We start from the raw sequence: 55,667 nt of genomic DNA on the forward strand, positions 1-55,667 counted from the left end.
CCTTCCCTGCCATGGTTGGCGGTCCAGGGTCCGGGCTGCTGCCCTCGAGTGGCAGCCTCACCTACCGGGGGCTGGCGCACAGCTCCCTGAGGCAGGGGAAGGTGTGGATGGTGCGCCGGCGCTCCCGCCTCTCCCGCCGCACTCGCAGCTGCTCCAGGTCCCGTAGCTGCTCCACCTGGGCCTGCAGCTCCTCAACCTGGGTCTGCAGGCGCTCGATGGTCTCCGTCAGCCTGCGGATGCGGTGGGGGACACACGCATGGGACGGACTTTAAGGGGATGGGGCCACAGCCCTCCTCACTGCAGCCCTAGGGGGACTTGGGGGCTGGGGACAAACAGGTGACCTTGAGCCATGCTGCCTGGTGCTGAGGTCAGACAGAGAACTCCTTGTACGCCCAAGGACCCACTCTTTCCCCCACCTCCCAGGCCGAGCTGACCATTTCTCCTCCGTGTCTCCTCAGTTCCTTGTACACCCATCTCATCACTCATCACCCTGCACTGCAATAAAATATTTACGTGTCTGCCTTCCCTCCCAGAGGGCGCGACAGTGTCTTTGCATCCCCATCACTGTTCCCCAGTGCCTAAAACAGAGCCTGGTGTGTAGCTGGTGCTTAAAGAAGGTTTGTGTCCCGAATGTTAAGCCAGCCCAAATCGACAAGGGCAAACTCACTACCATCCCAGGTTCCCAGCCCTGGGCTTCTGAAAGAAGGAGCCTGAGTCACACCCACTGGTCAATATGCACACATGTACACCCAGCCCTGGGCCTCTCCTTGGCCATCCCCAGCCCCCGGCTCCCAGCCCTCCACCCGGCCCTCACCCATGGATCTTCTGCTGGGCAGCCTTACTCTCCAGCACCAGCTTCTGGTTGGTCAGCTCCAGGTCTCGGGCCGCCAGGTCCAGCTGTTCGTACACTTTGGCGTGCTGCTCATTCACGTGCCGCAGCGTGTCCAGCTGTTTGGTCAGGTACTGGGGGTGGGGGTGGGTAACCTTTCAGAACTGTGTTGGGGAAAATGTCTCTGCCTGGGCCCTCCTCCCACTTCTAGGAACAGGTTTGCTTTGGGGTATTCGTCTGCAGCAGAGGGAGGGGTCAAGACGGTGGTGCAATAGGGCTGCCTGGGACAGTTGTGCAGGTTGTGAACTGCACAAGGCTGTTGGGCCACGGCTGGGCCTGCTAAGAGGGCACCTCTTCCTAAGCTGCACAAAGGTACACACGGGCCAAGGGGGTCCTTGATGGGGGGCGGAGCCTGTGCAGGGCCCGTGCGGCCCCTCACCTCAATCTCCTGCACTTGCTCCTCGTTGGTGGAGTACATCTGCTGCAGAGACTCCTCCAGCTCCTTGTTCCTCTCCAGCAGCGTCTTCCCCAGCTCCGCAGCTAAGTGCAAGTCTTGGGGAGGAGGGGGCAGAGGGTGGGAGGAATATGAGCAGCTGAGAATGAAGTTGGAGGACCTCCCGCCATTCCTGTTCTGAGCATTCATTCTGGGCTGGGCCTCTGGGGACCCTGAGAGAACCAGGACCCCGGGGCCGCCCTTGGGGAGACTCCAGGCCTGGAAGGGGATGTAAGCCCAAGCTAAGCCTGTGCGTTGGCTGTCACTTCTGCCTGGAACGTCCTCTCCCCAGACACTCCCAGGGCTCACCCCTCTCTGCCTCTAATGTCACCTTCTCCAGGCCTTCCTCAGACATTGACCTCACTGACTTCAAAACTGCACCCTCCCCCACACCCCACTCCCTCCCTGCTTCATTTTTCTCCTGAGCTCATATCACCACCTAATTTACCAAACAATTTGTACCCTTATCTTGTTTATCTCCCTTGACTTAAATCGTAAGCTTACACGGCAGGGATTTTGCCTGTTTCGGTCACTGATATTCCTAGGACCTAGAATAATACCTGGCACAGAGCAGGTGAATAAGAAATCTTTTTTGAAAGAATGAGTGAGTGGAATGTGATAAGAGCATCAGCAGACATAGGGGCCAAGTGCCCTGGGATGATAGGTAAGGGAGAGTTCACACAGGGGACAGAGGGAATCTCAGGCAATGAGCAGCCTTGGAGTTGGGTTTGGAAGGGCGGCTGGAGCTCACTGAGAGGGGGAGGGGCAGAAGGGCTTGCTGGGTGTTAGAACTGGACAAGGCTTCAAGGCTCTTTGGCCCAGGACTTCTCGGGTGGCACAGTGGTTAATCCGCCTGCCAATGCAGGGGACACAGGTTCGATCCCTTGTCTGGGAAGATCCCACATGCCCCGGAGCAACTAAGCCCACACACCACAACGACTGAGCCTGTGCTCTAGAGTCCGTGAGCCACAACTACTGAGCCCACGTGCCACAACTACTGAAGCCTGCGCACCCAGAGCCTGTGTTCCGCAGCAAGAGAAGCCACCGCAATGAGAAGCCCGCGCACCGCAACAAAGAGTAGCCCCCACTTGCAACTGGAGAAAGCTTGTGCGCAGCAACGAAGACCCAACGCAGCCAATAAGTAAATAAATAAATATATTAAAAAAAGAGAGAGAGAGAAAACAGGAAAGTAAAAAATGGTGCAATAAAAATAAATATTAAAAAAAAAAAAAAAAAAAGATTTTCTCCAAGGACGTCGTTGTTGAGCTGTCAAGGAGAAAAACTACCATGGCTTCCAGTCCTTTGACAAAACCTCAGATGCGTGGCCTTCTGGCCAAGCATCTGCGATTTCATATTGTTGGAGCATTCGTTGTCTCCTTGGGAGTTGCAGCTTTCTGTAAGTTTGCTGTGGCTGAACCAAGAAAGAAGGCATATGCAGATTTCTACAGAAATTATGATTCTTCTTTGGGTTGAGTTCCATGGAAGTTTGTCACTTACCTGTGTTCCTGAACTATGAACTACTAATATCTGGGCTAAGGAATAGTTTCTCATGATAAATAAACGATTAACCAAAAAAAAAAAAAAAAAAAAAAAAAAAGCTCTGGCCCAACCTCCTTATTCTATGGATGACAGGTTGGAGAGGAAAGAATACCCTATCCAAGGTTTCATTACCTGGGTTATAGCCACATTGGAAGCAGAATTCACATCTCCTCACCCCAGTTAGGTACCATTTGGTCCTAGTGACACACACCCCTCTCCAAAACCTTCTCCTTTCCCTGGGCAGCAAAACCAACCTCTTCCCCCAGTAGCCCCGATTCTTGTACCCCGTGGGACCGGAATCTCCTCTCCCCAATCCCAGCCAAAGGTAAATGAACACCTATCAGAGAGGTCGGGAGGGAATCTGGCCTGTCTTTAGGGGGCTGTATGGTGCGGAGGGGGAGGGGTTAGAAGGGAATGGCAGGTGCCGGAATCCCTAAAAATTCTCTCAGTGGGTCTGAAGTTGGGCGAGGGTACCTAGACATTTGGGGTGGATATTTCCCCGTATATAGGCCTAACTCCTTTTAGAAGCAAAGGGTAATATAGAAAATAGATAACTAATAAGGACCTACTGTATAGCACAGGGAACTCTACGCAATACTCTGTAATGACCCATATGGGAAAAGAATCTAAAAAAAGAGTAGCTATACGTACATGTATAACTGATTCGCTTTGCTGTAGAGCAGAAACTACCACAACATTGTAAATCAACTATACGCCAATAAAAATTTAAAAAAGAAACAAAAGTTAATATGTTTGTAAATATATTATTTCTATTTAAATATATAAATATATGTCTAAGGGAAGCCTAGGATCAGACTGTGGTCTCAAAGAGGAGGTCAGATCAATGTATGTTGTGTGCTTGGTGGAAATTCAGCAAGACCACCCCTAGGTCGTGACGAGGGAGGCACGCCAGCTTCCCGCTCTCTGTGACGGGATGGCGAACACTTGGCTCATCCGCAAACGCTATCAAGTAATTCATGTGTACATGAAAAAGCTCAGCCGGTCACACTCATTAACTTTTTCTTCCCCCTTGGGAACTGTCAGGTCGTCTGTGACGAGGCCACTGCTAGGGATGCTACCACCTGCGCTGGCGTGGGAGGACAGGCTCTGTGGGTGGCCTGCATGAAGCCCCTGAAACTTAACCTTGAGTCCAAGGTCAGGGGCAGAGTGAGGAAAGGCCAAGAACAACCGCACTCTATGTTCTTCCTTCCAGGCGAGCATCTGAGCCGTGTGTGCATTCCTACTGCCAGTGCGGTGGGCTGGCGCAGCTGCAAGTCACACTGTAAACCGGGGATCCCGAAGGCAGCGAATGTGACGCGGGCCAGAAGCGGCTTGGGGGAGAGTCTCAGAGACCGTCTCAGGGAAACAGGATCACAGTGCAAGCTAAGCTGGTCCGAGCTGCCAGGAGGGATCATGAGAGAAGTCTAGAAGCTGCAGGGCAGGGGGCTGAGTGGAGCCAAGTGCTGGGGAAAGGACACCAGCTAGACGAGCGCTGGGCACGGCTTCGGGGAGGGTGCAGCTCCCCCTGGACCAGAGGGGGAGGGCGTCCTGGGAGGGGGAAGAACCGGGGAGCTGGCTAAGCCAGAAGTGGAATCTGGAGTAATAAACAGTCTGTCACAGCCAGACTAAGGGTTACACTGGACCAGGCCAGGGAAGGTACTGAGTCTGAACTGGCATCGCCCCTGCCTGGACCCCAGCATTTTCTGGGGTCTCCTGCAGTGGGCTGCAGCACTTTTGCCCTCTGAACGCCAGCAGAGGTGTTGCCCAGGAGCAATGCCCCAGAGCCCTAGAGAGAATGGCAGGGAGCCAAGGGGATGTCTTTGAAAAGGAATCCTGAAACCCTACTGCCCCCTTCCTGGTTGGGGTCAGGCTGGGACCCCCTAGACTCCAGAGAAGAGAGGTAGGAAAAGGACAGAGGACAGACATAGGGAAGAAAAGACAAAGACGACAGAAGGAGGCCAGCCACCACCTGGCGGGGCTGCAGGGGTCCTGCTCACAACCTCCAGGGCACCAGTGGCAGGAACCCTGGGTCCGCAGAATTGGGGTCCGGTCACCTCCCTCCGCTCGCCATGTCACAGCTCTCCCCTGAGGCTGACACTCAAGGTCAGGAGCCCAGGACCTCAATTCTGTAACTCAGCAGCAGTCATCTCTCAGCCTGGAGAGAGGTACCCGCAGGGCCGGCCACACCTCGTCCAAGGTGGGGGAGGGAGGCAGGCAGAGACAGTGCCAGCGCTTAATAATTAATGGTTTTTTCTATTTTTACAGGTGCTCGGGAACACAGTGAGAAAGGAGGACCCTGTTTGTCCCAGATGCCTGCCTCCACTGGGACGGAACAGCATCAAAGTCAAACAGGAGCTTGACGGCCAAGCATCTGAAAGTAAGGTTGGGGCCCGTCCTCAGGGGAGTTGGGGCTAGCTGAGAAAAACCATGTCCTGGGACACTCAGAGGCAACTTGGGGGCAGCTGGGCGGGAGAGAATTTGGGGAGCGGCTGTGGGGAAGGGGGAAGGAACAGGCACCCGATCCCCCACGTGACTGGCCTTTGGCCCGCGTTCACGCCACCATCCAGCCCTCCGTGCCAGTCCCCGTGGGGTGCCGCGGCAGCTGTGCCTGGGACTTCCTCCGACCCCCACCCCGGCACTCCAGATAATTCCTACTTTGCAGGCATGCGTGGTCTTTTTGCAAGGCTCTGTGCCTCGGTCCAAGCACCCCCTCCACTTAGAATGCCGGCCTGCCTTCCTCTGCCGGGGCGGGGCGGGAGGGCCCTCTTCACCCTCCGGCTCTGTAAACCTTTACGCGTCTCACAGCAGCAGGCCCTTGCTTCTCTTCTCACTGTCCGCAGGGGCTCACTGCTGAACCCCTGTCGCTCCGTCACGGGTGCTAGTCTGATCTCATTTCTGCCTCCTCTGGCGGACTGTGGAGACTGCGAGGGTGGAGATCACGTCCCAGGCTCAGCACAGCACCTGGCCCACGGCAAGCAGACGTTTGGCTTCTGGTGGAAAGCTCCAGTTTCTTCTGAGACTGTCTCATTTCTGGTTTCCCTCCTCGTTCCTGGGCTCTGGCTGCTACTCAGGCTACGGGGCAAGGCTGACTGCTGCAGGCCAGTAAGGCCAGAAAAGCAGGGGCCTGTGGGGCCCACTGCCGACCCCGGACCTAGAGCATGGCTGCCCGGCCCAGCTGGAATCTCGACATCTCTCTCCCTCTCCGGATGCAGCACATCTCCCACCCCTACTCCCTAGCTCCTTCCTCCCACATCTGGGCCGGGCACAGTGCCAGAGACTTCTTTAGGGGTGCGGGAATGAACTGAGACAACAACAACATCAGCATCTGCCTCCAAGGAGGCCATCTTCCCAGGCACCCAGCTTCCAATCTTTCCTTCTAGGCCCGCCTCTTCCATGAAGCCCTCTCACTGCATCCTATCATCCCCACTCAGTTACAAGCCAAACTCCACCTACTCAGGTGCACCCAGGAGGCCAGGGCTGGGACTACTCCCAGCTCCCAGGATAGTGTCTGACACTTAAGTGGAGCCTGATATGTGTTTGTGCAATGTGAGGTTTTGGGGGTAGTTGCCCAGGATGGGGAAGGGGGTTGTTGCAGCCAGGACTGGGCATTTCACTCCAGGCAGGGAGGCTGAGGGTAGCCTCCAGGACACAGAGGCGCAGTCCAGCCCAGGACCCCCCCATCCTACACTGGTCCCCCAGAGGCTCTGATTAACCCACAGTCCTGAACACAAGGGCAGCGCCTCATCTACCAGCAAATGTGGCCACGTGGGGATGTGGGTCAGGGCCGGAAAACAAAGGCTCCAGGATCTGGCTAGATGCCTCACATGAGGGCAAAGGCAGGCGTCTGGGCCCCATGGATGGAGACCCAGAGCAGAGGGTGTCTGCACACACTGAACCAGACCGTGTCCACACCCACCAGGCTTGCTGGGTGACTGTGGTCACGTCTAGAACATGTTTCCTAGCCCCTCCAATTCTGACCATCCAAGAATGAGGCACTTTTCTTGGGAGGAGAGGTTGAATTTGATCTCACTCCAGCAGGCCCTGGCCCTGACCCTCTTAGGCCTCCTCCTCCTTCCTGTCCTAACAGCCCCGCCCCCTACTTGGAGTGACGTCACCTCGGCCACCTCATCAACCCCCTTCCAGTCGCCCTCTCTGCCCTCAGATGGGAGAGAGGGGAAAGTGACTCGCTGTTTACTCAGGCTCTGATCTGGGGCATTGCTCAGAATTCCCAAATCTGATCCCCTCCAAACCTTGAGCCATTTTGGAGAAGGTCAGCTGGGGAAGGACCAGGGGACTCCTCCCTCTGGAAGGCAGACTGGACTCCTAGTAGCCTCCGCTTCTCCATCGGCAAGGTGCCGGCACCCCCATCACCTCCCTGGGTAGAGGGGAAGGGAGTTGGGGAAACTTTCTAGGAGCTCAGGAATCCTGGCAGGGAAGTGTGCCGCTGGATTTGGAATGGGGATAACTTCCTCCCCCCTCGGCCCCCCAAAACCCCTCTCAGCAAAACATAACCAAGGAGCCACCTCCTGACCTCCAAAGACTTCCAGCCAGTACTCTCAGACCCCCCCAACAATACCCGGGGCGCCTGGGCACTTCCTGCCTCTAAGATGGGGTGGGCGAACTGGGTGAAGTATGCCCCTGTTGTTCGGGCAAAGAGGAAGACCGCTCCCCCCATTTTTGCAGGTCTCCACGCGTCTGGTTCGGGTCTTCCCGGGCAGCGCTCCCTCTCTCCACGTCCCCATTCTCCAGACGCATCTCCTCTCTCAGTCCGGCACGCCGGGTGCAGCCCAGCCCTCCCCGGGGTGATACCGCCCAACAATGGAGAAGCGGACAGGGGTCGCGGGGCGCACCCCGCTTTCCCGCCCCCTTTGCTCACCCTGCTCCAGGTCCTGCTGGTCGTACCAGGGCTCCTCTTCGTCTGCGGTGAAGTCCTCCATCCTGGCGGCCCTCCGCATGGCCCCGCAGGCGGCGGGGTGCAATTGGGCGCTGCGGCGGCACGGCTCAGGGCCGGGGCGCGGGGCCCGGGACAATGCGGCGGAGGCGGGCCGAGCCTCCCGCGTCGCGGACTCGGGCTGCAGTGCCCCCGCCCGCGCCGCGCCCCCTCGCCATCGGCCGCCGGCCTGGCGCCCACACGGGGCTGGCTCGCTGCCGCGGTCTGGCCCGGCTGGGGTCCTGCAGAGCCCGGGGCACCGGGCGGCGGCTGCACAAAGGGTGGAGGGGCGGGGACGGCGGGCGGGACGGCGGCAAGGAGGGCCCAGGCCCGGCCGGCAGGTCTGGGGCGCTAGGAGCGAGCGGGTGCCGCGGCGGGCGCCCCCTGCCTGACTCCGGCCCGCGCTGCCCCCGGCCAGCCCGGGGACACCCGGAGCCGCCGCTGCATCTTGGCGGGGTCCGCCCCGCGCTTCCCGAGCCGCCCGCTCCGCGGGGTGGGGCCAGCCGCCGATGGCCAATCAAGAGACGTATGCAAAACTGGAGGCGGGGCCGAGGGCGGTATCTCCGCAGCGTCGAGGTTCGGCTGTTGCTGAATCAACCCACCCTCCCTTCACAGCCTACTCCAGTTTACATCTCAATGCCTAAAATCATTTTATTTTGTTGACCTATTGTTGTCTCTCTCTCCCCGTAGATCTCCTGAAAGCAAGGATCTTGTCGCTCTTGTTCACAGCTGGCTCTTCAGTGCCTAGAGCAGGCTGACCTACTGCTACCTTCCATGGACACTCTCAATGAATGAAAATTAATCAAAAATTACCTTTAAGATATTGTGTTTAAATGCCTGTGGCCTGAAACCTCACACCAGGAGTGGTGCACTTTGACTGTTACCTGCATTCTGGGCCTTTCCCTTTAAGGTCCTGTTTCCCTCTCCCTGGGATTCATATCCTATACCCAACTATACCCATTAAACTATGTGTCACTTATCCGAGCATTCCTTCCTTAAGGGAGTTTTCAGACTCAAGTATACATGTAACTCACTTTTATTAGGCTCCACCATGTGCTGGTACTGCTGAAGCACCCTGAGTATAACCGACTCTGAATATATGTGGCAAATACATCAAACAAAGGCCTTGTATCCAGAATATAGAAAGAACACCTGCGGATCCACAGGAAAAACAGCCCAGTAGAAAAGTGGGTAAAAGACTTGACCAAGCACTTCACAAATGACCAAAGTGACCCAATAAACATGTGACAAGTTGTTGAACTTCTTGAGAAGGAGCCACGGTTGTTTCTGTAACAAATTACCCCAAATTTAGTGGCTTGAAACAACACACACTTATTATCTTACAGTTCTGTAAGCTAGAAGATTGACATGGCTCTTGAAGACTGAAATCTAGTTGTTTGCAAGGCTTTGTTCCCTTCTGGAGGCTCCAGGGAAGGGTCTCTTTCCTTGCCTCTTCCACCTTCTAGAGAGGCTTCCCACGTTGCATGGCTCAGGACTCCCTTTTTCCATCTTGAACGCCATCAACAGCAGCTGAGCCTTCTCACACTGGATCACTCTGACTTGTCCTGCCTCCTTCTTCCACTTTTAAAGACACTGTGATTACATTGGGCCCACCTGGATAATCCAGCGTAATTTCCCCATCGCAGGATCCTTAATTTAACCATATCTGCAAAATTCTTTTTGCCATGCGAAGTAACATATTCAAAGATTCTGGGGATTAGGTTGTGGATATCTTTGGGGGTCAGGATTCCATTTACGTAAGTTCAAAACTGGCAAAACAAATCTAATCAGGATAGTATTTGGCCTTGGGGAGACATGTGGGGGAACTCTGAGGGGCCAGGAGTGTTTTATTTCCTGATCTGGGTGTTGGTTACACACAGGTGTGTTCATTTGTGAAAATCATTGACCTGTATACTTACGTGCACTTCTCTGAATGTTATAGTTTAATAGAATAGTTTACTCAATAGGAAGGAAAAAAACACCCTATGGCTAAGACACAGGCAGTTTCTGCTCCTGTAGCTTACATTCTAGTGGGGATAGATAAATGATTACAACCTGCAATGTGCTGTGAAGGAAATTAACAGGCTTCTGTGAGAGAGTCTGGGGGGAGGTTCAGGAAAGACTTCCTTTAGAAGGTGACATCTAAGCTGATACCTAAAGGATAAGATGGTGCCAGCCATGCCAAGGTCTGGGGGGAGAGTGTTCCAGGCAGAGGAGACTGCAAGATCAAAGGCCCTAAGAGCTCGACATATATTAGAAACTGATGGAAGCCCAGCATAGCTGGAGTGGAGAGGATAGAAGACAGATGAATTGGAGTTAGGGCCATGGGAAGGAGTTGGGATTTTTTTTGTTCCCAAGTAGACAGAGAGAACCAATAAAAAAGGCTTTTCGTTTTCAGTTGTGAAATATCACTAGCAATTTTGGAGCATGGATTGGAGGGGAGCAAGACTGGAAGCAAGAAGACCAATTTGGAGGCTTTTGCAATCATCTAGAAGGGAGGTAACGGTGGGATGGGCAAGGCTGGTGGTAGTGGAAATGGAGCGAGATGAGAAATATTTGAGTTGTAGAACTAAGATGTGCAGATGAATTGACTGAAGAATCAGTGATGCCTTAGACATCTGGCTTCAGTAACTGGGCGACAGTGATGCCATTTATTGAGATGGGGACAAAATGAATCTAAGGGACAAGCAGGTTGGGTGGCTGTCCCACAGGGATCTGGTCACATTCCAAAACCACCAAATCCCTTCCCATTCGTTCATTTCTTCATTCTGCAGCTGTGTGGAAATGTACCCACAGGAGCCAGGGTGTTTAAGGAGTCCCCAGAGGAGAGCAGGGGCAAAGGGCTGAGGGCCACGTCCTGTGCAGTGAGGGTGCTAGCAATGAAAGGCAACCCTTCAACCTGAAAAGTCACCGCCAACCCCTACAGCTAAGGATGGTTTCAGCGATGACTTAGATGACCCCCATGTTTGAAAACATCCAGCTCCTGGGTCATCTTTCAGCTTTTGGCCTTTACCACGCTGACCACACCCTCAGCATGACCCAAATCCCCTCCCTTCCTGTGGACACCCTCTACCTGCCCCAACCACAGAAGCATTGCCTGGCAGGGATAAATAAATGTCACAAAGGCTGAATTCTTATTGCTGCCTGAGCACAGGGTGGAGTGGTTCAGGCTGGAGTCCCTGGATCTCATGAGGCTGGTGTGGGGTGGCAGTGAGCTGAAGCTGGGCAACCAGCTCTGCCAGGTTGGTGGAGCCTCCGTGTCCCCTCTGCAGGGGACAGAGGGTAGAGGCTGGGGTGGCTGAGGGGTGTGGTGCCTGCTGCCTGCCAGGCCTGTGCTGGGCCCTTTGCCTGGGTCGGTTCATTTGAACCCCCTGGGTTGGTTCATCAGTGGTCTATCCAGTGGGACCACTCCCAGTGCCTTCAGGGCTGACTTGGTATTTTCTAAACTATGCCACGAGGAGGAAAATCAGATCTACCTTTGAAGAAGGAAATTCCTCAGCTTCCCTGAGCTACCAGCCAACAAGCCCTGGGATCCATTTCTGGCCTTTCCTCTGAGCAGGGCAGAGTCAAGCCCAGGGGTGGGAAGTATAAACTACCCGACCTTGGTAACCCCCAGAGCCTGGTACCTCATCTGCGTGTCAGGCAGACCTATTTCGTGGTGTTCCTTGTCAGGGGCATCAAGACTCGATGCTGATGGTCAGAGCCTCGGTGGATTCGATGTCGTCTCAGCCTTGGGCCCTATGATTCCCCTGGGGTCAGTTTCACACTCGGCGACCAGGAGCGCTCCCCGAGCTCTCACCCGAGCTCGAGAGAAATGCAAGCCCAGATGCTGGATTTGGGACCAGAGCACAGGTACGGAACCCCGGGAAAGCTAGGATCCGGGACTTGAAGATGGAACCGCCCTCCCCGAAGAGCGTGAGCGCTGCCCCCTCCAACCCCAGCCCAGCCCAGCCCACCGGAAATGACGGCGCGTGCGCAGGCAGCACTGACGTTAGAGGGTCCCGGCGCTCCCAGGCACACGAGTCACCCTGGGGGAGGGGCAGGGTGCCCAGCCCGCGCCTCTGGGCCGTCGGGGTATCCTGACACCTGACACCACACGCTGCGCATCTTGGGTGCTCCCACCCCTGCAGGCCGCGCTACCCTCCCTGTCCCCAGACCCGTGATTTTAGCGCTGGGCTTACATTGCACTGAATGATCTCGCCCCATCTGGCCCCTCCACCATTCTGAGGTCAGCGCCTGGCGGGGAAAGGCACGCATTACATTTCAATGAGTGAGGTCATCTGGTGTCCAACCCCCCTTCCCCCGTACACCATCGGAGTGTGTCCCAGACAATGTCTGTTCTGAAAGGGGAATTATGTTAGAGTCTCACAAGTCCTTGTGGTCAGGAAGTGCTTCTGTGTGTCTACCCCAAATCCCTGCAGTTTAAACCCTCCAGGCCTGTCATCAGCAGTGACCTTTAGGATGCTTATGCTGAGGGTGTCCCTCCTGTGGGGTCATTCTTACTTTTCCTCCTTTGATACCTCCTCATGGGGTTGCTGGGAGGGGCTATAAACTCTTGGTCTGAGTTAACACAGGCCAAGGGCTTAGAACAGTGACTGGGCCATATGAACACTATTCAGTGTTTGCTCTTAGGATCATTATTATTGCAACGTTTTTTACCTGGAGGATCCACTCCTTGCCCATCACTATGCCTCTTCTGGTGGGGCTTCTGATGGGGGGCTGGGGAGACTGTCCAGGGACTTTACCTTCCTGGTGGGGGGTCATGGGGACAGGTCAGGCCTGCAGTCAAGGCCTGAGACACAGGCCTAAGAGAACTGTGGAGAAGCTCCAGGCACATTTGCTCACTGCTGGCTGCCTGGGCTCCCACTGCAACACAGCACTCAGTCCCCTGTATGGGATCCATCTGGCTCCCAGCAGACTAAAAGCTCCTTGAGGGCAGAGACTCCAGCTGGCACATAGCAGGTGCTTGATGAAGGAACAAATGGATGCTCTAAAACCAGTGGCAGAACCATATTCCTTGGCCCTCCTTCTTTATCCATCTCCACCCCAGGACAGATCCACTTGCCCTACCTGAAAGGCTCCTAAAGGCACTAAAAAATGAATCTGAAAAACAGTGGGTGAAAATGTGCCTTTCCTATTGACTGAAGTGGATTCCCAAAGTGGCTCCATCTTCTGTGATCGCCCAGGAGTTCTCTTCATTCAGGTATCCACTGTGTGCCAGGCCAGTGCTAGGTGCTGAGGATGTAGAGAACAAGACAGACCCAGCCCCGGCTCTCATGAAGCTTGCATCTCAGTAGGAGGGGCAGACCTAAATCAAGCAAAAAGGCAAAAACATTTAAGATGGTGGTAAAAGTTTTAGGAAACACACTGAAGGATGGACTAACAACAGCTGGGGATGGGAAATCTCTCAGGGAAAGAGACTTTTAAGATCGGACCCTAAAGCATGAGAAGGGGACAGCCGCATGAAGAGTGGAAGAAGGCATGTCTCAGTCAGAAGGAACAACTTGTACAGAGATCCCGGGAAGAAAGAGCTTAGAGGGTCTGAGGAAATAAAGGAAGACCAGTGCGGGGGCTCGGGGGAGGGGGAGCAGGGCCCAGATCATGCAGGGCCTTGGAGGTCACAGTGCGACCAGAGAGAATTGACCCGAACAATGGGCTCCGAGGTGGTTTTAGCGGGGGAGCATTGTGAGCTGCAGTTTACAATTCCTCCGGCTGTTCTGCAGAGAATAGATTAGGGGAGGCAGGAGTGGTGGTTGTGGTAGACAGGAGATGGTGGGGGCTCTGGCAAAGGTGAGGGCGGCAGAGATGAGGGAGGTAGAACTTATATACGTCTGGGGGATGACATCATCGGGTCTTGGTGATGGACTGGAGGAGGGGTTGACAAGAGGAGAAGCATCAGGCTGACACTGGATTTCTCGTTTGAGAACCTGGGAGATGCCATTTACTGAGATGAGAAGACTTAAAGACAAACGTTAGGAGAGAGATGGATTGGGCTTGGGAGGAGGAAGTGTGGAGGATAGAATTGCCCACAATGTGGCAGTTTCAAACATGGCACCAACTTCTTTGACACGTCTTCCGTGGGGACCTGGGTCCCCTCCCCTTGAATCTGGAGGGCTCGTGATTGCTTTACCAATAGAGTATGGTCGAAGTGACTATATGTATTATTCCCAGGCTGGGTACCAAATGGCCATGCAGCTTCCTCCTCTTTCTCGAGGGACACCCTTGAAAATTATTTATTTATTTATTTATTGGCTGCGCCACGCGGCTTGCAGGATCTCAGTTCCCCGACCAGGGATCGAACCCATGCCCCTGCAGTGGAAGCACAGAGTCCTAACCACTGGACACCAGGGAATTCCCTAGATCACCCCTTGATTAAACTCAATTTGGCTAATCTGTCCACTTGTCCATGGGTGACCAATAATATCTCGGTGCCACCTGGAGCTCCTGGTTGCAAACCACAGGAATGGCTCGGAACAATGGGCAAGACCAAAGCATTCACGATTAATCCCTTGGAATGTCCGGTTAGCACCTGCTCTTGGTGTTTGTATTTGTTATTGAAGTGTCATTTACATACAGTAAAATTCATCCCTTTTAGGTGTATAGTTATATGAAGTTGACAAACATATACAGTCATGGAACCACCACCACAATCAAACCATAGAATGTTTTCATCACTCCAAAGAGTCTCCTCATACCCTTTCAACGGTCAGTCCCCTCATCCTGCTCCAGCCCCCGGCAACCACTGATCTGTTCTCTGTCCCTATATTTTGCCTTTTCCAGAATATCATATAAATGATATAACACAGTATGTTGCCTTCTGTGTCTGACACAGGGCTTTTGAGATTCATCCACATTGTTGCTGCCTGTACCAGTAGCTTGTTTCTTTGTATTGCTGAGTACTAGTCCCATTGTGTGGATGAAGCACAGAGTCTGTTGATTCACCAGATGATGGACATTTGGGTTGTTTCCACGTTTTGGTGATTATGAATGAAATTGTTATACGCCTTACACAGGCTTTTTGTGTGGATTTATGTTTTCATTTCTCCTGGGGAGATACCAAAAGTGGGATTATTGGGTTGTATAGTAATTGTATGTTTAACTTTATTTTTATGTTTATTTCTGGCCACGCAGCATGCGGGATCCTAGTTCCCCAACCGGGGATCGAACCCATGCCCCCTGCATTTGAACGGTGGAGTCTTAACCACTGGACTGCCTGGGAAGTCCCTATATTTAACTTTATAAGAAAATATAAATGCTCCCCATCCTCACCAGTATTTGTATCCTCAGGTTTTGTTTTGGTTTTTAACCTATTCTAATAGGTATGTGATAGTTATTGTATTGTGGTTTCAATTAGCATCTCCCTAATGAATAAGATTCAGAGTTTTTAATGTCACTCTGGCCTGGACTGGGGCTGGGTGATTTGTAGGGGTGGACTTGATTTTTTTTTTTTTTAACGCCAAATAAAGGTACTATTCATTTGTTATCTTGAAGTGATTAGAAAAGCCATGGAGCCTGTCCAAGATTTCATCCAGGGCAGGGAAAACCCACCTCTGGAGCAAGGACAGAGCTATCCTGTCCAGTCTGCTCATTCAGTGACATGGTGACATCCCTGTCTCCCTCCCCCCTACCTCCACACCTGTCCTACCCTGCCTTTGTGCCTAGACGGTGCACCCTTCATTTTTTACTCGTGGAGTTCCAGTTTAAGCTAAATGTCACCTCCTTTTGAAGCAGCTAGGATTTCTAGAAGCTTCCAGACACACCACACAAGACGATATTATTGAAAAAATGCAGCCTCTTTTGGGGCCATTTGCTTTTCTGGCTTTGTTCCTTACCAGTTATGTGACTTTGGACAACTTAACTGCTTTGAGCCTCAATTTCCCCTAGTGTAAAATGGGTATAATACCTATCTCAGAGGTAGGTTTTTGTTGTGTAAGAGATGTTGTTGTCACTATTATTATTATTATTAATTTGCCTCTGTCAAAGCCTCACTGGGCTGAACCATGGCTAATTCGTTCCTTGTTTCTCTCCCTAGCTAATTGCTCTTAAAGGGCAGACCCTGTTACTTAAACCCCCTCTGCCCCCGCCCCTGACACAGTGTTGGTAAATACTAGTCCCTCAACCTATTTGTTGAAATGGATGAACCTAAAAGGGTTCTCAGGGAAGGCAGGTGGCCAGATAGGAGTTGTGGGACTCGGAGGGACCTCTCGCTCTCATTAGACCGCGGAGCTGCTTTCTTGGAGCAGGGGCACTGAATCAGGGCTTCTCTTCCACAGAACGGAAGGCTGAGGGCTTGTGACTGCAATAACAGCGGGGCCGTCTGGACATGTGGGTTTGACAGGTCAGAAAAAGGGGAACTAAAAGAGAGGAGGCTCAGAATGCGAGTACAGGGACTGACAAGGAAGAAACTGGAGAGGGCTGGCTTTGAAAGTGTGGGCCCAGTGATGGCGTGGGGACCAAAGGTGAGGATGGGGGCAGGGGACGGGAGGCCGGGAGGGTTGCGGGCCCTGGGGGCTGGGTGGAAATGGGAGACACCGAGGGGGGATAACGCTGCCACGCAGAAGAAAGGGCGCAGAGGCAACCGGTCCGGCTGGGAAGGACCCGGGGAGTGGGGCAGCAGTGGATCGGAGGGGCAGACCCCGGGAGCCGGGAATGGGCGGCGCGGGGAACGGCAGGTGCGGGGGGCGGAGCCCGGAGAGGAGGAGCCAGGAGGGGGCGGGGTCGACGCCAGGCGAGCGGGCGGGGTGCGCCGGTCCGCTCCTGCGAGAGCAGCTGGGCCCGCGGAGCTGGAGCTGGATACCGAGCCGGGGCCCGGGCGGGAGTCGGGGCCAGGGCCGGGCCGGAGCGGGCTCCAGCGATATGGGGTCGGCCGACTCCAAGCTGAACTTCCGAAAGGCGGTGATCCAGCTCACCACCAAGACGCAGGTGCGCCCGGGGCCCCGGCCTCCCCACCCACCTGCCGGGCTGGGGGCTGGGCAGGGCTGGGGGGCTGCAAGAACTTGGCTTGCCGGGAGATAGGGGGACCAGATGGCCAGGAAGGTGACGCTGAGGCCAGGGCCGGAGCGAGACCCCTTGGCCTGCATCCCAGGGCTCCATCCCCTAGCCCCCACCCCCGGCCTTCTCTCCCGGGAACATCCCTTTTCCCGCAGCTGCTGCTGCCACCGTAGGCTGACGTGTGCCTACTCTCCAAGCCGGCGTCGCCGCTGTCCGCCCCTCTGTCCACCCCCTTCCAAGCCCCTCCAGCCTCGCATCTCCAGCCTTCCCCCCAAGAAACACCTCCCTGCTCTCCTCCCTGCCCCTCGGTGCCCGCGGGTCCCGGAGGCACAGACCCGGCTGACTCAATGCAAACAAAGCCGGCCGGCGCCCTCCCGGATCCGCGAAACAGCTGGTGCTCGGCAGCGGCCTCGCTGGGCCCAGGTCCCTGGGCCAGGGAAGGCCCAGGTCTTGCTGGGAACACGCAGAGTGGCGGGCAGCGCTGCAGCCTGGCAAGGGGACCTGCTCCCAGGTCTATGGAATCCAGGTTCCCAGCTGGGGACCACTGCTCCAGGGGGCTCCCCCTTTGAGGCCCAGCGGTGGGGTTGGCTGGGTTTGCAGGTACCCTCTGTTCTCTGGGTCAGGGCTAAGAACTGTCCAGGCTGCCCTTGATACCTGAGGGTGTCTTTCACCCTAGGCCATGCTTGCACACTCCCCTGAGTCCACAAGTGGCACAGAGGCCACCTCCTTGCCCCCAGCACAAGAACCTGGCCCCAGCAAGGCTTCTTCCCTGCCCACCCCTCTCTCCTCACTCTGAGCCAGGCTGCTCTGGCCACAGAGATGCCCAGCTCTCACTGCTCTGATCCCCCGCTTTCAAGGGAGTCAGGACCTGCTGCCATCTGGGACTTTCCTCCTACCCCTGCCCCCAGGGCTCTCTCTGGCTCTAGGCAATTAGAGTGGGTTCAGGGGAGCCATTTCCCCACAGCCAGCTGGTCACAGCTCCAGAGGCCAGACCTCTGGTCCCACACTCTCTCGATCCCACAAGAGAAAGGTCAGGAGCCCGGCAAACAGCCGGAGCCTCTGGAGAGTCCAGCCCCAGCTGAGAGGCGTTTGATAGAAACCAGGCCTTGTTTCTAGCCACTTCCTCCATGGCTCCTGGTTATTTCTGGCGCTTGGCTTTCTTGGCATGGGGCTGCTAGATCTGAGGGTGGCAGGTGGGCCAGCCTCTCAGTGCGGGGCCGTAGGGAGAGGAAGGGAGGGAGGCCTCCATGTTTACCTACCTGCTGGGGGGGAAAACACCTTGTTGGAGGAACGAGGTATGGGCTGTAGCCTCAGCAGCCAGGGTCCTTTGCCAGGCCAGCAGGGCCGCGTCCCAAAGGATCTACGTGGACAAGATTCCTACATGCTCCAGTCCCCTCCCCAAAATGCAGTGTGCCTCCATCTTTCCCTGGCTGTGGCCCTGTGACAGGGCTGACTGAGATGGTGCTGTCTCGTTTCCCATTTGGGGACAGTGAGTTGGCTTGGGACAGGACTGGAGCCAGAGACCAGCCTGGGTCTCCCTCTGGAGGGCCCTGGGCCCTGTAGGTGGGAGGGAGCCTGGGCTGCCTGGAGGGAGAGACCCTCAGGAATGAGGCCACCTGCCCTGTGTAGTGACCTGGCTCGGGCAGCTCAAGAGTCGGGACCAGATCCCAGATGGTGTTTCCAGACCTTGCCACTCGGTGTCCCCAAGGAGATTCAGGCCAGCTGTGTCCACAAGGTGTCCTCCTGTCCCAGGCCCTCAGAGGCTGTGCTGTGAACACAGGTTTTTGTTCTGGGCAGCAGACAAACCGACCAGGCACCTTTTCCCGTGGCCTGGGCCGGAGCTGCCACCGCTCGGCCTTCCCTGCCTTCCTGCGCTGCATCCTGTTTTCTTCCTGCCTCGGGTTAGGCCTGACCCCGGTCCTGAGGGCCGGCAGCTTTGGCTGTGTTTCCGGAGCCTTTCCTGGTGTGGGTGGGGCCCTGGAGGGGGCACATTCCTGGACCTGGGACCCTCTCCTAGATCCTGTCCATTTGGAGGTTGTTTGCCGTAGGTCAGATGATACCGGGTGGGTCCATGTTTACATGTGTGCACACGTACCTGTGTGTGTGAACGCCGTTGTGACACAGTCCTCCGGTACAGGTCACCCTTAGCAGGCTAGAGCACTGCTGGTCCTTCCCTTCTCCCCGCCACCAGAGAGGTTCAAAAGATGCAGCTGGTCCCCCAGGCTGGCGGGGGCTTAGGCCTGAGCAGGTCCTGGTAAAGCTATGCTAAGAATATCTGGCTTCCCACCAGGGTAGCTCAGTGCCCCCGGCAGCATGGGCCTGTCCACCTCCAGCAAAGAAACTGGCTTGGATTTTAGAAGCTTCCTTGCGTTGGGTGGAGCCCAGCTGGGGTAACTGAGGCAGGGGCAAAGCCATGTCCCCCCTCCAACAAAAGTTCCAGTGACCCTGGCAGTACCTGTAGCATCAGGTTAGCCTGGTATGGTCAGGTAATGGTCACCAAACTAAAGTGTCTGAGCCACAGCTGGGACCAGGTGGGGAGGCCCAAGTTGGGGATGGGGGAGGTGGAAGTCTTCACTCCTGAAGTTCAAGGCCAGCTCCCAGAGCTGGGACTTTCCTCTGCTCCAGGTCTGGGCTGCCCTGGGGCCTCCCAAGCTCCCTCCTAAGGCTCTCTCCTCATTTTGAATTCAATCCCCAGGTGACTTTTACCTGATGAACTAGGTCAGAGGTCAACTCCACTTGATGAGTGTCTGCCCCTTTAAGGGGGTAGTGGCTACGTGGGAGGTGGGGAAGGTGGCTTCCCAGAGGTGTTCCCAGATGGTGGGGGGCTCTGCACGGTTTCTGGGATGTTCCTTCCCCACTCCCACCCCGGCCACCCACACGGGGGTGTGCTTCCCCTGGATCCCAGTGAGTGTCAGAGAGCTGTCTGGACTGAGGGCGTGAGGGCCAGCAAACCCCAGCCCCAGGGACCCTCCTTTGGCCTTTGTTCCTCTCCGCCAGCTAACTCGCTCTACCAGTTCTGGGACTGAGCACGTCCTGGTGCCAGGCCTGCCCTGAAGGCCATGGCCACATGCCGCCCTGTACCTCCGAGGGGGGCATTGTTTGGGGGGGCGGGCTAGGGTAAACCTGGACCTAGGGGAGGCTTGTGGCCAGGCCTGAGTCTGGGCGGCCCCACTGGCTCTCAGCTCTGCCCCGTGACGGGGCTGAAGGGATCTCTCTCTAGGACTAATCACAGCCTTTGGCTGGACAGATATTGGCTGAGCGTCTGCCGAGTGCCTCGAGTGCATGGTCGGGAGAAGGGCTGACGGACTAGTGGGGCCTCCGGGCAGGCCCACCCAGACCTGTTGGGGACTGTGATGAGTGACTGAGGGGGCTTCCAAGGTGGGAGGGAGCCCGCTGGTCCAAGCTCTGGGAGACTTCTTGGAAGAAGCGGCTTTGGAGAACAGAATTATTTTTTAACAAGATTCATATTTTTTTCTGACGGTAAGACTGATGCATATTGCATGCGGATTTGTGGCGGGGTAGCAGGGCCCCATTATCAGCCCTTTCAGAGAAGGCAAAAGTCTAGGTTGATCGGAGCAACCCAGAAGATCTCTTGCAGGAAGTGCTATGCAGAAGGGTAAGAGTGTCTCGGAGGCCCCTCAAACAGATGAACATTCAAAAGGAAAAAAACAGTAATACGTGCGCTTACAGAAAAATATAAAGAAAACAATAACCACCCCATGAGATAATTGCTGTTGACATTCTGTCGTTTTCTTCGAGGCTTTTATGCCTGTATAATTTAACACAAAATTGTGATCATCCTATAGTTAGTTTTATATCTTGCCTTTTTCACATAACATTGTACTGTGAGCATATTCCATTCATTCATATTCTTTGCAGATGTGATTCCGATGGCTGTGTAATATTCCGCCGTATGCGGGTGCCTTAACTGTTCAAGCATTTCCCCAGTTGTTGGTTATTTAGGTTGATTCCAACTTTTCACTGTTATCACCTCTTCAGTAAGCATCCCCATGCCTGCACTTCTCAGATCATTCCCTTAGGGAAGATTTCTAGAAGTGGAGTTCATGATTCAGATTGGTTGTCTGTATGACTGACTGTATAACTTCAAAGGCATACGTGTGTTGAAGGCATGTTGCCTTGATAGGACCGGTGGGACTTTGGGCTGTGTTAGACGGGGCGGGCGTGCTGAGAAGAGGGGACAGTCTGAGCAAAGGCAAAGAGAAAATATGGGAGGTTGTGTTGTTGGGATAGTAAATACAGGTGTGTGTGCACACATACCTGTGCACACTTGTGTATGGACATGTGTCCATGTATGTGTACGTGCACGTGTGTGGCTTGTATGTGTGTTTAGGTGTGATCTTGGCTGGCTCTCCGGCCGAGGTCTGGACCCTGCAGGCAGTGGGGAGCCCTAAAGATTTTTGTTGAGGGAACAATGCCTTTGGTGCTGTGTTTTGAATGCGTGTTGGGGGCAGCGTGGAGGCAGGATTGAGCGGGTGAATTTGGAAGTGGGGCCCCGGCAAGAGTGGCCTGAACTGCAGCACAGGTGGTGGATACTGAGAGGAGCAGGTGTTGCCAGAGAGCCGTGGGATGACTCCTTTAGATTTGGCATCTGTTGGCTATACCAGCAGAGGGTGGAGGCTGGGGCCGAGGGCGCAGCCTGGGTGAGTGGAAATGAGCATATGTCCCCTCTGTCTTCTTCCTAGGGGGAGGGGCACAGCCTGGCTCTGGTCCCTGGGCGCTTGACTTAGGGGTGTGGCCTGGGGAGGCCCCCAGGTGGGGAGGGCCTGTCAGAGGGGGATGGTGAGTTACTCAGGGTCACACAGTCCCTCAGGGACTGGGCTGGGCTTTGGCTACTGGATTCAGTGTCCGGCTGGCCCCTGACCGTATGTGTCAAGTGTTCCGAGCCTGCCTGTGCCAGCCGGGGCTCACGGTGGCTGAAGGATGTCTCCCGTGTGGGAAGGCTCCTGGCACCAGCAGGGATGGAGTAGGGGGCTTCCCTTTCGGGGGCTCCCTTGGCTACAGGGTGGGCAAACTGTGGACCTGCTGGCAAGAGACCGTGCAGCTCTGGACACTGCATCTCCCCACAGCCCGTGGAAGCCACTGATGACGCCTTTTGGGACCAGTTCTGGGCGGACACGGCCACCTCGGTGCAGGATGTCTTTGCACTGGTGCCGGCAGCGGAGATCCGGGCAGTGCGAGAGGAGTCGCCCTCCAACCTGGCCACCCTGTGCTACAAGGTGAAGGGTGCCTGGGCCCTCGCTGCCACTCCCACCTGAGCCATTTCCCACCCTCCCAGGGAGGCTGGAGCTGGCCCAGCCCTGTGGTCCAAGAGGGCAGGCACCCAGGAAATCCTCCACCCAGGTTGGAGTGGTCCCAAGTCTTCACCCACTTCTCCCCCTGGCTGGGCTCTGGGGGAAGTGGCAGTGCCACCTGTGAGGGCTGCCTGTGGGTGACACTTTCCATAGGTCAGCTCATGTAGCTCACCTGTGCAGTTGGTACCGTCAGTGTCGCCATTTTACAGATGAGGAAACTGAGGGCCAGGTGGCTGGTCCCTTAGCAAGGTCTCAGCCAGTGAGTGGTGGGCTGGGTCTCGCTCCCAGGATGCTCTAGGCTGCTCCCTGGCCCACGTCCCATCCTCCTGGGCTGGCTGACCCCGTCTGGAGAGGCGGTCCGGTAGGGTGGCCCCACTGTCTCTCCCCCTCTGAAGCCTGGGGTGCCCAGCCTGACGCCAAGTGCCAGGGCCCCGCTCCCCACCCTGCCAGCGTGCCTCTCTGCCCATCCTCGCAGGCTGTTGAGAAGCTGGTGCAGGGAGCCGAGAGCGGCTGCCATTCGGAGAAGGAGAAGCAGATTGCCCTGAACTGCAGCCGGCTGCTCACCCGCGTGCTGCCCTACATCTTTGAGGACCCTGACTGGAGGGGCTTCTTCTGGTCCACAGTGCCCGGGGCCGGGCGAGGAGCGGTCTGTGGACCTGGCCGGGGCTGGGCGGGAGGTGGAGTTGTGGTGACAGGGAAGGAACCCCTTCAGGGCCGGCCACATCCCCCCAGACCTCTTCTGGGGTTTGGGAAGGGCAGACGTGGGGGCAGTGCCGGTGCTGCTGACGAGGGGGGCCAGCTCTTCCTCCTTGAGCCCTCGCTTTCTCTCCCATGGGGGTCTCTGCCTCCACAGCTGGGCAGAGGTGGGGGCAGGGCAGCTGGGCCCTCCCGCCGCTGCCCCACCCCCTCCCCGGCTTTCTGTCCAAGCAGCTGGCAGGGGGGTGGGGAGGTGGGCAGTGATTCCCAGCAGGGCTGAGGCTCTAGAGTTGAGGGGACTCACCTGTCCCCTCCCAGTCGGTGGGGAGGCCTCCTCGCTGGTACCAGCCCCGCTCCGCACTCTGTCCCGCTCCTGCCCTGGGAGGTTTGGGGTGATTAGGGGTCTACTTCCTCTTCCTCCACCCCTCTGCCGGCGAGTGTCTGCCTGGGCCCAGACCCCGTCCTCCTCGCATCCCCCCTCCAAGTCCTGGGGCCCCCTCTCCTTAGCCAGCTACGACCGAGGGGGCCTATAGGCGCTGTGTCCCAAGCAGGGAGAGGACGACGATGAGAACGCCCGGCCCCTGGCCGAGTCCCTGCTTCTGGCCATCGCTGACCTGCTCTTCTGCCCGGATTTCACCGTCCAGAGCCACCGGAGGAGCACCGTGGTGAGAGCCCCCCAATCCCTGCCCGCCGGGCCGAGGAGGGCTCTGGTCCCAGGTTGGGGCCGGTTGAAATTCCCTTGGGCAGGGGCTGCTCCAGGCAGCCTGGGCCGCCTGGCACGCATGGTCCCGGGGAGGGGGGGGGTGGCTGGCACGGCTGGACGGGAGCCAGCCGGTGCCCGGCCCTGCCCCCTGCATCCAGGCGGTCGGGCACAAGCACCCATTGTCTTCGCCTGGGCCGTGGGTGGAGGAGCGGGGCTTACACACAGGAGCCCTGGCCCTCTCACTGCCCGTGGACCCGTGGACTGCACCTTGACTCTTCTCCGTCCCCCACTCCCACGCACCACCAGGGGCACCTGATTCCGTTCTGCTCCCTCCCTGTCTCTCTCTCCCTGTCTCAAACTGGATTGAGCAAGTACCAGACTGAAGGAAAAGGAGCTTTCAAGAGGTTGAGAACATTCATTTCTTCCCGTGTGCATTAGCACCTGGGGCATTTTGAGGGTCTGTCTTTAGGAGAATATGAGGGTCTCTGCCCCCGAGGATAGCGGGGGGCTTGGGTTGGCCTGATCTCTCCCTGACCCTGTCCCCAGGACTCGGCGGAGGACATCCACTCTCTGGACAGCTGTGAATACATCTGGGAGGCTGGTGTGGGCTTTGCTCACTCCCCCCAGCCCAACTACAACCACGACATGAACCGGTGAGCTTGCTCAGGATGCAGCTGGACCCCAGGCCTGGCCCCCTGCACAGTTCAGAGAGGGAACCACGCGTGGGGTCTTCCAAGGAGACCCTGCCCGCTCGTGACCCAACTTCAGCCTCACAGGGATAAAATGGAGTCATTTCTTTTCATGGACCTGAGCTGGGGCTGGGCAGGGTGGGCGCGCCCTCCTGCAGGAGGACTGCTGTCCTCAGGTACTGAACCCTCTCCCTCTATCCTCCCTGCCCAAGGATGGAGCTGCTGAAACTGCTGCTGATATGCTTCTCTGAGGCCATGTACGTGCCCCCAGCTCCAGACAGCAGCAGCATCAATCCGTGGGTGCAGTTTTTTTGTTCCACAGAGAACAGGTGAGGGGCCTCTGGCCTTTCTTTCCATTTCTCCTCCTCTTGGTTCCAGGCAGCCCAGCGCTGAGGCCGTTTGCCAGCCCTGTGAGTCTCATTTGAGGGGATGTGCTGCCCCCTCGTGGTGATGACCTATAAGAACAGTCACACCTTACGCCAGCTCCCTCCCATGTCCCATTGGGGGGCCCTGGATGACCCACGCCTGGGTCCTCCATCTAGATCCCTGCTGTCCAGTAGAAATATAATGTGAACCACACATGCAACTTAAACATTTCTAGTAGCGACCTTTAAAAATAGAAAAGAAATAGGTGAAATTAATTTTAATAATGTATTTCATTTAACCCAATAGATCTGAAATATTAGCAGTTAACATGTAATCACTATACAAAATTATTGAAATGTTTTTGCATTCCCTTTTCATAGTAAGTTTGCAAAATCAAGTGTTTAGTTTACATTCACAGCACATCTCACTTCAGACCAGCCCCATTTTAAGCTCTCCATAGCTACATGTAGCTTGTATTGGGCAGTGCAGTTTATTTTATTTTATTTTTATTGGCCGCACTGCGGGGCTCGCGGGATCTTAGTTCCCCAACCAGGGATTGAATCCGGGCCCTCGGCAGTGAAAGCACCGAGTCCTAACCACTGGGCCGCCAGGGAATTCCCTGGGCAGTGCAGTTTATTCAGTGGGTGGAGAGGGGGCGTGATAAATACCCTGAAGGGTGGGGAAGCCCCGCCCACATGGGGGCACTTGTGGGCAGTGGGGGGCATAGGAGCACATGGAGGTGTCCCATGGCTGGATTGAGTATTTAGAGCAGGTACGCATGCTCCAGCTGTGCAGCTCCAGCTGTGCCCAGGGCTGTGCTGGCTGCACAGGGGTTAGTGCCCCTCAGTGTCATGGTTCACCCTCTTCCAGACCCTGATTCCCACATGGCAGGCCTCATCCTTCAGGTTTTGCTGGCTGCCTGCCCCTTTCCCCCACCCCCGCCCCCAACTCCCAGAAGGAGGGAGAACCCAGGTGACTCTCTCCACCGGGCACAGTCAAAAGCTGGCCAGAGTTTTCTTTCTCACCAGCCTTATGGGGCAAATGGCCACCTTTGCCACTTGATTAACCTTCTTGGGTCTCAGTTTCCTCATCTGTAAGATGAGGAGCTTGACCTCTGACGTCTTACAAATCTCTGAACGGAGTCATTCTGTGCTCTGGGAGCTGGGGGATGGGGCACAGGCTTTGCCTCCCAAGGGGAAGCCCGCCTTCCCTGTGGGCCCTGCAGCCCTTGTCTGAAGCCCCAAGGAAGGGTACCTGCCCCTCAAAAACGTCAGGGGCATGTCCTTTATACATTTGCCCAACCCTGTAGATCATACAGCGTCTAAGAGTGAAGCCTGGGGACTTCCCTGGCGGTCCAGTGGTTAGGACTCAGTGCTTTCACTGCCGAGGGCCCAGGTTCGATCCCTGATCGGGGAACTAAGATCCCACAAGCTGTGGCGTGACCAAAAAAAAAAAAAAAAAAGAGTGAATCCTGATGTAAGCTGTGGACTTTGGGTGAAAATGATATGTCGATGTAGGGTCTACAGTTGTAACAAGTGTACCACCTTGGTGGGGGATGTCGATAGTGGGGAAGACTGCACGTGCTGGGGCAGAGGGTACACGGGAAATCTCTGTGCCTGCCTCTCAGTTTTGCTGTGACCCTAAAACTGCTCTAAAAAAGTATTTAAAAAAATAATTAAAGGGCTTCCCTGGTGGCGCAGTGGTTAAGAATCCGCCTGCCAATGCAAGGGACACGGGTTCGAGCCCTGGTCCGGGAAGATCCCACATGCCGCGGAGCAACTAAGCGCATGCGTCACAACTCCTGAGCCTGCGCTCTAGAGCCCGCGAGCCACAACTACTGAAGCCCGCGCGCCTAGGGTCCGTGCTCCGCAACAAGAGAAGCCACGACAATGAGAAGCCCGCGCGCAGCAACGAAGACCCAACACAGCCACAAATAAATAAATAATAAATAAATTTTAAAATTAATTTAAAAAAACCAATAGGCTTCAACCCCTGGGGGTGAAAATCTAAGGGGTGTGGGCACTCTATCCTACAAAGAGCCCCTCAGGACTGGCCATCCCACTCTTGGTAATAAATTCCTTCTGGCCTTGGCCCAGCCTGGCCTGGGTCCCAGATGCAGGCAAGGATGAGGGGGGCGGGGTCTCTCCTCCTTGGGAAGGGATGAACTCCTGGTTCTTCTCCCTGGTCCGAAGATGGGGGCCTGGCACTGAAATCCTTGTGGAACGAGGGGCCTGGCCTGGCTGACCCTCCCACCTGGCCACGGCTGGGGGCGGAGGGAGGGCTGGGCTGGTGGGTGGTGTCTCTGAAGCCCCGCCCCTCCTCTCCTGCCACAGACACGCCCTGCCCCTCTTCACCTCCCTCCTCAACACCGTGTGTGCCTATGACCCTGTGGGCTACGGGATCCCCTACAACCACCTGCTCTTCTCTGACTACCGGGAACCCCTGGTGGAGGAAGCTGCTCAAGTGCTCATTGTCACCTTGGACCATGACGGCGCCACCCCCACCGTGGACGGTACCACCACAGGCACAGCCATGGATGATGCGGATGTAAGGACGGGAGAGGGAGGGCAGCCAGCCCTGCCAGGCTGTGGGCGGGTGGCACCCCCTCTAGCGGAGCTGGGCAAGGGATATCCAGTGGGCGCCTCGTGGGGGTATCTGGGGTCAGAGCGGGTACTGCTGCACTGCCTAGGCCTGGGGTAGGGGGGCAGGGGGGGGAAGGCACCTGCTCACCCCAGGCTCCGCCCTCCGCAGCCTCCAGGGCCCGAGAATCTGTTTGTGAACTACCTGTCCCGCATCCATCGCGAGGAGGTGAGTCCAACGATGCTCTCGCTCTTGTGGGTTCTTGATGCGCCCTCCACAAAGGTTGTGGCCTTGCAGGGTGTGAGGGGATGCAGATGAGACGGGGGTGGGGAGAGTCCTGACCCCTACATGAAGGAACCACGGTCCCCGTGGACTCAGGCCACCACAGGTGAAGTAGTGATGGCAGGACCGCGAGGGTCTTGAGACTCAGAAAAGGGCTGATGGCCTCAACTGGGTTAGGGTAGCCGGGAAGACTTCCAGGAGGAGGTGGCTCTGATGTCAGGTTTGGTGGGGGAATGACAGTGGACGGACAGGCCAGTCAGACCTGAGTTCCTGTGTCTTGTGACCTTGGGGGAGGTTCTTGTGCTCCCAGAGCTCTAACCCCTGCAGCTGTGACATGGGGACAGTAACTGTGCCCTTGCCTTGTAGTGAGGATTAGTTGAGAGCACAGTCCAGCAGGCAGCAGGTGCTCAGTGAATGACAGCTCTTTGAGGATAGAATGCTCCTCACGTGTCACAGGGCGATGGGGAGGGGTGGAAGGATGTCACCTGTCAGCGAGGAGTCCAGGTGGGCAGGAGTCCAGTGTGCATGTGAGGAGGTCACTAGGAGCAGGTGGGGAGCCTGTGATCTGGCGGAGGGGCAGGGTGCTCTCTATAGACCTGCCCTGGACCCAGCTTCTGAGGGGCTGCCCCCAGGACAGCTGTTGATGACACTGGCATCTGGGCCCCTCCGGCTCTAGAGGTGGGATCAGGCCCTGGGGGGCTCGGAGCCATTTGTGGGAGGCCTGGCCAGGAAGTCTGGATTATCGGGAGCCGGACTGGACAGGCCCCTGCCCTTCCCCCACCCAGGACTTCCAGTTCATCCTCAAGGGCATAGCCCGGCTGCTCTCCAACCCCCTGCTCCAGACCTACCTGCCCAACTCCACCAAGAAGATCCAGTTCCACCAGGAGTTGCTGGTCCTCTTCTGGAAGCTCTGCGACTTCAACAAGGTGGGCCGGCCTCGGGGGCCCAGGCTGGCGGGCAGTGGTCTGCCTCAGGGATGGGGACAGCGTCTGGGGAGGCTCCCAGGAGAGGGAGAGGGTGGGGCAGAGCTGCCCCTCCCCCTGACTCTGCCCGTCTGTCTCCGCCTCCCCCCCAGAAATTCCTCTTCTTTGTGCTGAAGAGCAGTGATGTGCTGGATATCCTGGTGCCTGTCCTCTTCTTCCTCAACGATGCCCGAGCAGATCAGTGTAAGGCTGGGGTGGGCTGAGGATCCCTGGGGGGTTCCTCGCGGACGGGCCGTTTCGGCCGGTCTGTCCTGCCTCCCAGCAGCTCAGGCCTGGTGCCCCGACCTCCCGGGAAGGGCTTCTCCCTTTACCCCCAAGATGGGTCCCCACCCAGCGTGGTGACCCCTCCCACGCCACGTGCCGCAGCTCGGGTGGGCCTGATGCACATCGGCGTCTTCATCCTGCTGCTTCTGAGCGGCGAACGGAACTTCGGGGTGCGGCTGAACAAGCCCTACTCGGTGCGCGTGCCCATGGACATCCCGGTCTTCACCGGCACCCACGCCGACCTGCTCATTGTGGTGAGGGAGCTCCCGCCGGGACCTGGGGCTGTGCTGTAACGTCCCCTCGGCTGAGTCTGGAGGCGGCAGGGACCCCATGGCTGCGCCTCTGCCTCCCCGCACAGGTTTTCCACAAGATCATCACCAGCGGGCACCAGCGGCTGCAGCCCCTCTTCGATTGTCTGCTCACCATCGTCGTCAACGGTAGGGGGGCCCAGAGCCCGCCTTCCCCAGGCTCACCACCAGGGGGCGCCAGGCCACAGGCTGACCTGCCGCTGGCTCCCTGGTTCAAACCGCCCGGGTACAATGGGAGTATGAGGGCAGCCAAGTATGTACATGTTCTGGTCAGTTTTCTAGTAGCCACATTAAAAAGGAAGAAGGAAAGAAAGAGAGGTGACAGTAATTTTAGTATCTATTTAATTTAATCTGTTGTATCCAAAATACCATCATCTCAATATGTAACCGGCATACAAAATTATTGAGATGTTCTACATTCGTTTTTGAATCCAGTCTTCCAAATCTTGTGTGTGTTTCATGCGTGCAGCACACATCCATTAGGACTACGTTTCTAGCACTTAACGGCCACATGTGGCTTGCGGCTGAGGTATTGGACTGCGCAGGTTTGGATGAGGACCCCGCCCACAAGCAAGGGCTGTAGATGGCTCCCTCCGAGCTGGGAGGGGGCTGGGGCTGACAGGGGCGCTGGACCCAGCAAGGTCGGGGCCCAGGGCTGGGGCGGCATGTCTTCCTCGTGGCTGCTTTTTGGAGAGGAAGGTCCTGAATGGGAGGGGCTGACTTCTCTGTGGTCCGGTTTGGACTCCAGGGTGGGTGGGATGTTGTAGGGCCTCGGTGACCTCTAGCTGCACCGTTGGACCGTGAGTTCTGGGGCCAGAACCTCACCTTCCATCACTGCCTCCACCCCACAGATCTTCACTGAGAATGCGTTAGCGAACAAGATAGCCACCAACCCTGCCCCATCCTGAGAGAGAAAGACACAGGGCAAGGAAGCACACAGATCAATCTGTGACTTCAAGCCGTGTGCAGCCTCGCATTTCCGACTCCCCCTTCACAGGCTGTGCACAAAATCTCTCTCTAATTATGTGTGGAATATCAGCTTGATATTTTATTAAAATTTTTTTAAATAATATTTTTAGTCTTTGGCTGCACTGTGCAGCTTGCGGGATCTTAGCTCCCTGACCAGGGGATCGAACCTGGGCCCCCTGCAGTGGAAGCTGGGAGTCCTAACCACTGGATCGCCAAGGAATTCCCAGCTTGATGTTCTAGAAAGAGTTAAAGATCCTGTGTTTGTAGCCCTGCCCAATCATTTTGTAACTGGAGAACTTTGGACAAGTTTATGAGCCTCTCTGAGCCTCAGTTTCCTCATCTGTAAAATGGGGATGGTCTCCTCTCTGTCCACCTCCCTCTCAGACGCGGGGAGGAGTGGGGGAGATGGAGTGTGTGAGTGGCTTTGTAAACGGCGCGGCTGTCCACAGGGGAGGGGCCAGGGTGGAGCCCTGGGGCTCTGCAGGAGGCATGGCCAGTGTGGCCTTAGCCTGTGGCGCTTGGTCTTCCTGACTTTTCGGGGGACTTCACAGGCAGGGGGCAGGGAGGGTGTGGGAGCAGGAGCATCGTGTCCCACCCAGGCCCAGGATGTGCTGGGGTGGTTGGTGGGGGCCCCAGGAGTGAGCCGACCCCTCCCCTGCAGTGTCCCCCTACCTCAAGAGCCTGTCCATGGTGGCCGCCAACAAGCTGCTGCACCTGCTGGAGGCCTTCTCCACCACCTGGTTCCTCTTCTCTGCCGCCCAGAACCACCACCTGGTCTTCTTCCTCCTGGAGGTCTTTAACAACATCATCCAGTACCAGTTTGACGGTGAGGCACCGGTCCAAGCCCCTGGCCTGGCCTCGGGGGCAGGAACCAGCGTGGGCAGTGGGCGAGGACACCTCCCCATCTGAGGAGGGCACAGCCCTCCACCCCCCTGTTTGTTTGTCCAGCGTGCATTTATCGAGCACCTACTGCATACCAAACCCTGTGCCAGGTGCAGGGGATTCACTGGGGAACAAAGCAGAGTGCTCCCTGCCCCGTGGAGCTCACAGCTGGGGAGGGGCCACGGAGGGGGACTTCAAACAGATGGTCACCCAGACAAACAGGCCATCTTAAATCTGTCGAGAGGGAAGTGCAGAGTGGCATGGTCCTGCTGGGTGTCACAGACGCTGGGCTGCCTGGTGTCAGTGAGGGCCTTGCCACTTAGCTCGGTGACTGTGTGCACATAACCTCTTTGAGCCTCAGTTTCTTCATCTGTAAGATGGTCATAACGATAATTCCCAGAGTCTCCATCTCAGAGGGTGTTGAGAAGATTAAGTAAAATAATCCCAAAAAAGCACTTAGCACTTGCCTGGTGAACTAAATATCAGCAGTTATTATTTCCCAAATAAGTAATATTTGCACTGGTCTATGAGGGATGAATGGGGGTGGGGAGGGGTAGAAAAACATGGGGGGAGCATAATATATGCAGAGGCCCTGGGGTGAGATGTGTTGAAGTGGAAGCAGAGCAGGGTGGTGAGAGGCAGGGACCAGAGTGGTGGATGGGGCATTGAAGGCCCAGAAAGCGTCTTTTATCTCCCTGGGAGCCAAGGGCGTTCAGCGTGGGCGACGGAGCACCGGCACACGCCATATCGTCCTTCTTCCCGGTGACCTGACTTGGGGGACAGTCAAAATATTGAACAGCTGGCTTGGTGGGACACTGACACGCTGGGCCCGCCCCACTCTGGCGGCTGTTACCCCTTAGTGCTGGGAGGTGAGAGGGTCCGGAAGGTACCAGGGAGGGGCAGGGGCGGAGCTCAGCCCAGAGGCTCTTTTCCCGAAAGGTGGCATCCCGGTGTAGCCTCAGACCACGTATGCTGCCCGACGCCAGCCCTGCCCGGCTCCCTCTCTTCTGTGCCCTGTGCTGTACTGGGGTAGACACCCTCCTGTCCTCCAGACTCCCCCTCCCAGGAAGACACCCAGGTGAAGGGGGTGGCAAGGGGGCCTCCCTGAGACACGCTTCCTCCCCACAGGCAACTCCAACCTGGTCTACGCCATCATCCGAAAGCGCAGCGTCTTCCACCAGCTGGCCAACCTGCCCACTGACCCGCCCGCCATCCACAAGGCGCTGCAGCGGCGCCGCCGGGCGCCCGAGGCCTTGTCCCGCACCAGCTCACAGGAGGGCGTCTCCATGGAGGGCTCCCACCCCGCTGCCCCCGCCGAGCCGGGCACCCTCAAGGCCAGCCTGGTGGCCACCCCAGGTCTGGTGCTGGCGAGGGGCAGGGTGCCGTGCAGAGTGGCGGCAAGGGTGGGGGTGGAGGTACGGGGGGCCCGGGAGGGGCAGCTTGGTGGGGGGACCGGGCCTCGGGGCTGCGCGTGGGGAGATCAGGCACAGCATCTGTGAAGCGGGGGGAAGTTGGAGACTCTCGGGGCCGGCCCCAGGCAGAGGCTTTCTAGGAGGAGCACTGTGGCAGGAGTCCTCACCGCTCCCCACCCCCCACCCCCCCCCAGGCATTGAGAAGCTGACGGAGAAGTCCCAGGTGTCAGAGGATGGCACCTTGCGGTCCCTGGAGCCTGCACCCCAGCAGAACTCGGCAGAGGGCAGCCCAGCCTCGGAGGTAGGTGCGGGGGGCTCCTGGCAGGGCTGGGGGGCGAGGCTGGGCTTTCCCTTTCTCCCTGGCGTCCGAGGTGTAGGCCGGGCCAGAGCACTCTGCAGCAGAGGGGCAGGTGCCCAGGGCATCAGGACTGGCACTGATGGCTCTCTGGGGATGGGGGGGCCTTTCACATCACAGACCCCTCCCTTGTTTATTGGTCACGGGCTCAATCCCTTGGCCTTGAGACACCTCATCCATCAGCCTTATCTAGGCTGGGCTGGCCTTTACCCGGTCTGCTCAGTCAGCTCCTGGCCCTAAACCTGTCACTGGGCTGGGCAGGCTCGGGCAGGGCGTGGGGCCCAGGGCAAAGGTGCTGGGCTGGGCTATCCCCTCCTTTGGGAGTGAGCCCCCTCCCTGCAACATGGGCCAATGGGGAGACCTCATTGCCCTCCCGGTTCCAGACTGGGAGGAACTGGGAAGAGGAGCTGCCCTCCCCCCCCACAACGCCCCCCCCGCCCCCCGCACCCCCTCCCCACATCCCTCTCTCTTATTCCTTCCTGGGGACCAGGAGCCCAGCCAGGCGTGGCGGGAGCAGCGGCGACCGTCCAGCGCATCAGCCGGTGGGCAGTGGAGCCCGACGTCGGAGTGGGTGAGGGTGGGACCGATGGCACAGGGTGCGGGGGGTGGTCCGGGGCTCCTGGCCCTGGGAACAGCGCAGGAGAGGCTTGGATGGGAATGGGTCCAAACCCAAGGACTGGCCCGGGTGGGGTTAGGGGTCAGTCCTGTCTCATGACCTTGGCCTCTCTGTCTTGGCTTCCTCTGTCTACACTGTCCCAGAGTTTGTTCCCCAGCGGGGTTAAGCTTCAGTTGTCCACAGCCCTTTCTTAGCAAATCACCCTTTCCAGCTTCCTTCGCCGAATCACTTGCCCACTGCCTTATATGATTCCTGAGTTCACCACTAGTTGCATTTGCACGGGGATAATAAATGTCCCTACTTCATCACGCCATTGTGAGGATCAAAGGGGATACTTTCTGGGGCTTCCCCGGTGGCGCAGTGGTCGGGAGTCCGCCTGCCGATGCAGGGGACGCGGGTTCGCGCCCCGGTCCGGGAAGATCCCACGTGCCGCGGAGCGGCTGGGCCCGTGAGCCGTGGCCGCTGAGCCTGCGCGTCCGGAGCCCGTGCTCCGCAACGGGAGAGGCCACAACAGTGAGAGGCCCGCGTACCACACACACACACACACAAAACAAAAACAAAGGGGATGCTTTCTGGCACATAGTACATGCTCAGCGAGAGGCCCCAGCTCTTCCCATGAATAGCAGTCACTGTGTACGGGCACCGCGCTGTGCCAGGCCCTTGCTGTGATGAGCGGGGATGGCTTTTGCCTTGGGGAGTCCATGGTTTCAGGTCGGGGGTCAAGCCTGTGCCACAGCCTCTGGGGGCCGTTCTGCCAGCCCAGGAACCCCAGTCCCTCCCGCAGGTCCTCTCCTGGAGGTCGAAGCTGCCGCTGCAAACCATCATGAGGCTGCTTCAGGTGCTGGTTCCCCAGGTGGAAAAGATCTGCATTGACAGGTGAGGCTGGGGGCGGGCTGGGCGGCTGGGCTCCGAGGGGCATCCCAGGCTGCGCTGGGGGTGTGGCCGGAGCATGGGCCTCGGGGGTCCAGGGTGAGCCCTCTGCTTCCCTTGGCCCTCAGAGTGGGCACATTGGAGACCCTCCTCTCCCTGGCAGGGGCCTGACGGACGAGTCGGAGATCCTGCGGTTCCTGCAACACGGCACCCTGGTGGGGCTGCTGCCCGTGCCCCACCCCATCCTCATCCGCAAGTACCAGGCCAACTCGGGCACGGCCATGTGGTTCCGCACCTACATGTGGGGCGTCATCTATCTGAGGTGGGCCCCTTGGGAGTGGGGCAGTTACCGGCCTGGGTGGGTCTGGCATCCACCCGAGGGTCAGCTCAGTGGGGCTGTGCCCCACCGGGGTAGTGGGGTTAATGTCAAGACAGTCAACCAGGGTGGTCTTGTCTGGTGGAGGGTGGGCACCCACTTCCCCAGGGGAAGGGGGCAGAGAACATCAGGCTGGGAGGACGACAGCCTCGTTCCTCCCCAGTCTTTCCTGCAAGGCCTCCCGGCACCTGGGTGACAGCCCACTCCCTCTGCAGGAACGTGGACCCACCCGTCTGGTACGACACAGACGTGAAGCTGTTTGAGATCCAGCGGGTGTGAAGATGGAAGCCTGCAAGGGGCAGGGACCAGGGGAAGGCGGGGACCCTGGTCCCCCGATGTCCCCCCCGACCCACCATTCTGAGCTTGAAATTACCCCGGTCAGGGCTGGGGGCTTGGGTGGCTGTGTCCTGAGTGGTAGACCCCGCAGGCCCCTTGTGGCTGGGACGGTGGGGACCCGGCCTGCCCCCTGCCTCCAGGCTGGACGGAGAGGAACCTTCTGTCTCCAGGGCTGCAGCCCTCCACCAGGGGCCCACCTCACTCTGGCTCCCCTTCGGGACCCGTTTCTGTGCTGACCCCCAGTGCCCGCCTGGCTCCTGAGCTGTGCAGCCCTGGAGGCCACCAGGTCGCTGTGCCCTAGTGGGCTGCCCAGAGGGAGTCTTGGGTGGCCCCTTGAGGCACCTGGGCAGGGTGAGGGGAGCCTCTCCAAGCCTCCTAACCTGAAACCGCCTGGTCCAGGCCCGGCTCGCTGCCAGGACCCCGGGAGGAAGGAGGGTGACCGGGCTGCTTGTGGAGGAGGCTGGGGGCTGACAGACACCGAAAGCCAGACGAGGGGACCTTGTGCATTTTAGGGATTTGGAGTGGGGTGTCGAGGGCCTCCTGCTGTATTCTTCTGGCTCAATGAACATAGCCTGGCTGGCTCTTATACGGGAATGGGGGCGGGGGGACAGCTGATCAGTCCTCCCCGCCCCTGCCCACCACCTGATGACTTGCCGGTAGGGGGGCCAGGGTACCAACGCCCCAGTCTCCTGATTCTGTCTTCTTGGTCTCCCTCACCCCACCTGTGTCAGTACAATCTTTGCTCTGTACAATCGGCCTCTTTACACAATAAAACCCCCTCTCCGTGCCCTGCCTCTCTGTGCTTGGAGGGGAGGGGGTCAGGCCATGGCTCTTGTTTTCAGGGAATCTGGGGACTCTGCCTCCCAGAATCAGGCCCCAGAGGGCCCTCGGTGCGCACCTGGGAACCAACGTTTGTCATTTTCTTGGGTGGGGAAGCGGAGGGTTGGACGCCCCAGGCTGTGGCCCCGCCGAGAGAACGAGCCCATGCAGGAGAGGCCAGGGGCCTGCCTCCCAGCCTCCTGCACGGCCCCCAGGCAGCCACTGAGACAGCGCTGGGGGTGCAGCACCCAGCTGCCAGGGGTACAAGCCTGGCCTGCAAGGTCCGGGGCTGCCGTCCCCGGGCCTCACCCTGGGCACAGTTCGCTGTGTGCGCTGGGCTCAGGGAGATGGACGGGCTGTCAGTGCCTGCCCTCCCCACCCGATGCCTCAGAGGATCTGCAGGCCTGGGGTGAGCGGCTACAGAAAGTCACCGGGGGCTCCGTCCTGGGGAGAAGGTGTGCTGGCGAGGGGTGGGGGGATGTGAGAGCCCCGGTTCCTCTCTTCCCACCTCCTCCCATGGACCAGGCAAGGGGAGGGCCAGACAAAGGCTTGAGACCCCTCGTGGCCCAGAAATAGGATTGTCCCAGCCCCACCGCCCCGCCCAGGAGGACTGTGCCTTCCCACCATATACACAGAGTGCCCTCTCTGTCCCCGGGAACAAAATGCCACGAAGCCCGAATGTAATCGATCAAGCAAACAGGGTTTATGTCAGCGGGAGAGCTGTTGACCCCTGCCTGGCAGCTAATTAACCAGCTCCTTAGGAGACAGGGTGTGTGGGGAGAGAAGGGCAGGGCTGCCTGCCGAGTTGCGAGCTTGCAGATGTCCTGGGCTGAGCTTGGCAATGCGGGAGGCAGACCCCCAAGGCCTGGCTGGGGAGGGGCGCCCCTCCCCAGACTCCCCGGAATCATTTAGGGCTGACTGTCCCGAGAGTAGCCGTGTGGGCTTCCCGGGGCTGCGCTGATTGTGGTGGTGAGCAGGGGGCAGGTGTGTGCTCAGTCCTGGGTGCGGGCCTTAACAGCTCAGCGTCCAGGCCCTGCCCTTGGCCTTGGGCTGCAGTGACCACCCACCCCAGTGAGGTGCTGGGGAAGAGGAGGCTTTGGGGAATCCAGGCTGGTCTAGGTCCCCCTGGAATGGGGCATCTGGGTTACATTCTCCCCAGCCTTGGCACTTTGGGGCTGTGCAGGGGGTGGGTTTCTTGGGCACCCTCAGGCCCCCAAGTAGACCTCCACCAGCACCCCGACAGAGTGCATGCGGTAGAAGACCCCCAGAGGCAGGCCGAAGTTGACGATGGTGAACCATGTCCGGTAGCCGTAGAAATCCTTCTCCAGCCCGTTCTCAAACTCCGGGTGTATGCCAAAAGCAGGCATCATCCACAGCTGGGGAGGAGAGGAGGTTGTTGAGTGGGGGAGGGGCTCTCCAATCCCCCAAGGCCCTCAGCTCAGGGGAGGCCCCAGAACCTGCAGCTCCTCCAGCATACCCCCCACCCTAGCATCCCCTCGCCCTTAGGCTTTCAGAACCAGCCCCTCTCCCCCTATATCCCCCTCACCCCATCCCACAGAAGGCCTCAGCCCCCTCCTTGGCCTGCCTGGGGCCAGCCTAAACTCCAGCTGGATCCTGAGACCCCAGGCTGCCACCACCACGGTACAACCTGCTCCACCTGGGCTCCCCTGGGCCCTCATTTCCATCACCTTTTCCCGCTCTGGGTCCTTTCTTCCACTGTCATGACTCTCTGCCCGCTCCACCCTGACCCTGCCTCCTGTCCAAATTCTGCCCCTTTCTCAAGGCCCCGATCAAACTTTCACAAAGCCTTCCTTGGCCACTTGGGCACACACTTCCTTCTCTGAGCTCCGACCACACTTTAGGGCCAATTTATTACTTATGCTCTGTCTGGACCAGAGGTTTCACCCTCTGAGGTGTTTCCAGCACAGCTATTACCAGCATGGGCTAAAACAACCCGCAGTTGTCCCGGGACTGCCACTTGCAGGCTGTGGGAACACGGCAGGTCAAAGAGCCTAAGCCTCAGTTTGCTCATCTCTTAAATAGGGACAGTAATAGTGCCTGTTGCATGGAGTTAGTGTGATGATTCAGAGAGGTGCACGGAAAGGCGGACTTGGAACTTAGCAGCCGCCGGGCCCCGAGCAGTCATCGTCCATACCTTCCCCTAGAGATTCTTTAGAAAAACGGGCACCTTCTGATCTCTTCCTTTGACTCGAATCAGTGGGCCATTAATTATTTGGTAATTCTCTAACTGGTCCCCCTGTGTCTCCTCAGCTAAGCAGTAAGCTCCCCGAGGGTAGAAATCCTATACGTATGTTTGTAAATAGCACTTAGCTACATGCTTGGCACATTCATCCATGCCAGGCCCCTCGCAGGGAGCTGGGGGACACTTCCTACTCTCGAGCAGCATCAAGCTAGTCGGAAAGGGGCCTGTGTCCTTGACAATCAAAGGGACAAGCCAGTCGCCCTCGGGACAGTCATTGCACAATGAATGCACCTTGATCCATTCCTTCCTGAGTGAGGCTCTCCGGGCCTCCTTGCCAGCTCCGCTCCCATGCCTCCTGGCCCCGCCACTCACTGTGATATTGCAGAGGATGAGGAAGAGTGAGATCTCCTTGAGGGCCCGCCGCTTCCAGTTGAGGTGGCTGTAGGAGTGGATGTAGGCCAGCGAGGCCTGCCGCAGGTCCTGGCCCAGCTCCAGCAGGGAGCCCCTGCGGGGAGCCTCAGCCTCCCACTTCCCCGCCAGGCTCTCAGGAGCTGCCTCCCAGAGTGGGCGCCGGTGCAGGCCCTCGATGATGAAGAGGTTCTGGGCTATGTGCTGCAGGATGAGCAGCAGCGAATAGGCCAGGATGAGGCGGTTGAGTGGCTCGTGGGGGCGAGTGGCCACGATGGCCACGATGGAGAAGTAGGAGATGCCCATCTGGCCCAGCGCCGCGCCCATTAGCAGCACCACGTCCAGGCTGCGGGTGGGGTTCTTGAGCGTGTCTAGCTCTCGCTCCTCCAGCCCATGGATGGCCATGCCCGCCAGGCATGCCAGGCTCATAATGGGCAGTGCGGCTGCGTAGAAGGCGTAGTAGATGGTGAAGTACTGGCGCGCGATGGCAGGGCCACTTGCTTGGATCTGGAAGAGCACGAAGACGCACGCGCCTGCCACCAGGACCAGCAGGCCCAGCAGCGGCCCTAAGATGGCCCCGTGCAGGTGGAAGGACAGGGTGCTGGGGTGGGAGCCTGTGTGGGGTGCCAGGCGGCGGCCCACGTTCTTCCACATGACGAAGAGCGTGCCACAGCAGATGAGGGAGTACTCGGTGCTGAAGGGGTAGAGCATCAGGTAGCCCTTCTGGAAGACCACACACGCGGTGACGTTGAGACACAGACAGGTGTTGGTGTTGTTGCCTGGGAGGGGGCAGGGCGGGAGGGGACAGACGTTCAGGCGGGCCTTGCTCTGAGGAAACCAGATGCACAAATCAATCTGTTCACCTCCGGGATTATGGCAGAGGCAGAAGGGACCCAGCCACCCATTTTACAGATGTGGAAACTGAGGCAAGAGATCACAGGATGGTCATTCTTTTTTTTTTTTGTGGGACCTTAGTTTTCTGACCAGGGATCGAATCTGTGCCCCCTGCAGTGGAAGCGTGGAGTCTTAACCACTGGGCCGCCAGGGAAGCCCTGAACAAACCATCTTTAAAAGACATTTCACGGGCTGATTGGAGAAAGTCGAATATAGATTGATACAGAGAATGGGGCTGATGTTAAGGCATTTTGTTAGAAATTACAATGGCATTGTGCTAATGTAGGGAACTATAGTATTTTAAAGACATGCATACTGAAATATTCTGGGATGAAATGCCAGTATTTCTGCAACGTAAGTAATTCAGCAAAAACATTGGAATAAATATGGCAAAATGTTAATAATTATTACATCTAGGTGATGGGTGTGTCCTGTTCTTCTACTCATCTGCATGTATGCTTGAATCGTTTAATAATAAACAATCCATGATATCACTTGCCGAAAAGTCTCTTTGCACAGGTCTTCTGAAAAATGGATCTGGAGCATAAAGAATGTTCTTTGCATGCCTGTATGCCCACGGTATACAGGCATGCTGAGATTTATGCAATGGATGTGTGAATGCATGAGTCTGCTGGGAAGGCTTGGCTGTACACAGGTCAGGATGGTGATGCCACCCGGGGCGGGGGGAGGTGTATACATACAGGTGTGTCTGAATCCCACAGACAGCAATGTTCCCGTGTAGGTTTATGGGACATGGCCTCTAAGGGCAGACTGACAGGTAGGGCACTGGGTATATGGAACAATCCAGGGCGTTCTTCCTGCCCAGAAATCTTCTGTTCTTCCTTATATGTCCAGGTACCTACAACTGTGTTAGGAAGACCTTCCTTTCGGTCTTGAAGGCTTTTTAGTTTCTTGCAAGTAAAATGCAAATACCGGGGGTAGAGCGCATACCTGGACTTATCAGTGAATAGCTCAGCCAGGATTAGTGGTTAGCTTACTGATGGCTAGATGGATGCCTGGAGTGGGCTTGCAGAGTGCCAGCACCTGATGGGGCAGGCCCAGAGTGGGGGCAGGATGGGTACCATTGGCAAATGTCAGTTTCCGTTTAGTCGTGATCTGGTCTCTAGAGCTTGCTCCCAGCTCTGCAGAGTCATTGAGCCTCACCTGTTTGAGGGAGTGTAGCGTGCACGTGTGTGTGTGCGTGCGTGTGTGTGCGCGCGTGTGTGTGCGCGTGTGCGTGTGTGTACATTCAGGGATCGGGGGGCAGTCACGGTCTCCTCTGTACCTGAGAACTCTTCCGTGAGGGCGCTGAGCTCAGTCTCGATCTCGTGGTGCATGGAGTCGTTGGTGACGGCCAGAAGCCACAGCAGCAGATTCGTGGCCAGCGTCAGCATGAGGCCACACCTGGAGGAGGTGCTACACTCTGCCACACAGCCTAGCCGGCTTCCCGGGTGCCCCACGTTCACCATCACTGCCTTTGGGGTGACCACGCTCTCCCAAAGCCAGATGCCATCCGCCATTAGAACTTCAGGAGGGGCAGCCCTAGGAGCTACCTGGGACCCATTCCCAGACTAACCGATAGCCCCAGGGCCACCCTGTCCAGGGAAGCTGTTGGGGGGCCAGCATGAGTGGGGGCCAGGGGTATCCCAGGAGTCGTTGGAAGGAGAGAAGGTGCCCGCATCTTACCTGGTGAAGTTGGTCTGGATCTGAACGCAGTCCTTAGAGTGTTTCCAGAGCACCCAGGTCTGAAAGAGAAAGGGCCTTGAGCCCAGGGGCTAGAGGTGGGGCAGAGGTTGGTGGTGGGACTCTGAGGTGTGTGTTCCAGTTGCATGCGTGTATTTACAATGGAAGGGACAGGGAGGAAGCCTGGGTTGGATTCGTGGCTCCAGTGTTTCCTTGCTGTGTGGTCTTGGGCCAGTGGAAAAACATCTCTGAGCCTTAGTCTCCTTGGCTCTAAACTAGGACTAAAATGTCTATCAGGGGAATGCCTACTTACTGGGGCAATAAAAAGGACAATGCAAACAAAACACATAGCACAATGCCTGCAGATCAGGAACTCCGGAGGGAGCTGGAGATTCATTAAGAGTAGCTCTGGGGACTTCCCTGGTGGCATTAAGAATCCACCTACCAATGCAGGGGACACGGGTTTGAGCCCTGGTCCGGGAAGATCCCACACGCTGCAGAGCAACTAAGCCCGTGCGCCACAACTACTGAGCCCGCGCTCTAGGGCCCGCGAGCCACAACTACTGAGCCCGCGTGCCACAACTACTGAAGCCCGCGCCCCTAGAGCTTGTGCTCTGCAACAAGCAAAGCCACTGCAATGAGAAGCCCGCGCACCGCAATGAAGAGTAGCCCCCGTTCGCCGCAACTAGAGAAAGCCTGCGCGCAGCGACAAAGACCCAACGCAGCCAAAAATAAATAAATAAATAAACCTTCTTTAAAAAAAAAAAAAAGTAGCTCTGTAGGGCTTCCCTGGTGGTCCAGTGATTAAGACTCCATGCTTCCAATACAGGGGGTCCCTTGGTCGGGGAACTGAGATCCCACAGGCCACTCGACCAAAAATATAAATATATAAATTGTATTTAAAAAAAAAAAAAAAAAAAAAAGGAGAGTAGCACAGTATATCCAGGGGTGTAGATTTAGGTACACACAGGTACGTACAGGCAAATATATCTATAGGTGCCTGCGTTTCAGTGGCGCAGTGTGTGTGCTGACGCTGACACATGTAGGTAGCGTGGGCGCGGGCACACAGAGGCAGGCATGTGGAGGGGCGCTGTGGTACGTGTGCACATGCTCTGGGCCGCGTAGGTGTTTGCTGATGTGGCTGTTTCTAGGCACAGGCTGCGGTGTGCACGCGTGCGGTGAGGGGCGCGAGAGGCGGTCACCTGGATGCCGATGAAGATGATCTCGACGGCCGGGGAGCTGATCTCCAGCTGTGACTTACAGTGGATGTGGCTCACGCCGTAGCCCACGCGGAAGATGTTGAGGCAGATGGTGCAGCTGCCAAAGAGCACCAGGGAGCCTGGCCGGGCCAGGGGGCCGTTGACACCTCCCCTGGAAGGAGCCCTCCCTCCCCACCCCTCTGCATCCACCCAGGTGCCCCGACACTCACCACGCACCCAAGAGGGTCCGGCGTGTGGGTCCTGGTGGAGCACGGCTTGCGGCCGGCGGGTGGTCCTGGCGGTGTAGTAGAGAAGCCAGAGGAGGGCCAGGGCCTTCAGCGCGGCCAGCAGGATCCACACATCCCCCAGCGTGACGGCCACGTTGTTGAAGATCATGCTGCAGATGAAGGCTCCGCCCAGGAACACCACGTTGAGGGCCAGGAGCCCCGAGAAGAGCTGCCCGGCCTTCTGGGCCTGCCGGTCCCGGCGCAGCAGCAGTGAGAAGTGCCGCACCAGCCAGGACCTCTTGAGGGGCGAGGCGGGGGCCCTTGTCTGCTCGGCCCCCGTGGCCACTTGGTTCTCCTTGGCCGGGGTCTCTCCAGTCTCCTGTGCTTCTGGAGAGGCCATGGGTGGAGCCTCAGTAGGAGCTGGGGAGGGAGACAGGGTTCTGGTTGGCCGCCAGCCCGTCCTGGGTTCAATTCCGCTTCTGCCTCTAACCGCTGTGGGACCTAGGGCAGGCTAAGCAACCTCTCTGGTCAGGACACTGGAAATAATAGCAGCTGCCCCATCTGCCTTACAGGACCCGAGAAGATTCAGACAGACCAGGGGATATGGAAGCCCTCTGTGCTCCACATAAACGTAGGGTTTATTTCGACTGGCTTGAGGACCGCCTTCCCCCCACCCCTATCCTCCTGCAACAGTGCTTGATCTTAAGGTGGATTAATGATGTCCGGCAAGGCAGCCAGGGGTATCTGCACAGTGCTTGGCCACTGGGTGGTTTCCAAGGCTGTGACTTTTCACCACCAAAAGGCAGTTTGTGCCTTCTGTCTTCTGGAAGGAAATTCACTCCTCAAGTCCGGGAGAGCAAGTAGGTGTCCTCTCTTGTTCTGACTCTGATTCGTTGGGCAGTGGTTGCCTAGAGTGTTGGGCTGAGAAGGATCCTGAGGCTGAGTGTGGGCTTGGTGGGAAAGAATGCTGTGATCTGAGATAAGACTCTATTTGGGGTACATATGGGTGTACATAAAATTACTTTTTAAAATATTTTTTTTATTGACCCTGTTACAATATTGCTTCTGTTTTATGTTTTTTGGTTTGTGACTGCGGGGCATGTGGGATCTTAGCTCCCTGACCAGGGATCGAACCCACACCCCGTGCATTGGAAGGCAAAGTCTTAAGCACTGGACTTCCAGGGAAGTCCCTAGAATTACTTTTAAAAGATCTAGAAGACACCCATCAAGTTCACAACAGGAGTTTCTTCTGCGGAAAGGAGGAGGGCACTAGCATTGGGAGAGGTTTAATGTTCTAGTTTTAAAACAAAACAAAACAAAACAAAACATTACCGGGACTTCCCTGGTGGTGCAGTGGTTAAGAATCCGCCTGCCAATGCAGGGGACACGGGTTCGAGCCCTGGTCCAGGAAGATCCCACATGCCGCAGAGCAACTAAGTCCGTGAGCCACAACTACTGAGCCTGCGCTCTAGAACCCGTGACCAACAACTACCGAGCCCACGCGCCTAAAGTCCGTGCTCTGCAACAAGAGAAGCCACCGCAATGAGAAGCCCACGCACCACAACAAAGAGTAGCCCCTGCTCTCTGCAAGTAGAGAAAGCCCACGTACAGCAATGAAGACCCAATGCAGCCAAAAAATAAACAAACAAACATTACTTATGTGATTAAAGTTAATTTTAAAGCACATTAAAGGTTTAAGGAAAAAGTTCTGAGATTGATTGACAATGTCTGCCATGAGCATGGGACACACTGGGATGAGCGTGAATGCCATGCCCTTGCCTTTCTTTCTTTTTTTGGCTGTGACGCACAGCTTGTGGGATCTTAGTTCCCTGACCAGGGATTGAACCCGTGGCCTCGTCACCGAAAGCGCAGACTCCTAACCGCTGGACTGCCAGGGGAAGTCCCACGCCCTAGACTGTGATAGAACTGACTTCCATCTGTACCCTCCCTCAACTCCTTGAAGTCTCACGAATGTACAGCTCAACACGGGGAACACCATCCTGACCCTTCTCTTCCCCTGAGTGTCTCCTGCTACTTTCTCACTTGCCCCAAGCTTTCATTCAGGCTGACCCCTTTGTTACCCTTCACTTGGACCCAGATCTTGGGTCACCCCATACCTGCAGCTCAGGACCCCTTCCTGGAGTCCAGCACACTTCCCCCGTGGGCCCTCTGAGTACTCATAACGCTGCACTGCAGTGCAGGGATGCCCCACTGGTCCTGGGTGCTGTCCTGGTGGGAAGGTTCCTTCACCACCCCCTGCTGTCGAAGGTGCTCTCCCTCCGTCCTGCTGCTGCCCTGGCATCCCTGGTGCTCTGGGCTCAGGGTCCTAGGTACCCACTGTCCCCATCGTCCAGGCTGCAGGAGGCCTGCTTTCTAATTCACTGTCTCAGCAAGCGGAGTCTCCATCCCCATGTCTCCCAGCAGGGAACCAAGTGTCTGCCTTGCCTCTCCCCTCACCCCTGTGCATTCCAGCTCAAGGACTGCTCTGAGATTTTTCTTTACCACAAGCACTACCCTGGTCCACGGCTCCCTCTTTTTTTCTCCTGGACTGGTCTCCCTACCCACTGTACCTCTCCCCTACTTCCCCTGCAAAGGCAACCAACTGTCCTCACTATAGAGTCCAAACTAGCATGGCCTGCATGGCCTTTCAAAATGAAAACAAGGCTGTGTATGTTTAGTGTGGGCTTGGGCTGCACAGGGTGATCAAGGCAGGGTAGCCGCTGTTGCTTCCCGGTCTGGTCTTAACTTTCCTCTCCAGCCCTGTCTTCAGACCCCCACTCCCTTGTCCATGGACCATGCCACCCTGTTGCCTGGTTCCTACAATGATCCTGCTTTTGTTCACTTCCCTGTCTTTGCCCACACCCTACCCTTTGCCCATCATGCCCACCCACTTGCCCCTTGCATGACCGCGGTGTGTCCTCAGGGCTCAGTGGAGCCCCACCTCCTCCAGGAAGCCTCCCCTGAACCCCCTCGCCAAGGCCGGACTAGGTGCCCCTCTTGGTACCCCCACTGCACCCATGCTTGTTGCTGAAGCATCACCGACCATGCTCTATTTTATGTTATTTTTTTTAAGTTTACGTCTTTTTAAATTAATTAATTAATTAGGCTGCACCGGGTCCTTAGTTGCAGCATGGGGGATCTTTTCTTTTTTTAAATTGCGGCACGCAAACTCTTAGTTGCGACACATGGGATCTAGTTCCCTGACCAGGGATCGAACCTGGGTCCCCTGGATTCGGGGTGCGGAGCCTTAGCCACTGGACCACCAGGGAAGTCCCATATCATGCTCTATTTTATTTTATTTTATTTATTTAATTTTTAAATTAAATTTATTTTTTTATACAGCAGGTTCTTATTAGTCATCAATTTTATACACATCAGTGTTCATGCTCTATTCTAATTAGCTGTGCTTTGCTCTGTCTCTCCCTTTGGACTCTGACCTTTAGACTCTCCCCCTCTGTAACTACCAGAAGACCCTCAGCACATTTGGCTCTAAAATGCAGCCTCTTCAGGCCCCCATTCTCCAATGTGCAACCTGCCCAATATTTATACCTCCTAAGGTCCTCTTCTGGGGCAAATAGAATAATAAAACTTGGTACTCTTTTTTTTTTTTTTTTTTTTTTTTGCGGTACGCGGGCCTCTCACTGCTCGCTGCTGTGGCCTCTCCCGTTGCGGAGCACAGGCTCCGGACGCGCAGGCTCAGCGGCCATGGCTCACGGGCCCAGCCGCTCCGCGGCATGTGGGATCCTCCCGGACCGGGGCACGAACCCGCGTCCCCTGCATCGGTAGGCGGACTCTCCACCACTGCGCCACCAGGGAAGCCCCGACTTGGTACCCTTTTAAAGCTTCTACCAGTGATTCCCCCCTTCCCAGTCCTCCACGTCATTCTTGCTCCAGCTCTGTCCCCTCCTTGTCCAGCCCCCTTGTCACACCCTAGGCACCTGCTCCCCACGTTCACCGAGGCCCAGCCAGAGGAGCCGCCGCTTCTCACGGAGTCTCGGCCCCCCGTCACTCCTGGAGCCTCTGCTCTTCCTCTGCCTCTTCTGCTGCCCTCCGCCAACGCCTCTTGCCCACGTTCCCCACCCATCTTAAGCGCTTCTCCTGGCAAGACTTCTCCCTTTGCCCAAACGTCTATCGAGAGCGGGTGTGCACTGCTGTGGGTGTGCCTGGTGGGCCGCGACCAGCTCCTGCTTACCCCTTCCCCCATCTACGGCATAGGCAGGACACTAAACCAATGTTAGCCGACTGACTCTGGCATTTTCTGGGGAAATTTCAGCACCAGAGCCATGGACAGAAACCCTTCCCATCAAACCCTTTGGCTCCTGGCCCAGTGGAGGCGACTTTCCAGATGATCTCGGTCTTCCCAGGCTCCCCCACCCAGGTTGAGCACATCTGAAGCTTACAGGGACACCTCCCTGCTCCTTTTCTCCCAAACCTGACTGCCCCATCTCGCCTTCCCAGAATCTACCCCAAGGCAGGAGGAGAGCCTAGTGCCGAATTCTGGCACTTACTACCTTGTGTGATCTTGGTCAAGCTACTTAGACTCTGGGTGCTTCAGTTTCCTCATCTGTAAACAGATACACGACTATGGAATAGTACCCGTTACATAGTAGATGTTCAATAAAGATTTCTTGAATGAGTAAATGAAGGAATTGAGCCATAATACCTACCTGAAGGGGATTTTTCAAAATTTAATGATTTAACACAGGTAAATGCATGTAGAGCCATGCCTGGCAGAGAGAATGCTCTCAGGGTTAGCTGTTTATGCATTTCCTTCCTGTCTGTCCAGGTCCTGGAGAGGCCGGAAGGGTCGGGATGATCGGTGAATGACAGGGGCAGGTTTTGATTGGACTGCAGGCCTAGAGAGGACGCTGGAGGACAAGGTCCTGTCCTCCAGGGTCCTCACCTTGACTATCTTCCCCGCCCCCACCCCCAGGGTCCAACCCTCCATCGGCCGCTAGAGGGAGCGCTCAAAGTGGAGGAGAGGGTCCCCCGCCGGGAAGGGTGGGGGGACGGGCGAGCAGGGGTCGCGGGAGAAGGGTGAGGGCTCCCTGACTGACAAGGAGGAATCCGCCACCCTCGGGCTCGCGCCCCCGCGCGACGCCAGCTCGGGGGAGGCCCCGGACGCCAAACTGGTTTGTGGGTCGCCATTAGAGCCAGTGGTGAAAGCTGCAGAGCCGTCGGGGCGCGGCGCCTGGCCGGATCCGACGGAGGCTGCTAAGCTCTGGTCGCGGAGCTACGGGATTTCTTTCCGAGCCACTCGCGGGACTGCGAGGCCTGGGACAGGCACCACACAGGTGCCTCTGACTGGGCACCCCGGCCACCCCGCCCCGCACCCCTTTTTCCAGCCGTCCGGGCTTTTAGCGTCTGCCCGGCTTCGGCGCTCTCCTTCCGCCGTGCGCGCTCGGACCCGGCTAAGGCGGGGGGTGCCCTGCTGACCCCTGCGCGCCCCCCGCCCGCGGAAAGGAGCCGGGGTGCGGAGCCGGGGTGGGGGCGGGGGGGGCCGCCGTTCGGGTCACCAAGGGTTGACCTTCCTCCCGTCATCTCGGCCTCCCGCCCCAGTCCCTGCAGCCCCCGGTCTCTGACCCTGGCTTTGGGGGCCGAGTAGGTGTGGGTGTCGAGGGTGGGCTCTCGGGAATGTTCCCCCAGGGGTCAGGGGGCGCTCCCGGCCCTAACGGCGCCGCCGGGGAGCCTTACCTGAGGCCTGGGCAGCCATCGCCGCCGGCTGACCCCCGCGGCGCGGATCGTCTGTCCGGGTGAGGCCCCTGCGCCGGACCGATGCCCCCGACGCCCTCCCTCCGCGGGACTGCGCAGCCGCCTCTCGGGCTCCGCGGCCCATTGATTTTTCTGTTGACTTTGGGGCTCTCATTAATCCTTCGTTAATTACCCCGCCGGGGGCTCCCCGGACAGCTCAGCCAATAGCGAGGCGGCTGGACAGGCGGGCGGGGCCGGAGGCGGTGCAGGCGCGGGGCGCTGGGTCAGGGGACCCACGAGCAGGCCCGCTTCCGGGGTAGGTCGGGGGTGCAATGTCCTTAGGCCGCAATAGAGGCCGTGTAGGGTTCAGGCCACACTTGCCTCTGGCGGCCCAGCAGGGAATGGACCCTCCCCCACAGATCCGGGGTCACCTTCTCTTGTACCCCACGTAGCACCACGCCCGCAAGCCCTCTCTCCCTAAGGCAACCGTGAACTTGGGGCGAAAGAGACCCGGTTCTGACACGGCAGGAGGCGCCCCCTGCGGCCCTCCTCAGCTCTTCCTGCAGCCTCTGAGACCTGCCCACCTCATGGTGCTGGTGGGGTCCCGGCACGTTTCCCTCTAAAGTGCCCTGTGCGCCAGGTGCGGCTGCTCCCACGCTCCCGCACAAAATGCCATCTCCTCCCACCCCAGTCCCCACCCCAGCCTGTCGCCCTTCACCTGACTCGCCGGCCACCAATTCCACCTCTTCTTCTAGCTGTTGATGCCTCCCTTTCAATCTCTCTCTGCACCGTCTGGCGTCCTCAGTCTCTCTGAGTCCATCTCTATATCCCCCCTCCCCCACCTTCTTTGGAATCAAACCATTTTATTGAGGGGCTTCGGAGAGGGTCGAAGGGCTGGGAAAACAGTGAGATCCCACACCCTCTGCCCTGCCAGGATCTCCCCAGCTTGACAGTCGCCCCGTCTCTATACCTCTTGTAGAGTAGAAGCCAGAGGGCTTTGGAGAGGAGCCTCAGGGACCGCAGGGAGTGGGGTTGTGGGTAAGAGGAGGCCCAGGGTTTGAGAATCTGTGCCACCCAAGCCCTGTTTAGCTATAACAGCCCTGTTATAAATTATGTTATAACAGCCTATGAATTGAAGTTGCGTTCCTGAAATGCTTCATTTGAGGGGAAGACAAAAGCTCTGATGCATGAAAAAAGTTTGAACATTATTATTCTTAGTAGAGAGGCACTGGCTCCCTTTTGCTGTGTGGCTGTGGGCAAGTCTCTTTACCTCTCTGGGCCTCAGCTTTCTTCTTTGTAAAATCGTAGTTGGATTAGGTGAGTCCTTCCTAACCTTTCATGTGTCATGGAACGCATTTTAAAAAGTATATGTCAAAAAAAATGTATATGTCGCTTGAGGATAAAGCAAAGAGGAAGGTGGCAGCCTGGGTACTCCACCCAGCCCCTCCCAGCCACCCAGGTACGAGTCTGTAACTAGTCTGTGACTCAGACTTGGCTCACCCACAGAAAAGCCTGAGACCTGAATATCTCCAGGGGCCCTTGCAGCTCCGACCCCAAGACCCCCTCCTGTGATCATCTCAGACGTGGCTGCTGAGACACGAAGTGGGCACTGGGTGGGGCAGGGAGAACATCAGGTTTATTGGTTTCCAGCTCCAGGCGGCAGCACTGGCCAGGACACGGGGCTGGGGTAGGGGTGGAGCTAGAGCCTAGGACACTTCCAGATCTTGCCTGGTCCTAGAAAGGGTGCAGGGAAAGGTCCTCCTCCCCCGCTTGCCCCATGCCCCAGGGATATGCACGTCCTGACTGTGATTTAAAAACTCATCCTGGAAAAATAACTTTTGTGAAAATTCCACGCTGGGGCCGGCGGCGGGGGACTGGGTAGTTGCAGTGGCATAGTGACTGCCAGCCTGGGGTTCACTCCGCGGGGGTCTCTGGGCGGGCGCATGAGCTGAGCCCCTCCTCCCCGTGTCTCTAGTGGGGCTTCAGGACAGCATGTAGACCTCCAGCAGGCTGGAGACAGCGTGCATGCGGTAGAAGATGCCGAAGGGCAGGCAGATGTTGACGATGGCTCCCCAGAGGGAGGAGCCATAGAAGTCCACCTCCACGGTGTTGCTGAAGTGGGGGCGGGCCCCGAACGCGGGCATGATCCACAGCTGCGGGGACAAAGGGGTGTCAGGACCTGGCCCGGACTCGTGCCAGTGGGTCATTCCGTGGGCTTTGCTGGGTGGGGTGGGGGCGGGATGGGGGTCCCAGCCCTCTGGTTTTGTGGACAGCGAGGGCTGGGTGTTGCTGAGTGGGGAGCTCGAGCATCTTGGGCGGGGCCTGGCACTCACTACGGAGCTCAATAAATGTGCCCAGCTGAACTTGCCTGCCCCCCAGCCTAGGGCTCCGCCTGTGATCACATCTCCCGCCCTCAGTATGGCCCACGTGTGGGACTGGGGAAGGGGAGAAGAAGTCTCAATAGATGCTGTGAGAATTTGGAACAAATGGCTGAATCAGTAGCTCTCTCCCGGAGAGATGTGTGCAGGGTGGTGATGGTAGAATCAGGCCCAGGGCAGGGGTTCAGGATCCTGCCAGAAGGCTCCCCCAGCCCTGCCCCCTATGAGCTCTGCTCTCCAGCTCTGGCCCCGCACCCCACCCCCTTCCCAGGTCTGGGAGGAGGCTGAAGCTGGAATCCTGCTTCATCCCTGGCTATGAGCTCAGATAGTTCACGTATGGGGTGTGAGGCAAAGAATAAAGGCTTCTAGGCTAACCCCCCTCTCCCCACCGCAAATGTATCACACCCTTGGGCACATCACAGCCCAAATCTGAGCCTGCTTCTGTCCTGTAAAATGAAGGAGTTGCAGATGATGCCCTCAGAGTTGATCCCGGCTCAGAAAACTGGAGCAAAAGCGGCCTCCCAGGTGACTCCCAGCCTGTAGGCTCGGCCTTGGGAGAAGGTGAGGGGGGGGCCGAGGTTGGGGGCCACACCAAAGGTGGCCCAAGACAGGAGGAGGTTTTGAGCTTTATTGCTTCTACTGGTAGGTCAGAGATGGGTGACTACTCTTTTTTTTTTTTTTTTTAACCTGTAGGAGGGGCATTATTGGCAGTGGGGGCTTCACCAAGAACGCACCTCAATTAGGGCGTGTATTTCCTGTAGACCGACTGGGGGGGAATCCCTCTGGAGATGTGTTCTATATTGGGATGTACCCACATTAAGGCTGTTTTCTATATTAGGGGTATTTTTCTATCAGAGGTTATAGCTAAAAGGACTGTCTTTACATTGAGCAAAACTTCATTGAGGTGTGCTCTCTCTTCGGGATGTCCTCACAGGGGTCCATGATTCTCGGTTAGAGATTTCCCTCCTGAGGGTTAGATCTACCCTGGGGCCTTCCTCTATTAGGTTGGAGCTACACTAGGAGTATTTCTCTGTTGGGATGCACCTTCACAAAGAGTGTTCTCGTGCAGGATGTATATTTGTATTGGGTGAAGTCTGCTGCTATACAGAGGAGTTTCTCTTGGAAAGGGGCTTTGCTGAGTCGCCGGGGAGGGGGCGACTGTTATGGATGCTCCCCTCCCGGCCAGCCCGCCACTGCACTCTGCTGACAGACCCCTCGCGCTTATGCTGGTCTCTGCCACTTCCTGTCGCTGCTCCGATTTTCCTAAGAAGCAGGCTGGTCCCAAGGTCCCGGGGACAGTCACATCTCCCACCTGGGAGCAAGGGCCCCCACCCAGCTCCGTCTCACCTCCTCCCAGCCCGCACGTCAGCATTCCCTAAGCCCCCTCCAGCTCTGCCTAGATGCCAGAATGCCGGGATCTCATTCTCCCTGTGCGCCCTGAGATGCTGTTCGCCCCCCGGGGCTGCCCCTGGCTCTCCCTGGACCTGCTCCTTTCCTAGAGAGCCAGACGATGCTCGAGCGCGCCGGGGGCGAGACAGAGAGGGCCAAGTGAACAAACCCGAAAGAGCATCTTTCCTCGGCCTTCTCTTCCCCTCAGCCCGCCCCCATCTCTGCCCAGTTACTCACGATAATGTTGCAGAGCAGGAGAAACAGAGAAATGTCCTTCAAGCACCGGCATCTCCAGTGGCCCCTGGGGGCCAAGATGATGCTCGCTGCTCCCTGACGTCCTGCTGGGCTGGGGCCAACCGGCCTGGGGGCGGGTGGGCGGGCAGGCAGGGTGTGGAGGGTGTCCAGGCTGGCAAAGGTGAGGCCGTGGCAGGGCTCCTCGGGGGGAGTACCGTGCGGCTCAGCCCCGGGGGGAGCCCGGTGGAGGCTCTCAATGATGAAAACGTTCTGGAAGGTGTGCTGGGCGATCATGAGCAGAGCATGGGCCAGGCTGAGCCCCGCCAGCAGCTCCCTGGGTGTGCCCGACACTGCAGCCACGATAGAGTAGTAGGAGATGGCGTACTGGCCCAGGGCGGCACCCACCAGCAGGGCCATGTCCAGGCTGCGCGTGGGGTTCTTACGGTGGTCCATGGCCCGGCGGTCAAAACGGTAGATGACTGAGCCACTCAGGCTGACCAAGGTCATGAGCCCCAGACAGACGATGTTGAAGCTGTAGTAGATGACCAGGGCCTGCTGGGCGCTGCCCCTCTCCCCACTCACTTGGACCTCGTAGATGATGAAGACGGCCAGCCCCACGACAAACAGCATCAGGCCCAGGATCGGGCCGGCATAAAAGGTCTCCCGGAAGAGGCTGAGCAGGGATGGGGTGTGTCTGTGGCCGTGGGTAGAGGAGGCCAGCAGCCTGCCCACGTTCTTCCACATGACGTAGAGCATGGTGGAAGCAAAGAGGCTGTACTCGATGTTGAAGGGGTACAGGTAGAAGTAGCCCTGCTGGAAGATCTGGCAGACGGCCGTGTTGCAGGAGCAGTCTTCTCCGACTGGGCTGCCTGCACGTTCCACTGTGGAGAGGGGTGTGCAGAGCTGCACTGCGCTCCCACCTTCCTGCAGGCCCCCACCTGAAGAACCTCACCCCTAGACTGTGACCTTTGGAAGGGCAGGGTTGCTATCCATCACCACCGTATTCCAAATGCCTACACAGGGCCTGGCACGTTCGTTCATGCCACAGATATTTATTGAGCACCTACTATGTGCCAGGAACTGTGGGACACACCGGTAAACCCTAGCCAGGGCTCGATTAAGAAAAAAAAAAAAATCTGAACTGCAGAGTTGCCCGCTTCATCCCGTCCCATTCCTGCAGAAAAACACTCCCAACCCTTCCACACCAGTAATGACCCCTGGCTGCCCAAGGTAGGCAAGGCTCTGGTCCTAACAGAAGGTGGCCCGCTTGGCAACCCCTAAAATTCAAGCTGCCTCGCAGCTCTCCCCAGCATCTGCTTCAGCCAGAAAGCAGCTGCTGTGCCCAGGTCTCGACCGTGACCTCCTGTCACTTCGGTTTGTACCACACTGATAGGAATCTCATCCTGCATCCAGAGTGTGCTCTGCTCTGTAGGATTCCTCGGGCCTTGGCAGACAGCTCTTTTGATCCCCAGAACTATCTCAGCTGGTTTTGCAGAAGAAGGAACTGAGGCTCACTCAGAGAAAGTGGCTTGTGATGGCAGAGCGGACACAAATGACGTGACTCTCACCCCTGAGGCAGGTATCTCTCTGCACCCTGCAGCCCTAGCACGTAAGGTCGCCCACCTCCCTGGGCTGGGTTTAACCATCCTCAGGACCCCTCTGTATGTGGAGAGTGGCCCTTTCCAGTCCTGCGGGGCTGGGATCTCCTGTAGGCCTGGATCCATGCTTTCCATTCCTGGACCCTCCCATACTGGGTGTGCGTGTGTATTCAGGCAAGGTCCAGGTGGACTTGGTCATCTAGTCTGATCCTGGCTGGTGGCGGGGGGGAGGGCGGGGCTAGAGAAGTCCAGAGAACCAGGACCAGGGGGACCGTGGGCTCATTCTTCTTCAGCATAGCATATTGGTTCAAAGCAAAGATGGATCTCAACCCTAGTTCTCCAATTTCAAGCTCTGTGACCTTGGGTAAGCTACTTAACCTCTCTATGCCTTAGTTTCTGCATCCATAACATGGGAATACTAATAGTACCCATCTCATAGGGAGGTTGCAAGGGTTAAGTAAGATGGTGCTTAAGACACTTGGCACAGTGCCTGACATATAGAGCTCAGTGAATTGTCACTATATCGTTATTGCGATTATTACTTCTACCTTCTCCTCCTTGTCAGGCACGCCCTTCTGATCCCACGCTTCCACCATTGAGCCACCCTGCCTCTCTTCCCCTCTTTCTACCTCGATCACTCTTGCCCTTCCTTCCTGGAGCATGCATCCCTTCTTTGGTGGGACGGAGACCTGGACAGTGGGACCGAGGCTGGACTGTCCAGGATGAAGAAATGCTCCCCTATACTCTTCCTCCTGGGTCACCCACATCTAAACCTCTTCACAGGCATAGCCTGCGGCAGGAGGAGGTCCCTGGCCTCCACCTTTGCCTCCATGCCCTCTACAAGTCCACGAAGCACCCAGCCCGAGGCCTGGCTGCCACGGGACCAGGGTTAGTCTGAAGTGAGCACTTACGGTCCAGAGCGAGGCAGGCATCGCTAGTGTTGCCCTGAGAACTGCTGAGGGAATGGGCCTGGTGCAACGATTCATCCACCACGGCCGCCATCCAGATGGCCAGGTTGGTGGTGAGTGTGAACATGAGACCACATCTGTTTGGGGAGGGAGAGCAAAGAGGCCAGTGAGAGTCTTTGGCTCACGTGGGGTCCCCGGCGTGGTGGAGAGCTGGGGATGCTCTCCCGGGAGATGTTGGTGCTGAGAAGCAAGAAAGCAGGCAGCCCCCTGTGTGAACAGGGAAGCTGAGCTTGGAAGGAACACTTAGCCTGGCTGAGATGCCTCCCAAAATAGGGCTGGGGGGTGTCATGGGGTTCAGGCCACGGCTGCTCCCTCTCTTTGGGGAAAGGACATTTGTACATTACACACGCCATCTCACCAAGCACGTCCCCCATCCCCCCAGCAGGGGGTGGTGGCAGTGAGGCTGGCAAAGCCGGGGCGGGGGGGGGAGGGGGGGGCCTTGGCTGAAACCCCGCCTGGGGGCGGAAAGAGGACCCATGCCCCAGGCTGGGAAGCGCTCATCTCATGCCAGGTGAGCCCACCCCCTGGGCATGGACGCTGAGCCACGGGCACGGAGCAGGCACTCACCGAGTCAGGTCCAGGTGCGTGTGAACACAGTCTTTAGCGGAGACGCAGAGAAAGTAAGTCTGTGTTGAGAGAGAGTGGTGGGGTCATCTACTCTGCAGACGGGCTCAACCCGGAGCGCCCAGGTCCGCGCCCAGCGCTACGTTCCTAGCACCTCGAGAGCCCTCCCACTACGTGATCGAGTTTATTTCAGCTTTACAAAGCGAGACGTGAGCGTTTCTCTCTTTCTATTCTCTGGAGCGACTTGTACAAAATAGTTCTCCGTTCTTTCAAAGTTTGCAGAGTGCCACCTGTAAACTCTCTGGGCTTGGTGTTTGTTTTCTGTTTCTTTGTAGGGTGGAGTTTTGACTGCCTAGTTATTTATTCCTGGGAGCAAGGCCCGCCTCAGAACGAATCTAAGGGGCTTCCCGGCTCTCTCTGGCACTACCCCTGCCTCTTCCTCAGCCTCTGTTGCCCTGCAAGTCCTTGCTCTCAGCTGGCTGCCCTCAAATCCTTGCTGTGGTGTTTATTGATGTTGGGGTGTCTGTATTTCCATTTTGCCTGAGTAGTCTTTAAAGTCGGAAAATGTAAAATTAAAACTATATAGGGCTTCCCTGGTGGCGCAGTGGTTGCGCGTCCGCCTGCCGACGCA

General features: G+C 57.2%; 4 protein-coding genes across 6 annotated transcripts in view; 1 reads left to right on the forward strand and 3 right to left on the reverse strand.

The window, feature by feature from the left end:
- Positions 1-5: 5 nt before the first annotated feature.
- LOC102977196 (cerebellar degeneration-related protein 2-like) lies at positions 6-7,911 on the reverse strand. The gene is made up of 4 exons (XM_028483266.2): positions 7,738-7,911; positions 1,269-1,381; positions 815-963; positions 6-230 (listed from the first exon to the last, which is right to left on the reverse strand). Exons 1-4 carry the CDS (start codon positions 7,814-7,816, stop codon positions 62-64), a joined length of 510 nt encoding a protein of 169 aa, XP_028339067.1. The 5' UTR covers positions 7,817-7,911; the 3' UTR covers positions 6-61.
- Positions 7,912-16,529: 8,618 nt separating this feature from the next.
- On the forward strand, positions 16,530-35,595 carry HID1 (HID1 domain containing). Of its 3 annotated transcripts, none has more exons than XM_024130362.3 (19): positions 16,530-16,713; positions 21,870-22,019; positions 22,570-22,740; positions 23,342-23,455; positions 24,040-24,146; positions 24,395-24,511; positions 26,882-27,095; positions 27,300-27,356; positions 28,196-28,336; positions 28,486-28,576; positions 28,760-28,911; positions 29,016-29,094; positions 30,596-30,760; positions 31,945-32,172; positions 32,423-32,529; positions 33,074-33,154; positions 33,984-34,075; positions 34,233-34,391; positions 34,661-35,595. In XM_024130362.3, exons 1-19 carry the CDS (start codon positions 16,648-16,650, stop codon positions 34,722-34,724), a joined length of 2,355 nt encoding a protein of 784 aa, XP_023986130.1. In that variant the 5' UTR covers positions 16,530-16,647; the 3' UTR covers positions 34,725-35,595. The 3 variants fall into 3 exon arrangements, with proteins under 3 accessions (XP_023986130.1, XP_028339065.1, XP_028339066.1); XM_028483264.2 differs by having other exon boundaries at positions 23,342-23,452; XM_028483265.2 differs by lacking the exons at positions 33,984-34,075; positions 34,233-34,391; positions 34,661-35,595 and adding an exon at positions 33,411-33,971 and having other exon boundaries at positions 33,074-33,125.
- A 690-nt stretch (positions 35,596-36,285) lies between these two features.
- OTOP3 (otopetrin 3) lies at positions 36,286-42,695 on the reverse strand. The gene is made up of 6 exons (XM_007099717.2): positions 42,218-42,695; positions 41,991-42,127; positions 40,792-40,850; positions 40,391-40,509; positions 38,176-38,990; positions 36,286-36,976 (listed from the first exon to the last, which is right to left on the reverse strand). The coding sequence occupies exons 1-6, from the start codon at positions 42,612-42,614 to the stop codon at positions 36,806-36,808; spliced, it is 1,698 nt and encodes a 565-aa protein (XP_007099779.1). The 5' UTR covers positions 42,615-42,695; the 3' UTR covers positions 36,286-36,805.
- Positions 42,696-49,525: 6,830 nt separating this feature from the next.
- The window catches only part of OTOP2 (otopetrin 2), an 8,866-nt gene continuing 2,724 nt past the window's right edge, over positions 49,526-55,667 (reverse strand). Inside the window, exons 5-8 of the mRNA XM_007099716.3 lie at positions 55,040-55,098; positions 54,416-54,549; positions 51,910-52,787; positions 49,526-50,058 (exon numbers count right to left, since the gene is read on the reverse strand). Of these exons, the coding sequence (XP_007099778.1) occupies positions 49,888-50,058; positions 51,910-52,787; positions 54,416-54,549; positions 55,040-55,098 (1,242 nt within the window). The 3' untranslated portion in view covers positions 49,526-49,887. The remainder of the gene's footprint in view (positions 50,059-51,909; positions 52,788-54,415; positions 54,550-55,039; positions 55,099-55,667) is intronic.

Source organism: Physeter macrocephalus, unplaced genomic scaffold, assembly GCF_002837175.3.
Source record: "Physeter macrocephalus isolate SW-GA unplaced genomic scaffold, ASM283717v5 random_14, whole genome shotgun sequence".
Classification (NCBI taxonomy): Eukaryota; Metazoa; Chordata; class Mammalia; order Artiodactyla; family Physeteridae; genus Physeter; species Physeter macrocephalus.

What these genes read in the sequence shown, in the direction of transcription:
- LOC102977196 (XM_028483266.2), bottom strand. Translation starts at nt 7,816, where the DNA reads ATGCGGAGGGCCGCCAGGATGGAGGACTTCACCGCAGACGAAGAGGAG. An exon ending in CCAGCAGGACCTGGAGCAGG is followed by an intron (nt 1,382 to 7,737) that starts GTGAGCAAAGGG and finishes CTCCTCCCCAAG; the next exon opens with ACTTGCACTTAGCTGCGGAG. An exon ending in AGCAAGTGCAGGAGATTGAG is followed by an intron (nt 964 to 1,268) that starts GTGAGGGGCCGC and finishes CCCCACCCCCAG; the next exon opens with TACCTGACCAAACAGCTGGA.
- OTOP3 (XM_007099717.2), bottom strand. Translation starts at nt 42,614, where the DNA reads ATGGCCTCTCCAGAAGCACAGGAGACTGGAGAGACCCCGGCCAAGGAG. An exon ending in CCTCACGGAAGAGTTCTCAG is followed by an intron (nt 38,991 to 40,390) that starts GTACAGAGGAGA and finishes GCCCCCTCCCAG; the next exon opens with GCAACAACACCAACACCTGT. An exon ending in TCATCCTCTGCAATATCACA is followed by an intron (nt 36,977 to 38,175) that starts GTGAGTGGCGGG and finishes TCTCCTCCCCAG; the next exon opens with CTGTGGATGATGCCTGCTTT.
- HID1 (XM_024130362.3), top strand. Translation starts at nt 16,648, where the DNA reads ATGGGGTCGGCCGACTCCAAGCTGAACTTCCGAAAGGCGGTGATCCAG. An exon ending in GCCACCGGAGGAGCACCGTG is followed by an intron (nt 23,456 to 24,039) that starts GTGAGAGCCCCC and finishes CCCTGTCCCCAG; the next exon opens with GACTCGGCGGAGGACATCCA. An exon ending in CAGCCTGGTGGCCACCCCAG is followed by an intron (nt 32,173 to 32,422) that starts GTCTGGTGCTGG and finishes ACCCCCCCCCAG; the next exon opens with GCATTGAGAAGCTGACGGAG.